The 71848-nt window shown below is 45.2% G+C and overlaps 1 protein-coding gene and 1 long non-coding RNA gene across 2 annotated transcripts; both read left to right on the top strand.

The window, feature by feature from the left end:
- The first annotated feature begins 31846 nt into the window (after positions 1-31846).
- LOC138917799 (uncharacterized) lies at positions 31847-34325 on the top strand. Its single transcript, XR_011426229.1, has 3 exons — positions 31847-32304; positions 33040-33189; positions 34057-34325. It is a non-coding gene; the product is annotated as an uncharacterized lncRNA (long non-coding RNA).
- Positions 34326-35477: 1152 nt separating this feature from the next.
- Positions 35478-46044, top strand: LOC102148201 (ral guanine nucleotide dissociation stimulator). The gene is made up of 14 exons (XM_070235967.1): positions 35478-36149; positions 36626-36736; positions 37492-37602; positions 38629-38810; positions 40165-40358; positions 40501-40868; positions 41628-41843; positions 42197-42300; positions 42803-42872; positions 43930-43998; positions 44432-44506; positions 45060-45092; positions 45461-45582; positions 45755-46044. The coding sequence occupies exons 1-14, from the start codon at positions 36012-36014 to the stop codon at positions 45789-45791; spliced, it is 1830 nt and encodes a 609-aa protein (XP_070092068.1). The 5' UTR covers positions 35478-36011; the 3' UTR covers positions 45792-46044.
- The last annotated feature ends 25804 nt before the right edge of the window (positions 46045-71848 follow it).

Raw genomic sequence — 71848 nt, 5'->3', positions numbered from 1 at the left:
TCCCTCTCCTTCTTCCCTCTATCTGGCCAAGAACCCCGGGCTCACTCAGGCAGAAGAGCCAGGCCTGCTGCTTCCAAACAGGACAGTGTCACCAGTGAATAGCTGATCCCTTTCTTGGCTGAGTTTCTTGTGTTGCTTCCACTCAGGATTGCTGTGAAAGTGGTGGTGTGCTGCCCTTGCTGAGCCACACTTGACAACATCACCAGGGTCCCTGTATCCCTCCTCAGCACTGTGAACATTCACCATACACACGCGGCTGAATGTGGCCACTCAGACAGGGAGGAAGACTCAGGCAGGAGCTGCTCCACAGAGGAGTCCTCCTCTGGGGCACACAGACCCCAGAATTTCACTATAATTGGTTTCTGTGGAATGATATATATTCAATTTTGTGCTTTTAAAAATGTTATTCTGAGAACATGTTCATAGGTTTCACCAGACTATCTGAAGAGTGCATGGCACAAAAATGGTTAAGAACCCCTTGGAGAATGACAATTCTCATGCTCAAAGTTCTGTATTCTCAGATGCCCATCACATATAATACATAAAAAGTAAAAGTCTCTTGCAATCCTGGTCTTCATTGTCTCCCCTAAGCCTGGCTCTCCTCTTGAGTTTCCTAATAAATTTGAGATTCTTCCTTGAACCCTCAAATGCCAACCGCTGTGGATTTTCCCTCCTAAGTATTTCTTGAATCCATCTACTCCTCACCTTCCACGGCTACCGTGCTAGGCCACCATTCTTCTCTTCCCAGGAGCATTGCCATGGCCTCCCGGCAAGTCCAGTGCTCCCCTACTAGTGCCCATTCCTGCTCCTGAACTCCTGACATTTGAGCAGACACCCGAAGAAGGTGAGGGAGCAAGTTAAACAGATGGTGGGAAATCTGGTAGGAGGATCGTGTTCAGGCAAAATGAATGACAGGTGCACAGAGTCTGAGAAGGGAGTTTGCACAGGGATCGGAAGCCAGCATGAAAGGAAAGGAATGAGTGTGTCAGGGTGAATGGTAAGAAGGTGGGGGACAGTGCACAGATCAACTAGGGCATTCTAAGTCACTGTGAAGACTTTGGCATTTACTCAGAATAAGACAGAAGCCATTGGAAGGCTCTCGGCAAGGAAATAATATGACTTGACTTCCGGTTTTTGTGTTGACAATGGACTGCAGATGAGCTAGGGTGAAATCAAGGAGACCAGTCTGGATTGCAGTAATCCAGGGACCCACGGTGGGAACAGAAGTGGTCAGATTCTGTATATATTTTGAAGATAGAGCCCACAGGATGTGCTGATGGGTTAAGTGTGGGTGAGAGAGAGAGAGAAGAGTCAAATATGATTCCTAGGTTTTTTGCCTGTGCAACTGGTAAAATGGAGTTGCCATTTACTGAGATATTAACCTATTAATAATGATGCCTATCTTTCCAGATTTGTTTTTTCAATGCACAGAAAAAAATAGGTTTATTTTACAAAAATAGGATCAACTTGCTTTAAAAAGTCACACTTATAAGAGTAACACATCCTTCGGGTAGAAATTCAAACAGGAGAGACGGGACTACATTGAAAAGTGAAGTACTCCCCAATCTCACATTTCCACACACTAGACACAGTCACTTTTAAGATTTCTTTTTGTATCATTTCAGAAAAAAACTTTTGCATATACAAATATTTATGTATGTTCTTTTTCATATTAATAAGATGATACTATTCGTAACATTTTTTATACTTGATTATTTTTGTATCATTTATAGATCTACCTCTTCATTCTTAATGTTCGCACAATATGCCACTGCATGCATCTACAATTATCCCTTACCTAGATAGATATTTTAGATTAACTCTAGTGTTTTACGACTTTCTTTTTTAAATGCCTCTACTGTCTCAGCCAGGTGATCAAGAACAACATCAACAGTGATAAATCATGTTAATAGCATGCACACTTGATATGATATGTTCAAAGTGACATTTTACTTCTGTGGTCTTCCTCCCCAAACTTATAACTGCAGTCTAACCATGAGAAAAATGTCATACAAATTCCAATAGAGGGGTATCCTACAAATTGCTTAACCAGTACTCCTCCAAACTGTCAAGATAAGCAAAAACAGGGTAAGTCTGAGAAACTGTCATAGCCAAGAAGAGTCTAAGGAGATATGGCAAGTAAATATAACATAATATCCTGGATGAGACCCTACAACAAACAAAGACATTAGGTAAAAACCAAGAAAAAAAATCTATGTGAGATGATGGACATTAGCTGAACCTGTTGTGGTAATCATTTTACAGTATTTGTAAGTCCAACCCTCATGCCATATACCTTAAACGTACATGGGGTTGTATGTCAATTATTTCTCAATAAAAAAATACTTTTTTCTCTGGAAAAAATAACTAAGGAAATCTGAATACATTACAGACTTTAGCTACTAATAATGTATCAATATTGGTTCATTAATTGTAGCAAATGTACTGATGTAAGATGTTCATAATAGGGGAACCTGAGTGCGGGGGTTTATGGGAACTCTCTGTACTATCTTCTCAACTTCTCTGTAAGTCTAAAACTGTTCTGAAAAATAAAGTCTGGCAAAAAACGGCAAATTTCATACAGAGAACTTGTATATATCTTTATATATATTTAGAAAAGTGGAATGTCTGAGTTAAAGCATTTCTGCATTTAAATTTTTGATAGTGACAAACTTCCCTACTGTTTACTCTCCTGCCAGCAAGATATGAGTGCAACTTGTTCTCTTCCTCTTAGTAATGTTTAGTAGCCTATGTTGTTATTTCTAATGGTTACGTACTCTCTTCTATGGATATATCTTAATTCATTTAACCAATCCTCTGCCATAAAATGTAAGCTGTTTCTGATGCTGCAGTATACATCTTTGTCCATCTTTACACATGATGCTTACTTAGGATTAACTCCTCTAAGCGGAATTGCTGAATTCAAGGCCTTACACATTAAAAGATCTCCACACATATTGCCTAACTAACCTCTAGAAAAGCTGTGCCGATTTTCATTGCTACCAACAAAGTCTGTTCCCTCACATGCTCACCAACGTGACTTTTCATCTTTGCCAATCTAACAGGAAAAAGGAAAAGGCATCTCACTCTAATTTACGTTCCTTTGATTGTTCCTGAGTCTGGGGTCTTTTCAAACGCTTATTGGTCATTTGCATTTCTTCTTTGAGTTGCCTTTTCTTGTCCTTTGCTCATTTGTCTATCAAGTTGGTTATCTTTTTCATAATTTATTTGCAAAGGCTCTTTGTGCGTTACGAATATTAACTTTATTTCCTGTCATATATGCTTAGGTATTTTCCTCAATTTTTCATTTTAGCTGTTTTTGGTGTCTTTTGATGCACTCGCTGTCAATCTGTTTTTGCAATTTCTGGTTTTGGTACATGCTAACAAAACTTCTTCCCTTCAAAGACTATATTTTCTCCTATTCCTTCAATGTTTTCCCTTTTACATATAAACATTTCACATTCCTCATAATTATTTTAATGTATGGTATGAAGTAGGAATATGTACATATTCCTGTATTATATTATATATATTTCAAATGGCTATTCAATTAACATATATTGAACGATCTGTGTGTTCTCCCCTTGACTGGAAATATGGAAATACACTACCTTCATCATATCATTAATCAATTAGTATGCATAAAATCTCTACATTTCACTTTATTTATTGATTCCTGGATGAGTACCACACTATTTAATAACCGTAATTTATGATATGACCACATGTTTTGATATTGTGTAGGGCAAGTCTCCTATGATTAATCTTCATCTTCAAAATATTCATGGTGATTTTAACTAATTTATTCTCCCAGAGGAACTTTAGAATGCATTTTTCATCTCTTCTCCACACCCACCCAGACTCTTTTTGAGGTTTGGATTAGGAGTGCATTGAATTTATTAGGGAGAATTGTTATATTTAAAATATTGAAACTCCTCATTCAGGAATATGACATATTTCTCAAATTATTCAAGTCTTCTTTTAAATTCAATATATTAGTGTCAGATATTCCTTGGTAAGTTTATTCTACTTATTTTATAGGTTATTATTGTAAGTAGGGTTTCCTTCCAGTATACTTTCTTACCAATTATAGCTAAAGAAAAGCTATTGCATAAATGAGATTGGTCTGCGTGTGTGTGTGTGTGTGTGTTTGTGCGAGTGTGTATGTGGTGGTGGTGGCGTTGTGATTCTAAACTTCATCAAGTTTCGTATTAATGTTATGCCAGTCTTGAATGTTATGTGAGTTTATCACTGTTGGCTTGCCTATAATCTCTGCTTAGTCCATATGACCATGATGTATATGCTATTATTTTAAAAATATTCATCTTATATCTGGATATCTGATCTTTCCATCGGTTTGATATATTTTTAAGTTGACTATCCTGGGATTCCTAGGTATATATCTAGAATATATCATTGCAAATAATAGCTTTGCTTTTCCTTTCTGATGCTATGCTTTTTATTTTTCTTGTAGCATTGACTAGAACATTCAACAGAATGTTAAAAAATAGCAAAAATGATAGTGTAAAAGATGATATGAATCGAGCTATGTTAAAATAGAGCTAAGGGCAGGCCCCATGGCCGAGTGGTTAAGTTCGCACGCTCCGCTTCCGTGGCCCAGGGTTTTGCTGGTTTGGATCCTGGGCGTGGACATGACATCACTCATCAAGCCATGCTGAGGCAGCATCCCAAATGCCACAACTAGAAGGACCCACAACTAAAAATACACAACTATGTACCGGGGGGCTTTTGGGAGAAAAAGGAAAAATAAAATCTTTAAAACAGAGCCAGAGCAGCCATTTCAGAGGAATTGCCTTGCATGTCTTGTTTTCTTTATCTTCCAAACTAGACCAAACCATCAACATTCCAAGAAGTCACTAACAAAAAGAATATCTTGTTTGTTAGGACTCATGAAATTGGACTCTGCTGATGACTGAATCACTAAACAATCAACGAAGTACGAGTCTAGCCTTTTTGCCTGATGGCTGAACCTCAAGCCAATCTATGAAGGACATCCCAGCCTCACCTCATCTAGCATCAGTTAACCCTCTTGATACAACTCACCTCAGCTTCCTCCATTTTTCCTATGAAAATCCTAAGCCCCTCTCCTGTAATTGGGACACTATTTGGGTTTCTACCTGAATCTGTGCTCCCCAATTGCAATTCCTTGATCCCAAATAAACACTTTGCCTCTTAAACTGGTTTTTGTTTTTGTAAGTTGAAATAGAAACCCGTGCTTAATTTCTAATCTTAACTGAAATAGGTCTAGTCTGGTATTTCACTCTCAAGTACAATGTGTGCTATTGATTTCTGGAACATAATTTTGATGTTATTAAGGTAGTTGTCTTTTTCTCCTAGTTTACCGTCAGGAATTAATATTTAATTTTATGGAATTTACATTTTCATCTATAGTGATGATGATTTCATATTCCCCCTTTAATTTGTTAATGTATAGTAACTGATTCTGTAATATTGAAGCAATCTTGCTTTCCCTTGAGCATCCTCACTTTTGCTGCTGGGCTCCTGGCTGACCAGTACTCACTCTGCCCCTCATCTAGTGGAGTATATTGTTACCTCCCCACCAACAGTGTCTGCTTGGACCAATAAAAATACGCGATCAATGCACTTCAGTCCACAGGCATTATATTACCTGACTGAAAAAGATGAGTTCTTGGTGCTGGCCCTGAGGCGAGTGGTTAAGTTCGCGTCATCCGCTTCCACGGCCCAGGGTTTTGCCCGTTAGAATCCTGGGTGTGGACATGGCACCGCTTACCGGGCCATGCTGAGGCAGCGTCCCACATGCCGCAACTAGAAGGACCCACAACTAAAATAAATAAATAAACTGCTAGGTACCGGGGGGCTTTGGGGAGAAAAAAGGAAAAATAAAATGTTCAAAAAAAAAAAGATGAGTTCTTAATTCCAATTACCATATTTTTCAGTTCTAGAATATTGTCGTCTTCTTTGTACGTGTGTGTGTCCCCGCATGCACTTTATAGTTCTCTGCTGGAATTTCCAGTCTTCTTGTACTTTCTTGAACATACTGACATAGCTAAAGTCCACAAGTGATGAGTCCGCTATCTAGATCATCAGTGGATCCCTTTCTGTTGTGTGTTTTTTCTTTGGTTTGGAACTGGTTGTCTTGTATCCTTAAGACCTCATTACTAATACCAGATAGGGTATACGAAAAGTTGTAGAGAGAATTTACTTATTTCTGGTTGGCAGCTGGAGACACTGGCAGTTCCAGACTCCTTTAATTCTGATGGAGATGACTTAAAGTTGGACTTCAGTCCCTAGGGCTGCAGTCTATTTCTAGTTTACTCGTAGGGTGTAGCCCTTCCAGATCACAGCCCAAAGACTGGGGGGATCACCAAGGCCTGCTGGCTGAGTGGGCCTTGAACTCCAATTTCGTCCTCCTAACCTTAGGTGTCTCTTAGAAGCTTTGCTCAGTTTTTTGTCCTTTGACTGCCTCTTCTAGAATTGGCAGATGTCACTAGGAAAAGGCAGCCCCAAATGGTCTCATATTTCTCTCTCTGCTTCCATCTTCTTCAAAGAAATATACAGAAAGGCAGAGAGAGAGAGAGGGCAGGAGAGAGAGAGGGAGGGGAGGGGATATATATATTCTCTTGAGATTTTCTGCTGGTTCTCAGCAGGAAGTTTGTACCAAGTTTACTAGCTAGTTCATCATTACTGTTGACTCCCTGGTTTAAACAAGTACTCGCATTCTCTCCCTCCTTCCCTGGCTTCCTTTTAGAGTATTTTTCCTTCTACTGGTTACTGTTATTGTGAAACAAATCTTCATGATAAAGCCATAATCTTTATCTGTACCATTCATTTTTGCCCTTCACTATAAGGATGAAGCTTTATATTCCATTTTTATCCTGATTGTATTAACCTTTAAACGTTTAAAAGGAAAAAGTCCAGAGTTAAAGTTTCTGTGTCTTTCTCCCAAGAAGACAAAAATCTTACAATGCTTTTACTTGCCCCTTTTCTACTACACTTCTCCCCACTTCTATAATAAGCCATTTACTGGGTTTTCTTTTTTAAAATCTGGATCTAAAATTACAGACCCTTTTAAAATTTTTAAATTATTCTTCTCCTATTTCAAGAAAAAATTTCTGATGACTACATTAACCCCTGCCACCCAATTCAATTGCGTAGATTTAGTTCTATTCTCACTGGTTCATTGCTCACTACTCTTTCCTGTAGAGCACAGTTCTTTCTCTTTTTTTTCTTGAATTATTTTTTCTGACTCACATTAATTTGACTGAAATAACTTCCTCAAGTACAGTTTTCTTACAAGAGATGCAAGTTCTTATGTTTTTAAAGTTGCCTTTTCTTCTCCCAGCATGTGACTGATGGTTTAGGTAGGTATAGAATTCTAGGTATACACCATTCGCCTCATAATCTTACAACATTGATCCATTGTTTCTAGTACATAATGTTACAGATTAGAAATCCAGTCCAGTAAAATTCACTTCCCCAGCGTGTAACTCCCCCAGATATTAACGTAGCTCCTGCTCTCTCCTCCTTGGCATCTTTCTTCAAATGTGACTAGCTCAGTAAGGACTTCTCTGACCAATTCTTTAAATTGCAGTCTTCACATCACTGCCTACCCACTTCCTTATTTTATCTTCTTCTATAACACTTAACCTACCAACATCCTATATAACTTATTTATTTTGTTTAGTGTCTGTATCCCTCCACCAGAATATTAGCTTCCAGAGAGTGGAGAGCGTTTTCTTCCTTGTAGTTTTATACCCGTGGGAGAAATGAAGCCTGGCTCTAAGCCTTAGCATCAGGAGGCTGGGTTTTTGAATTGTTAGGGATGCCTCTGATTAATGACCCAGTCATAAAACTTTCCAAGAGGTATGTATGCAGGGAAAACATATAAAGAGTCAATTTCCAGATCCTCCACCTACAGAGGCGTTCTTTCCCAAAACTGATGTGCCAGAGGATGTGCCTGTGCTCTCATCAGCCCTTCTCCTACTTTTTAAAAAAAGGCCCAAGGCCCACCTCTCCCCCGAGAAGCAGTCTTATGGGGCATACTTCTTTAAGTGTAAAAACCTCAAGGGCACTAAACAAAGGAATAGACTCCTTGGAGCTGGCCCCTTGGCCTCATGGTTAAGCTCGTGCGCTCCGCTGCAGGTGGCCCAGTGTTTCATTGGTTCGAATCCTGGGTGCAGACATGGCACTGCTCATCAGACCATGCTGAGGTGGCGTCTCACATGCCACAACTAGAAGGAACCACAATGAAGAATATACAACTATGTACCGGGGGGCTTTGGGGAGAAAAAGGAAAAAGATAAAATCTCAAAAAAAAAAAAAAAAAGGAATAGACTCCTTCAGTGATTAATTAGGACATAAATCCTTAGAGTGTCTTTTCTTTCCCAGGCTTATATGCATTTCTGTTCAGAGTAAAGCATTGTGTTATAAACAGAGTATTTCAGCCTATGGGTTCTGCCATGTAGTGGTAGGGTAGTGGGAATAATGGGAATTCTCACGTAAAGACTTTGCCTCTTCCATTTTTGGTCTACTGATGAAAGAAATAAAAATAAAACAGCCAGTATTCAGGAAGCGTTCCATGAAAACAAGGCAAGGAAAGAGTCAATGAGCTACATGGAATGCTTAAAAAAAAAGGCTCTCTCATTCACATATTTAAACATAAACAATTCTTGTCAGATATTCTAATATTCTTTTCTAGCATTTGTAATTATTTATAAAGAAAAGCACATAAAAAATGCCAACACTGAAAAGATTAGTATATTAGTTATCTGTTTCTGCACAACAAGTTACCACAAAATTAGGGCTTAAAACCACACACATTTACTACTTCACAGTTTCGGTGGGTCAGGAGTCTGGTCACAGTCTAGCTGAGTCTTCTGCTGGGTGCCTCACAAGGTTGCAATCAAAGTGTTCATTGGGCTGCATTCTCATCTGGAGATTTGACTGGAGAAGGATCCACTTCCAGTCTCACTCAGGTTACTGGCAGAATTCATTTCCTGTGCTTGTAGGACTGAGCGCCTTGGTTTCTTGCTGGTTGTCTGCTGTCTTCAGCTTCTTGAGACCACAAGTAACTCCTGGAGGCTGCCCACAGTTCCCTGCCACATGAGCTTCCTCAATATGGCCAATTATTTCATCAAACCAGCAAGGAGAGCCTTCTTGTTTCCTAGCAAGACAGGGTCTTATATAACATTGTATAGTCACAGTATCACTTTCCATCACTTGTGCCATTTTCTGTTCGTTAGAACTGCAGGGAAAAGATAACACAAAGGCATGAACTCCAGGTGGTGAGGATCATGGGGGACTCAGCTCAGACACTGTCTACCACAGTCAGTAACTGGCTCTTCATGTAACTAAAATATTTTCTTGAACTACCAAGATTTATTTATGTTTTTTTAAGATTGACCCTGAGCTAACTTCCATTGCCAATCTTCTTTTTTTTCCTTCTTCTCCCCAAAGACCCCCAGTACATAATTGTATGTTCTAGTTTTAGGTCTTTCCGGCTCTGCTATGGGGGATGCTGCCTCAGCATGGCTTGATGAGTGGTGCTAGCTCTGCACCCAGGACCTGAACTGGCAAAACTCCAGGCCACAGAAGCAGAGCATGTGAACTTAACCACTTGGCCAGAGGGCTGACCCTGAACTACCAAGATTTTAAAGACCAAGAGGATAAAAATTACACATCAAACTTTACAAAGTTCTTTTAGAACTGGTGCATATTATTCAGTGTGGAGTTATAATCTATTTTTATCAAATCATACAATAAAATATTTGCTTTAATTACAATCAACCCTGATCTTATTTCATCTTAAAATGTTGAGTATTTTCTAAGTTTTTAAAATAGATGCTAGCTGCTGGACTGATTTTCTTTTGCTGAGGAGGATTTGCTCTGAGCTAGCATCTGCTGCCAATCTTCCTCTTTTTGTATGTGAGCCACCACCACAGCACAGCCACTGATAGATGAGTGGTGTAGGTCTGTGCCTGGGAACCAAACCCAGGCTGCTGAAGTGGAAAGCACCAAACTTAACCGCTAGGCCATCAGAGCTGGCCCTGGACTCATTTTTCAATAGTACTATTTACATTTCTTTTTCTTTAAATATGTAGGAAAGTTTAACCAGGATGTCTAACAAAATTAGTGGAGTTAATTCTAATTTTACTTATGACTCATTTAGTTAATCCCAAAAGCTGAACATCAGCATCTGAGTGCACTTTTTTATCATACTCTCTATCTCATAAATAAGCAATAATTTAAGCTACAAATTACAGTGCATCATTATAAATTAAGTAATGAGAAATAACATTTTGATTTCTTACCTTTTTATAACTTGTTATAACATTGATGATGTAACTATGTTAGATCTACGTCATTTAAATCTTGACTGCTCTTAGTAATCTATCTTACAAAATGTGTTCCATAACCTTTTTCTGGCATCCTTTACCTATTTTTTGAAATGCACAGCATGTATATTTAAGTGAAAAATGTGGTCAGACATTTTCTGATAGAGAGTAAGTCGGATTGGGGCTGATGGGGCTAACAAAGATGACTGGTTTGCCAGTGAGACCCTTCCACTGTCCAAATGAAGAAAATCTTCAGCTGCAAGATTTAGATGAAAATGTGTTTAAATGATACAAGACAAAGGCATTTTATAAAACATGGTTTATTAGCAACTGTATAGAAAATAAACAAGAGTCCAATTTCCCCAGCACTCTCTGGGTATATTGAGTTAGTAAGTATCTCAGAGAGGAAGAGTAGTAAGTATAATTTGTGACCATTTGTTGAGTCTCAGTGAAGCTGCTTTGACACATCTCCCGGGAGTCTGGGAAACCAATGCCTCGGTTGATGGGGCAGCAAAACGTTTTGCAAGTTGTGTTTCAACTCATTCCTCCTGCCCATTTGAAAGATGTACTAATTAAACTGTCAGGTAAGAGGGGAGTGAGAGTAATTATTTATTATTATTATTTTTGGCATCTGATTCAGAAGGAGCACAGAGGATTGAATGGCTTTGCTATTACACAACTCCTTCCATTTTTGTTACTTATTTACATGAATAACATTTCTTAGCACATTTGTCTGTAAAAATTTTAAAAAGTAATAGAATTAAAACAAAACTCTGTCTCATTCCAGCCACAAGTAAGAATCATTCATAGATTCATGGACTAATTGGAGGGAAAAAAACTCCAATTATTTCATAGGGAATTGGATTTCCAATAAAATTTTACATTTTATATTTACTGATCACTTATCAAAATTTATTATCTTTATGTTGCTTTGATCATATACTGATAATGGTTATAATAACTCAACCCAAAAGCAAAATTAGTTAACTCTCAGAACCTTATCTTTATTGTCAAGAAGACAATTTTAAATTATGATTTTTTTTTTTGGCAGAGAAATAGGACAGAGTAAACAATAAAAGACTTTCATGCTTAAAAATGTGTCCCATCAGGGTTAAATTCTATGGAAAAATTAAAATGGAGATGAGAGTTTAAGAAGGAAAAAAGAAATATGCACAAATTCCAACCATTTTAGAAGAACTTGCTCATGAACATGTAAAGACATGGTCGTGGATATCAAATCATTATAGTATTTAGATTCCACTGGACACTTTATAAAAGGGGGATGGAAAAGTTTTATTTTTAAATGTTAACATATTACAAAATGTCAAAAATTACATCTTTTACAATTACTTTAACAAAGAAAAATTTTAGATGATAACTTAAAAATGTATGAGGGGTTCATAGTTTTTCAACATTAATTTGGCAGGTTTCTTCAGCTAAAACCTTGCAGACTACTACTGTCTACAGCCACCAAATGCTGAGAAGCACTGCTGCTCCCAGACCCCAGAAGGCCTCTCTGGCACAGTGACCTGGACGGGACTCCATGACACCCACCCAGATGAGAAACCTCTCGACCACCCCTCTGAGTGCCAGGCCAACTGCAAAAAGGAACAGGCCACCTCTGGCCACTTTTCTCTTTGCTGGTCAGAATGGAGTGCCTGCCCCCTCTCTGTTCTCTAGTAACTGACGCTGTTCAACTGGCACTGATGGCACCTGGGTACCCTGGCAAGAGTCAGCATGGACTAGGTCCTGGAAGGACTGGTCTCCGGGGCAGGTACCAAAAGCTCAGACACGGCAGGGTCAGGATAAGGACGCCCTTCCTAGAACCTGGGTAAAGGCAAGGACTGTATTTCGGAGAACAGGAAAGGGATTTGTTACTAGAACTAGACATCCGAGGTCACGGTGACACGATGAAAACAGTCATGACAATTGCTTGGGGCTCCTGAGCTCCCCCTGGCTAAGAACAGGATTTTCCCCAGCACCTGGGGAGGCAGAAAGCCCGCAGACACCACTGACAGATCCTCCCCTGAGTAAACGACCTAAAGGAATTCGAACCCAAGGCCTCCTGACTCCAAAGCCTGCTGTAGATTGTGAATTGTGTCTCTCACCTACATGTTCAAGCTCTCAGCCCTGGTACTGTGAGTGTGATCTTATCTGGAAATAGAGTCTTTGTAGATCTCAGAAAGATATAAATGAAGACGAGGTCAGACTGGAGAAGGGCGGCCCTAATCCAATGGTGTCCTTATAAGAGGAGACACAGACACACGCAGGAGGAGGACAGCCATGTGAAGACAGACAGAAAGTGGAGTGATGCCGCTCAAAGCCAAGGACACCAAGGACTGCTGGCCCACACCAGACACCAGCAAGGGGCAAGGAAGGGTTCTTCTCCAGAGCCTTCAGAGGATCACGGCTCTGCCAAGCCTTGACCTCAGACTTCCAGCCTGCAGACTTGGGAGGGAGTACATTCTGCTGTTTGACGGGACGCAATTTGTGATAATTCGTTACAACAGCCCTAGGAAACGAACACCCCTCCCTCTTGAGAGGTGACAAAAAATCTCAGGGAATCCACCACTCAGCCACTATTTGGTTTCAGTGCAAGTTACTAACCTTTCTAAACCTCAGTTCAATTCAGCTGGACAAGCCTTTAGCGACTGCATGCTTAGTGCCTGACACGGCACGTTACGTGTTTGCAGGCTTTTCACAAAGGTGGAGAAAACAGCCCAGCCAGCTCCTGACCCGTAGAGCTTTCAGTCTAGAGAGAAAAAGGCTGGAGGTTAAAGAAGAAGTTATCAGAGATAGAATGACTTCACGCCCTTCCAGTGTTCATTCTGGGTCATTGTGTATCAGGCCGGCCCAAGGATTGTTTGATTCCTTAAAGAAGGTATCTTTCTTTGTCTTTCCTGTTTGCTATGTGATTATAGCCCCCAAATCATGAAGTTAAATATTAATATGTAGATTTCTATCCAGTAGAAAAAAATCAAACCAAAGGTTATAATTTTATTGTCTGTAGGACGTTAGCAGTCATTTTTTCTAATAATAAAATTTCTTAAAAATTGAGATATAGTTGACATATAACATGTAAGTTTAGGGTGTACAACATATTGATTTGATAAACTTCTATTGCAATATGATTGCCAGTGTAGCATTAGCTAATGCCTGTGTCACGTCACGTAACTATCATTTCTTCTAGCGGTGGGAACAATTCAGATCTAGTCTCTTATCAAGTTTAATGTTGATAATAAATACAGTTTTGTTGTCTGTAATTTTTTTCTATGTATTAGACTTCAGGACTTATCTACTACTTGCAAGTATGTTCCCTTAAACAATATCTCCCCCATTGCACCGCCCCCCACCCAGCCCCTGATAGCCACCATTCCACTCTTTGTTTTTTGAGTCAGTTCCTCTTAGTTTCTACATATAAGAGGTGTCATATGATATTTGTCTTTCTCTGACTCATCTCACTTGGTTCTTGATTCCTTTCCTCCGTGCTACGTAAACCCCTCTTCCTCAAATGCTCTTGGAAACCAGCTTTGCCATCTTACCAGTCCCTTCATTCATTAACAAGTTGAATACACTTTTGACACATGTTCATTCTACTTTTATGTGAGAGTCAAGTTTTTAACCTTTTTAAAATTGTACTTTGACATGGAAGTGTTGTAAAGCTTAAATGGTATAGTATAAAAAAGATGAATATGGTTCCTGGGACACGGTAGGTGTTGAATGAGGGTGAGCTCTCCCTCAGCCACTGAGAAAAGCCTGGGAGATGAGGAGAGGCAGTGTGTCAGGTGGTCTCTCCACTGCAAAGGGACCAGTGTCGCCACAGCAGTAGTGGCGTGCGTTACTTCTTTTCTTTATTCTCTTCCTACACCCTCATCCGTCTTATTCTCATCTGTCCCCAAGGCAGACATCTTAACCGAGAATTTTTAAATTTCTTAAATTTGCCTCTGTTGAGGAGTTGAAACCTTTCAACACACCACCCCTTCCTCCCACTTAGAGCTCCAGCTTCTCTGGCCTCCTCTTCCCCCCTCAGGAATTTGCTCATGGTCCAGCCAACCACTCCCATGGCTTCTTCTTGGTCTTCTGTGGTGACTCCTTGATTATAAAAAGTCTCATTTTATTTAGCATTCTTTTTCTTAATCTCTTGGACATAGCTTTGTTTAGAGTTACAGGGCAAAATTTATGCTAAATTCAGAATTGTTGGTAAATTTGGAGACAAGTCTTGACAATCTTTGCTGCAATGCAAAAGTAGTAAAATCCAAGCCAGATTTCTGCAAATTAGAAAAACTAATAATTCAGAGGCTATGCTCTTGATTTCCAAGACACGTAGGAATTGTAAGTTCAGATCTTCCTTCACTGACGATGGGGTTACAACCCAATAGACCCATGGTGAGTTAAAAATATCGTAAGTAAAAAATGCACTTAATACGCCTAACCCGCCGAACATCATAGCTAAGCCCAGCCTCCCTTCAGCGTGCTGAGACGCTTGCATTAGTCTACAGGTGGACAAAGTCATCTAACACAAAGCCTGTTTTATAATAAAGTGTTGACTATCTCACGTAATTTATTGAACACTGGACTGAAACAGGATGGTCGTCTGGGTACAGAATGGCTGGAAGCACATCCATTGGTTACCCTCGCGACCGCGGGGCTGACTGACAGCTGCAGCTCGCTGCCCCTCCCAGCGCCACGAGAATCGTATCACAGCAGCACCCAGGTGATGATCGAGATTCACAATTTGAAGTTTGGTTTCTACTGCATGGGTATCACTTTCACACCACGATAAAGTCAAAAAAATCTGTAGTCGAACCATCGGAATTCGGGGACGTTTGTACTTTCAAGAAAACTGAGTATGTTCTCCGTGACCTCACTGGTGGATCATCGTCCCTGAGCTTGTGAAGGACACTTTAGCAGCAATATTCTAAACGTGGCGCCCTTTTCCGGAAGTTAGTATGACCTGAGGCAGAGATGAAGTCAAGCACTCACAGGCCAGTCTAAGAAGCACAACGTGTGGTTTCTGCACAGGTTGGAGAGGTTGGAGAGAAGGGGGGGAAAAGACTCAAGTCACCGAGAACTAGACCCTGTGGGAGTTGTTAACTTTGAGAGTAAAAAACAGGCCCAGGTGGTGGGAAGAGCCGGCAGAGGAATTTGGGTAAACTGAGGACCGTGAGGCCCGCGCAGCACAGAGGTTATTCATTGTTCATACCCATATTTGCACAGAGGGCGCATTTTATTTCTTTCAGAGATTTAGTGGCACATGTTTTCCAAATGTCTTTTAATGTAAAATTTACAGTACCATATCTAATAATATTAGTGATAGTAAATATTTAGTTTCTTTTTTTTCTCTTCCTTGTCAACAGTGTATTATTCCGGCCTTGATATAATGTCTTTAAAAATAGATTTATTCTATTCATAATTCATTCAAGAAGAGATGTGCCTGAGTTCCACGAATGTGAAAATTGGACCATGGTATTGCTGCCACCTTGTGGGAGAGTGAAAGAACTTCAAGAGACTGTTCTCTCCCCAGACTCCTTAGCACCCTCCGATTCCAGCATTCGTGCATTTGTGCATCCTTTCATCCAGCATTTACTCTGTGCTAGGCCCTGGCTAGACCCTGGGGACATAAGAAAGTAAGACACAATTTGTATCCTCAAGGTATGCAGAATGCAGATGTCCAGACACAATGTGTTGTTACAATATTGTCCTGGGGAGAGCGCCCTTCTTGGGGGTGGGATAATGGAGGTACCCAAAAGACTTTCCCAAAGAGGCATAATCCAAAGATTCATAGAGAGTCAGCCTGACTCCATTCTGTGGTTTTCTGTTGTGAAAATAATTTCCTAGGCGGGATTTTTCTGCCCATTGCTGCTCGTTTCTTCCCAACAGTGCAAAAGGAGATGAGGGAAGATACAATGCCAACCAGTAGCAGAATCTCAGAGACCACGTGGAATATCTTTTTGCCTCTCTAGACACATTCTCCAACCACCTTCATTCTCTGTTCCCCAGAGGGCTGCCCAGTGTGGGCTGCCTCTGTTCTTGTCTTGCACACTGACTTCCAGCTCTGTTCAGAGAATATTGGTGGTGAGAAGGCATCAGCAGGAGATATGCAAGAGGAAAGAGAATTGGATTGTGGTATTTATGTCCAGACTCCCTCCCGTCCAGGCAGGGATCTCACAATGAAGGGTCCCAGTTTATCCCTCAGCCTTGTCCTTTCAGACGCAGAGGTGGTAGTGGTGCCCAGCTGTTGCTAGGCTCAGTGTGCTGCACTAAGCCTTGTGGTTTTCCTAGACTCTGCCCACACCTCTGTAAATAATCCCTTCTAATCACTCTAATTTGAATGTGCCATCGGTTTCTTGCTTGCCTGACTGATGTGGAAGAAATTAATAAATACACGAATGACTATGTGAATTCTCTGTAAATGAATGATAGAATTCAATAACTGAATGAATGAAGGCATGAATGAATGAATGAGTGCTGGGATGAATGTATTAGAAGTGAATGCAGCCATGAAGAATATATTAGTATTTCATGCATGAATAAGGGCATAATGAATAAGCAAAGGAAGGATAGACACGTGAAAGTATGAATGGAAGCATGAATGAAGAATGAATTCATAAAAACAGGAATTGAGGCCGTTTTTAATCAATCTGAATGCCTGACTTCACCCCCTCCTCAGGCTCCTGTCTATTAGAACACACACTAGGAAAAGGAATGCCGAGCTTCTCCCTAAAACAGGGCTGTGATATGGAAACATGGTTCAGAGAGAAGCACACAGAGCTTAGTTAGGAAAAAAGACTCAAAGGAAGAGTAAGTTAACTTTTAAGGAAGAGGGCAAAGAGTAAATGTAGAGATTTCCTTGGAGGGACGGAAACCGAAGATGGAATGGAGTGGAAGAATTAAGCTCCCTTTCTCTAGAGGGAAATTGACAGTGGTTCACAGAGTCAGAGACAAGGAGCCATGGGATGGGAACGCAGCCAGCAAATATTCCCATGAGGATCGGTTAAGCCACGGATGGAAGACTGGGAAACATCTATATGCCATAGCTGGAAGATGAATGCAATTTTTCTCAAGACCCATCTATCATTCACTAAACTGCTAGATCATGTTGCAAAAACTTTTCCAAAGGATCCAGTTTCCAAAGGATCATGGCCATCAGTATAAGGTCACTGATCTAACTCACTTGTTCTGAACATGGGACCCTGGTGAAGATTCGGTGCTGCTGTATTCATGCTACAACATGCAAGGGATGGAATTAGAAGGAATTTAAAAGTCACAAAACACCAAATGGCAGCCTGAGCCCATGTTTCTAATTTCTCTCTCCCCCAAGTTCAAATTCCTATTTAATGGTAAAAAAGATATAACAGGACACATCCATATTTAAAAGTTTAGTTCAGGTGGAACTCGACTCTCATGTTAGAAACTTTAAGTAAATTCTGAAAAATATAAAAAGTATTATTCGGGAAATAGGTCATGACTGTTGCTCTGGAAATCTTATTTCTATGAATTTTCTTTTCTTCTTCTTTTTTTAAGATTGGCACCTGAGCTAACCACTGTTGCCAATCTTCTTTTTTCCCCCAAATCCCTGCTTTTTCTCCCCAAATCCCCCCAGTACATAGTTGCATATTTTTAGTTGTGGGTCCTTCTAGTTGTGGCATGTGGGACGCTGCCTCATCATGGCCTGATGAGTGGTGCCATGTCTGCACCCAGGATCTGAACCGGCGAAACCCTGGGCCACTGAAGCAGACTGTGTGAACTTAACCACTCGGCCACGGGGCCGGCCTCCTCTATGAATTTTCTTAAGAAAATAATCACACAAATAGAAGATGTAGGGGCAAGGATTTTGATCACAGCACTGTTTTTATGTTAAGTAAACACCAACATCTTTAATGTCTATTATTAGGAGATTGTAAAGCAATAGGCAATAGTAGGTAGCATCTACCAAGCATGATCTAAGTATATATTAACTCATTTAATCCTCACAATGATCTTAGGAAGCAGGTGCTGTAATTACACTCCTTTTAGATATGAGGCAACCGAGGTATAGAGAGTCCAATTTCCTTTCACAGCTAAGAGTTGGTGGAACTAGGATTTGAACTCAGGCAGTCTGGTCCAGCGTCTAGGCTCATAAAACAAGGTCATACTGCCTTTATAGATTCAAAATTCTCATGTATATTTATCATCATTGATAAAGAAAGATGCCTACAGAACATTGATGTAAAAAAGTAGGTTACAGAACAGCACATACAGCCAGATCTCGTGCAGGTAAGATTGTAAACACAAACACAGAGAGATATCTGGATGAGTGGCCAGCAGAGTTGTAATTTTTCACTATTACTATGTGTCATTTTAACAAAAATGATAAAGCTAATATCACAAAATTAAGCAACACTTTAGTTGGATCCTCATCCGTCTCACACCATGATCTTACAAACATCGCCGTAAACATTGCACGTCAAGGCCCTTGATTGCCTTGGTCGATGGCCTTGTTGCAGTAGCTACACCATTTTGCCTGCAATGCTTAAGTGCTGTCTTCTGGCCTCTGCCATTCTAGAATCCCAACACCCCCCTGACAACAAGGAGTCCTGTTTGATGAGAGAGACTATCCAGCCTGTTGAGAACAGCGATTAGCAAGCTTTTCAAATAAACGCCAGTGGCTTCTCTCCAGTGCATTTCCTATTATCTTAGTAGAGGGAGTGTCTGGTCCTCCTGGGGAGCAGAGTTAGGTTATGAGTTCTTAGACTTTACATAATAAATCCATCCTAACATTCCTTATGCCAAGAACCAACTCAACACCATACCAAGGAAGTTCTGGAAACTCTGCTTCATTTACTGTAGGCTTTCATCACGTCCAGGGTTCAAAAAGCCATAGCAAAAAACTCTCAGAACCAATTCCAGTGTCTCTGCCAGACACTAAGTCCCGAGTCACAGGTGAGTACTCCTTTGTCAGTGAACTCCCTTCTCTAGAGTATTGTTGACTCTTCTCACTGCAAATTGAGTGTGTCTTCGAGATCCACTCACATTATCTTTTCCCCCATTCCTTCCTGATGATAGTAGCAAGGTTCTGCAATTCCTTTGGTGTATATGCTATTTATTCCTAGAATAGGGCTCAGATCTCCCTTCTAAGGCTGGGCTCAGAGCTGACTCTAGCTATAAGCCTGTAGGTAATGAGGGATAGTGGAGGCAGGTTTGGAGGAGAACCAGCATCATCTTGTGAGGTATGTGCTTTGTATAAGGTCATTGCACACCTTTCAGGCAAGACGAGACTGTTCTTGAGGGGACAGAGCTGTTTCTGACAGGTAGTAGGGCTCAGGGAAATCAGAGGTTGAAGATTCCCAGACTCATTCACCAAAGCATCCCTCTCCCAGGTCGCGGTGTCCCTTTCCTTCCCTATCAGGGCCCTGACTTTGATGCAGGAGACCTGTTGAAGCTGTGCGTTGAGTCTCCTTTGCAGCTCTGCCCCCGTGCAATCAGACCTGAGCTTGATTTTCAGGACAGTCCACAGGAGATAAGCCTACTTTTGACCTGCCATGGAGGCCTTCTGGCTTTTGGAGTATCCTTTAGGTTGGTAATTAACAGATATAAGCCTATCATTTTCTTTTCCCGTGGCCTCCCATGCAGTTATAAGGGACTATCCCACTCCACAATCCTAAAAATGATTAATGACCCCACACTGACTTAAAGAGGCAAGGGCTTGGTCTCCCAACATCTTGTCCTCCAAGTGTGCCCACTCCCAATTAATCATAGATGAAAGCTTTAGAGACATGCTAGTGCCTGCCAAAGGTGCTTACCACCCCACTTCCCACCAGTGATGGGGGTCCATCTTACTTTGAGAGACAGTAATACAACTCTTAGATCCCAACCTTTAGGTACTTTCTCTTTTCCAGCGTGGATTTGTCGGTTTAAGCCCACTCTTGGCAGTCATGTGGAGTATTCCCAAGCCAAACCTCCCAGCTTTTGGAGGCAAGGTTAGGTGGGCATCAGGCAAATGATCCTGAAAAATTTACACATGCTCTCATCCAAACTCTCGGCCCCATTGGCTACAGGAAGATGAGGATAGCTATCTCCTGAGGGCAGGCATAGATCACTCATTTATGAAGAAAGGTGAATGGCCAGGAAGCTTTATAAAGGAGGTCCACCCTCAGGAATAGTTATAAAAAATAAAAAACAAAACTATGACAAGAAGTAAACTTTTCATCCTTAAAACTTGGAAAAATTAATCGTATTGTCAATATTGAGCATTGGTAAGAATATCGGTAAGGTGCCATCAAATACAGTTGATGGGCAGCTATATCTGCATCAATCATGGATCACGTATTATCAATTATGACATATGATTTTTGGAGATTCAACATATTTGGAAAACAATTTGGTAGTGTCTGTCAAAATGTTATCTGCGCGGGGCCGGCCCCGTGGCCGAGTGGTTAAATTTGCGTGCTCCGTTCCAGCAGCCCAGGGTTTCATGGTTAGAATCCTGGGCACGGACATGGCACCGCTCATCAAGCCACGCTGAGGTGGTGTCCCACATGCCACAAATAGAGGGACCCACAACTAAAACTACAAAACTATGTACCTGGGGGCTTTGGGGAGAAAAAGGAATAATAAAAAATCTGAAAAAAAATTTATATGCCCATATCCTTTGACCCGGTGATGTCACTTCTAGAGATCCATCCTACAGAAATATAAGGAAATAGGAGCTATGCACACACATTCACAAAAGAATGCTAGTTGCAGCCTTGTTTTAAGAACAAAACATCAGAAGCACTCTGACCCTCCATCAATAAAGGAATAATTACATAATTTATGGAAAATTCACCACCATGAAACCAGCAAACAGAGTTCAATATACTGAATTGGAAAGATGATCAATGAAACAGCAAACAATGAACCATATGTAGATCATAATCTTACCTATGTTAAATCACTGCATATTTATAAAAGCATAAGAAAAGGTTTGAAGTTTACACATTGCATCATTAACAATACTTATCTCTGGGGAGACAAATAGGTTTGAAGCAGGTGGCGTTGAAGTAGACTCTTACTTTTGCTGGATATGTTTCTGTATTGTCTGAATTTTTATGATGATCATATATTATTATATAATTATATAACCTGTGCTCACTTTCCTTGCGAGATTTTACGATTGCACTAAGGAATTTCTCTATGTATCTGCATTTGTGCAGGAATTAGGGAATTCATTATACTGGCCAATAATAGCAGTCTGCTGTTGAATTAATTTTTGACTTGTTCCAATACTTATCAATTGGAACAAGTTGTATAATTATCCAATAACCCAATTCTTATTAATGCTAAAAGAGAATTACATGCTTTTATTTCCTAACGGGAAGCAAAAAAAGATGGTGTGATGTGTTCATTTCCTCTAACCAATGTTTACTGGAGGCCTTCCATGTGCCAAGCTCTTTGCTAGGGTTTGGGTGTACATGGTCCCTGCTCCAAACTAGTGAGAATATAGATTGTAGTGAAGAAACAAGCAAATAAATAAATAATAGTAAAACAAAGTACGTTTTGGTATGTGGCAAGTGCTAGAAAAGAAAACATGAATATTGTAAAGCATGAATTCTAGGGGGCAGGATGGAGGCTGGGTTAGAGAGAGTGAATGACACCAAAGCCTGTGCTCTCTCCCTTTGCAGGGGAAGAAAATATTTTCCTTCTACCCCTTTAGGTTCTTGGCTGAGACACGTTGTAATAAAAAGCAGATTAACAGGAGAGAAAAAATAATTTTAGTTACCTACATCCATATGTATGGGAGCACCACAAAGATATGGGGCTCAAAAGGCAACCAAATGATGGGGACTTATTTACCATTCTGAGCTGAGGAAAGAGAAGTGTGGGGCTTCAAAGTGGGCAGGCAGTTCACCGGAAGGTGAGGCGAGGAGATGTTTGTAAACAAAGACTGCCCTGCAGAGAAGTCTCCCAGGTGGAAAACTGTTCTGTGGTACTAGCCTCTTCCTGGTACAGGCCTTCTCTCCAACGTCAACTTCATTTACCAAACAATAGCTGCTACTCTGTTTCAGAGCTTCTCCTTGTCTGCACTTTCTCAGAATAATCAGCTCAAAATAATCCTTATGCCAAAGAAGCATACTGGAGTGGCATATTCTGCTACCCTTCACAGCATACCTCCCTGCTTCTACTAAATGGCAGATAACTGGAGACATCCCCCAGAGAGAAGTGATGATGGCACCTGCAGCCCTGTGGATGTTCCCGATGCTGCTGTGGCTCACAGGTGAGTGGCCTGGAAGCAGGGCTGGGCCAGGGCAGGAGGCCTGTGCAGCCCTGAGGATCATTGCAGAGGTAGGACAAGCAGACAGAGGCTCGACCATGTGCCATGGACTCTGAGTTAAAAGGCCCCTGCATGTTTTGGGTTCCACATGGACCACCATCAGTCTGGGTGGAGGAGTACTCATGGAAGGAAATTAAGAGACAAATAATTAGTCTCTCCTGAAGACTTTCTTTCAGACAAAGTGAGAAATTCTTGGAAAGAGGCCTCGTATCCTCCACAGGTCTGCTTGCTTTGTCCACAGCCAGAAATTGGGGTGCTGCAGGCAATGCAGCATCCTCCTCTGAGAAAACAGGCCTGGCTGTGCCATTTCTGCTCAGAGAATCTACTTCTCTCTTTGACGGGAGATGGGAATGCTGACTGGACGTCACTTTGTCTTCCCCCATGGATCTTCAGCATCACAGTTTCCCTCCAAAGGATTCATCCTGGGCCAGAAACCTCATTTATTTTTGCTAACACAGCCCTGCATATGCTACACTTCTTGCCACACAACCTGGTTCTCGATGTGCACAAAGTTGGGGCCGTGAGCTGAGACCCGTGGACTTTTGGGATATGGATTTTGAGGACTGGATAGTGGATATCCGGGGCAAGTCTTGGAATGCAAATGGTAGGGGTGGGAGGGTTACAAAGAACCCTCCTCCACCATCCCTTTTTCACAGCTCAGGGCAAAATTCAGAGAGTCCCGATCAAGTGGGAGAGATAAACCATGTAATAATAAAAATGATGGTGGTGATGATAGGAAATATTTATTAGTTCAGGCCATTGATATTAAAATATAATATGTAATAATATTGTTTAATAGATAATACAGTAACAGTGTAGGCACTGTTCTAAGTAGTAGTTCAAGGAGGATGGACACAGGTGATACGTGGAGAGGGCTTCATGAGAAGAGCTGACCCTGTGCTCTCCGCAGGGGCTGGGCGGGGAGAGCACTTCAGGCTGCAGCATCGGTGGAGGTTCCATACAGTCGCTGGGATGCCGTTTAAAGGATGGGCAGGATTTGGAAGCTGCCTGGACCAGGAGCCTCTCTTTCCCACTACAGCAGAAACTCTCTAAGGACAAGGTCTGCATCTTGTCCCTCCCTCTTCGCTGCCACTCTGCACTTTGAACACATACTTCTTGAATGCAGGCAGTCACCCTTCCTTCGTGCCTCACCCAGTGCCCAGCAAACACGTGTTGGACTAAACCGGCTACGTGTAGAGGCCTCTGCATTGGGTTATGTGAGCACACCTGGTTCAGCTTAAAACCAGACTGGCTGTGGCCACATTCATCAGGACTGTGGCTTCACTTTCCCTGGCACGAGTCTGGGCCTTTGCCTTCTCCCAGCCAGGACTCAGGAAGGACATTTCCATGTGGAAGGTGAAGGCAGTTTCTCTTCCTGTCCAAGCCTCTGCTGGAGGCCAGAGCAGGGCACATTCGGAAGGTGCACAGAGGGCGGGGGACACTGGGGTGACCCAGGGCTTTGCAGCAGACACTGCTGTGGCTCCTTTTGTTCCGGAGGGTCCAGCCTTCCTCACGTTGTGGCTAGGCTTGTAATTAGCTGCTTACACTGTTCAAGCCCAATTTTTAATAATAGTTGCCCTGTAGGGTTGTTTGGAAAACTGGAGATTACAGATATAGATATATTACAGTATAGTATAATAAAGTGTTAATAAGTAAAAGTTACTACAGTTATTTTTGTCTGGAAAAGAAACAGCAGCCATGACTAGTGGAAGGGCAACGCTGTGGTCAGCAATTAACACAACAGCAAAAAAAAAAAATCGTTTAGGGCCAGAGGCACATCTGGTACCCACAACTTTCCTTAGGGGTTGGGGGGGGCAGTAGCCAAGGTCTTTCAGGGCTCCAGGGGCTATGAGAGCTGCCCAGGAGCTGGGGAATGCCTCTGTCCTGCTGGTGCCGCCAGATCACAGGTCTGTACCCACTCCACTCCCCACTCGCCCCTTGACACCCGGTCCAAACTGGTGCTCAGGACCTTTGCAAACCCTTTGCTTTCTACCCCTCACAGGCTCTTAGAAGGCTCCTGACAGGGCAGCGGGAGGGCTGGGGCGTGGAGAGGAGGGAGAGAGCATTGCTGCGGGGTCTTAAAGGGACTTCACGTGGCGGGGGAGTCTGCCTAGTTGTTCTGAGTGCTCAGAGGTTCACACATCTAGCCTGTCAGATGCCCCCATGGCTGTTCCTCTTCTTCCAGCTACTCGCTTCCTGCAGGATCCAGCCCAGAACCACCCACCATCCAAACCACTGCTTCCCGCCTGGGCTCTCCTTGAAATACTGAGTCCTCATGTTCCCTCTCTCTACGGGCCCTACACACAATTCAGGCATCGCTGGGTGTCTGGACACACTGCCCCCAGATATGGTACCTAGGCATCTTAACTATCTTGAGTTTTAAAACACACAAAGGCAGGAAGGTCACTCCGACCTCTCCTCTCCCCCTTCTTCCCTGAAACAGCTCATAAAACTCCCTGTGAAAGGTCCCCACCCTGGACCAGGAGGAGGCAAGATCTTATTGCCAGAGATGGGGAATTTGGGGCCAAGAAATCTGTGCAAACACACCTTGTTAGACTGACCCTTTCCCTCCTAGTTACTTCTTCCCCATTTACTGCCTCTTGCCCAAACCCCTTTGTCTTGTCAAGTCTTCACAAATTTATTGCTTCTTTGTCTAAGAGATATAAAAGCTTCCTGCTCTGGTCACTTCTTCTGGTCTTCATTTTCTTGAGAAGGCTCCCATGTACACGTAAAAATCCAGTAAAATTGACGTGCTTTTCTCCTGTTCACCTGTTGTGTCAGTTTAGTTTTCAGACCCGTCCAAGGACCCTAGGAGGGACGAGGAGAACTTCTTTCTTTCCTACGTCCTCAAAGGGACAGCGTCACCGGGGCGGGCTGTTTTGAACTGGAGATATCTGGAAGGGGTGAAACAGAACAGAAATGCTGTGTTGGCGTCTCGGGGAAGGTGTTGAAGGCTTTTCTTCCCCATTCCTCCCTTCCTTCCTCCTTCCCCCAGGAGTGGTCCTCAAACTGGGTAAGAATTGCCTCAGATGACAGCTGCTGGTTGAGTCCACGGTGCTAGAGCCAGGTCCATCTTCTCCAAGGGGTTTGGCTTAAGGGTTATTTTTCATTTTACTGAAGAAAATATTCATTATCATTCTCTTGCCCTTCCCTCATCCTTTCATCCAGTTACTTTGCTAAGTTTTCCTATGACAAACAATGTCTCACATTTTATCTTGTCGGTCACTACAGTTATTTCCCTTTACCATGAAATATTACCAAAATATTTGTAAACAAATAACTTGTTTTGGAATTGCTAAACAAAACAAAACCCCTCCTGAGATGACTGAGAATATATCCTAGCACTAAATGATCAAACATCAGTGAACTGATTTATCTTTCAAAATGTATTGCTGGGGGCTGGGCCAGTGGCATAGTGGTTAAGTTTGCATGTTCCGCTTCCATGGCTCGGGATTTGTGGGTTCGGACCCCGGGCGCAGACATGGCACTGCTTGTCAAGTCACACTGTGGTGGCATCCCACATAAAGCAGAGGAAGATGGGCACGGATGTTAGCATGGCAACAACTTTCCTCAAGCAAAAAGAGGAAGATTGGCAACAGACATTAGTTCAGGGCCAATCTTCCTCTTAAAAGAGTATTGCTAAAGGATACATATTTTTTAAAGGTAAAAATCATGATTCTCATACAATCTAAAATGAATATGTGTAGGAGGTTTTATTTAATTATTTAATTCATTAATTAATGAGGGAATCAGTAAGATATTGTAACTGGTTCAAAGGAGAATTCAAAGTGATAGCTAGTCAGCTAGCTAGCTAGAGGAGAAATGTGGAAATGACTAGAAAATAGATGCCAAACTGGCTTTTCCCACAAGGTTTGGGAGAAAAACCATTGTTCCTTCACTGGACGGAACTCATTGCACATTTCTAGACAAGAGTTGTTTGCATTGCTCTCAGTTATCTACCATTGGTAGAGTTGTAAATAGCTCAAAAAAACAGCAAAGGAGGAGATAATCCAGAAGGATGCACAAGACAGAACACTCAGTAATCATTTTTCACTATTTCAAAGTCTTCCACAAATTGTAATGAATGTTAAGTCAGGGTACTTAACTCTTTGTCCATGTACACAGTTATATTTGTTAAAAAATAATCTGATACTTCTGGCATGGCTTTTTATGACTTATTATTCAGAATTATGAGGAGGGGAGTCCTAGTTTTGTCTTGATGTGTGCAATTCATTACCTCTAAAGTTCACGTTTGAGAGAGAAGTAATTATCACTGTAAAAACTTATTTTCCTGCTAATCTGAATATGTTTATGTAAGCATACGCTCCTGAGGAATATGACTGTCGGACACATCAATGTTAGGGCTGTCAAACAAAACACAGGATTCTCAGTGAAATTGGAGTTTCAGACAAACAACAAATAATTTCTAGAAGAAGTGTGTGTCAAATATTCTAAGACAAAGGAAAAGCGATGGCTGGGTGGGCAGGTGCCACTTCTCCCTCACCAGAAGAGGTTCACTTTGCTTTTCCAACTGCAGAGAGATGGCAGTATCAGGACGCAGAATAAGAGGAAAGTTGTTTTTTTTTTTTAACTTTACTTTTATTACCTATTATAGGCAAGGAAAAGATTTTCTTGAGCCTGTTAGGGTCCCTGGCTGGATCTGAAAATTAAACTGACAAAAACACATGAACAGGAAAAAAGCATACAAGGGTATGTAACTTAACTTTTACTGTGGTTATAACCTAACACCCGAGGACTGTGTCACAGCCCCATGTGAGAGTTCTGCAGGCTTCCCAGGTGGAGTAAGATCAAACGCCTCCACTTTGTGCCCTGATGATATGGCCCCTGCCTCCCTTTCCAGGAAGAAAGTTCTGCTATGTGTTAGGCCCTGGATGAACCTTAAAAAATGCGCGCTACTTGAAAACATACGCAAAGGCCACAGGTTCTGTGATTCTATTTGAATGAAATGTCCAGAATAACAAATCCACAGGGAGAGAAAACAGATGAGGTGTTTCCGTGGACTTGGGTTAGGGCAAAGCAGAGAGCGAATGAGTATAGGTTTCCTTTGGGGGTGTTGAAAATGCTCTGGAAAATTAGATAGTCGTGACAGCCACACAAACTTATCATTGTCCTAAAAGTCACTGAATTGTATACTTTAAAATACTTAAAATGGTGTATTTTACATTAAGTAGATTTTCCTTAGTAAAAATTTAAAGTTAGGATAATTCATGCAGCTATTAGGGGTAAGGCATGGGGTTGTCTAGAGAGTAAACATCTGATTAGGGTCTAGTAGCAAGTACGCCAATCACACAAGCAACAGTCTGAGATCCAGCCCATAGTCACGGTCTCCACCTTGAAAAGACCAGCCAAGAAAATAGCTCAGTGGTCTTGGGGGCCCTGGGAATCTGTAAAGAGATCGCGGTGATACCCGACAATATTCTCACCTCTTGGACCCTCTGGTGTAGGTAGGTTTGAACTTGTCAGTTGTTGATGTACATGCAGGTGGTAGACCATGGGTGGGCCCCGACCCCTCCTTCCTTGGCCAGTATAGATAGTCTGAGGCCAGGTGGTTTCCTAAAACCATTTGGCAGAGACTTAGGCGACTGTCCCACAAGGAGTAGAATAGAGTCTCATGGAGCTGCTGTCCGTGTTGGGTTATGTTTCTCCACACTTCTGGGTGGCCTCAATTACCTGATTTTCTGTGGCTAGGGCCACTCCTCTATGCCAGTCCAGTCATCCTAGTAGAACAGACATATCTCTTTGGGTCGGTGGTAGCCTTTCAGGCAGGAAACTCAGGGACTTGTGGCCTGTGGGGTACACCTCTAGGGGCAGGTCGGTGGAGACAATGATGTACTGCAGAACATCTCCTGGGGAAAGCTGGTCAGAGGATGTGGAGGAGAGCGGGGTACCAGGGAGCGCTGTGTGACGTGTGCCCACGGGAAACCAGAAAGTGGACGATCCTGCTGTGAAATATTCACAAGCTCTTGGTGGTCAAACCAGTGATTGGTGCCCATCCACTGGCTCCCTGTACTCTACTATTCCAGGTGATACAATCAAATGGCGTATGTGTCAAGAGCTGCTTGTGCGCGGGCACAGAATCACCAAGGTGGCCTCAAAGGCGCCCCCAAAATGACTCCTCAAAAAACAGCTGGGGCAGAAAATGTGTGGAGCATTTTGAAGGGAAGCTTGGGGCAAAGATGCTGTTCGATGGAGCTGGCTAAATTTGAGTTTCTCATCAGGGCAGGCACTTCCGCTGGGGTACCGGTGATTGGAGGCCGTGTGACAGGCCCAGCAGTTTCTGAGTCCCGATGCTGGGCAGCCCGCTCAGCCCACTGGACAGAGGAAGTGGTGCTTACGAAGCCTCTTGCTGGCCTTGTGGAAAGCAGGGCAGTGTGGTGGGAGAAGTCGTGATAGTGTCACAGGGAGTCATGGCGGGGATTGCGGTGTGGAAGGGGGAGAACGGGAGGCAGGTGCAGTGGATGTGTGACCAACAATGGTCAGGAAGGGAAAACCGGGTGTACCCGGGGACAGCAGGGGTCAGCAGAGTCATGTGTCAGAACCAGACAGCAGGCCCCAAGAGGAGCCTCTTATGCTAAGCCCCACGTCACCAAACTGAGTCTTGACTTCATTAGATTTTCGACTCTCTCGGAAACAGAATCTTAAACCAGTGGATCAGGAATTGTCCGATCAGCCCTAGGTAGGTATTCCACGTCATAGACTGCTGCTGTCCCCTGAGGAAAGTAACCTTGCAATAACCGAGCGATCTTCCCGCCTGCTGTGACTTCTTTTTCTTCTCCCTTTTGCCTTTCAAAGTCTTTCATTCTGTACAGCTCCTTGGAGCTCCTTTCTATCTGCTAGATTGGATGCCTCCGGATGCAGGAATTGGTGAATAAAGCAATGAAGTTCTTTCGACTTATGCAGTTGTATTTTCTTTCTAACAGCTTGGTGGCAGCAGCGGAATTGGAAGGAGACTTCTCATGGCTTCGGGGATGAGAAACACAAGCATTGGTACCCATGAAGCCTTTGGATTCTCCGTCTTTTTTGCTGTCTCTGAGGGCTGTGGGTAAGTGTCTCGTGCATCTCAGCTCCACTCTCCTTGCATTGAGCTCCTGATCTAAGTGACTTTCCAGGCGCAGGTTAACGGGCCAGTGTAGTTTGGCAGGATGCTCTAGCAGAGCATCTGTCTCAGCCCTGGGTTCGTCCACAGTGCCAGTCAGAGTGGTAGCAGGCAGCTGGAGCTGGCATATGGTTCCCTGAGACACTGAGTCTCTAGCCCTTGGTTAGTCCACAGTCCCAAATTTGGTGGGGTCCGCTGATTCTGCCTGCAGTCCCGACTGTTAGGGTCTGCTTGGTTCCATGCGTAGTTCTGGCCAGGGGAGAGGGTGGCACAGATGTGTGCTACATCCACACCCAGTCCTTGAAAACTTCCCACATGCATTTGACACGCATTTTTCTCTCCCTTGACTTGAGGCCGATGTCGATGAGTTCTGAGGAAATGCTGAAGGCACAGTGTGGAGGAATTCTGGGACCCTGCGTGACTACTTGGAAGAGTGCTGTCCCCTCCACCTGAACAACCACCCAGCACTACCAGAAATGAGAGGCGTCCTGTGATCGTGGATTGGAAGCCTCCTTGTTGTTAAGATGTCAGCTTCCTCCAAAGACATGAGCCAATTAAATGCAGTCCTTATCAAAATCCCAATGACATTTTGTGCTGAAAGACACCCATCCTAAAATTCATATGGAATCTCAAGTATGCCCAGATGTCTAAAATAGTCTTGAAAGGAAGTACTAAGTTGGAGGACTCTCTTTTTACTGATGTAAAACTTGCTACAAACCTACAATATCAAAACAGCATTGTAATGGCATAAAGACAGACACATAGAGCATCGGAACAGAATAGAGAGCCCAGAAATAAGGTGGCCAAGGTTGTTCAACAGGGAAAAGACAGTCTTTTCAACCAGTGGTTCCTGAAAAAGTGGATATCTTCATGCAAAAAATAAACTTGGATTCTGACCTCACACCACATATAAAACTTAATTCTCAATGGATCAAGACCCAAATGTAAGAACTGAAACTCTTTTAGGAAAACATGGGACAAAACGTTTCACAATAGGACTTGGCAATGATTTCATAGATATGACACTCAAGGCATGGGCAATAAAAAACAGAGTACACACACCAAAATTCATGAATATTAAAAACCTTTCTGCCTCTGAAGACAATATCAACAGAGTGAAAACACAACCCATGCAGCCTGGGAGACCATATTTGCAAATGATCTATCAGACAAGGGCTGAATATCCAGAATAGACATAGAACTTCTAAACTCAGCAACAACAAAACAAACAACCCAAATCAAAAATGAGCAAAGTACTTGAATAGACTTTGCCTCCAAGAAGATACGCAAATGGTCAACAAGCATATAAAAAGATGCCTAATGTGACTAATCACTGGGGAAATGTAAATCAAAATCTCAATGAGATACCACCTCACATCCATGTGACGGCACTCCACAAAAATAGACAGTGAAGAAAGGCATGCTGGCAAAGATGTGGAGATATTGGACCCATGTCCACTGTGGCTGGAATGTAAAATGGTATAGTTGCTGTGGAAATCAGCATGGCCTTTCATTAAAACAATTAAAAATAGAATCACTAAATGACCCAACAATTCTACTTCAGGATATATACACAGCAGAGCTGAAAACTTGGTCTCAAAGACATATTTGAACACCCATGTTCATGGCATCATTGTTCATGATCGCTGAAACGTGGAACAAGCCAAGGATCCATCCAGGGATGAATGGAGAAGCAACATGGGCATGTATACATATACAATTGCATGTTATTCATCCTTAAAAACTAAGGATATTCTGAAATATGAGACAACATGGATGAAGCTTTAGGAAATTATGCTAAATGAAATCAACCAGTCCCAAAAATACTGGCCTTGTGTGACTCCACTTATATGGCATTCCTGAAATGGTCAGATTCAGAGAGACGGACAGCGGATGCTGTTGGACAGGGGTGGGAGCAGGGGAAGGGGAGTGACCGATGAGTGGGGACAGAGCTTCAGTTCTGTGGGGTGACAAGAGTTCTGAAGATGGACTGTGATGATGGCTGCACCACCATGCGAAGGTGGTCAGCACTGAAGATGCGCGTAAGGAAGTCAATGTGCTTGATGGCGTGCACACCGAAAAATGGCCAGGACGGTAAGTTTTACATTATGTGCGTTTTAAGCCAATAAAAATATATTTTCTGTTAAAAGTGCAAATACAAAGAAATGAGCAGAGGATGATTTAGTGTTTCCATTCGTGCTCTTCCATTCTGACCCTGGTGTTTGTCTCAGCCCTTGTACCTGAGGCAACTTTGATCAGACAAACGTTTTCATTCTGGGCCTAAGAGAACCTTGAAATCAGAATTAGACGAAACTCTTCAAAATTTTTGTGACCATGTATTTTTCAGAGAAAACATAGTAAGACATTTTTCATACTAAATTTAAGTTTGTTTTATATCAGTTTCAGGTCTACATCAGAATGATTCGATATGTGTGTATATTGTGAAATGATCACTATAAGAAGTCTGGTTGACATCTATCATCAAGAGTTACAAATGTGTTTCTTGTGATGAGAACTTCTAAGATTTACGCTATTAGCAACTTTCAAAATGCAATATAGTATGATTAATTCCTTGACTCCTATAAAATAAGCACCATAAAACAATTCCAGTGCATCCATTTTATTATTAATTCACTGAATCTAATTTTTCTCAGAATCCATTAATTGTTATGCAAATGACTGAATTTGTTTTAATCTACATCATAATGTACTGACTACAGGTTCTGACATTTTAAGTTTTGTTTAGGTGTTATTATTTCCAGCAAGTTAACTTTCCTGAATCTTATCAGTCATATCAAAATATATTCAGATGTATTTCTTCTTCCATCAATATTTAGTCACTGATAAAGTTGACCGTGTGCCATTTCAACCATTATCAGTTTTGTGTGCTGAGGGTGATCTTACCCAGTAGAAGACACCGTGTAGGTTCCAAGTCTCCTTGGAGGATAAACAGTGGGGGGAGGTCAAAGCATGGTACTTGTTTCATTTGCAGAGGGTCCATTTTGACTTTGCTCTTACAAAACGTGTTCTTTGTCCATTTGGGAATCTGAGGCCCAGAAAGTTGGAGGGACTGACCCAGACCTCAGGAGGGGGTCAGAATCCAGAGGATCAGGCAGGGCTCTGGCTTCCTTGGCCAAGGCTCCACCTCTTCCCTTCGGGTTTTCTTTGGAAACAGGGACCTCATGGTCCTAGGGGAGCCCTGCCCACCCCTGTCCATGTGGGGTCGTCTTCCTGTTCGCATCCAATCATGCACAGGCACACTCACACCGATTTCTCCTGTGTGGACCATGCAGGGACCCCAGGAAAGAGCAGACACCAGGGAAGTGACAAGAGGCCGAGGAGAAGGCAGTCGGAGGCAGCTCTGCCATGAACAGTAGCATCCATCCTCCTGGCTACGTGCCCAGCAGGCCCGAGATGGACTGAAGAATCCCTCAGGTTTCTAGGTGTGTACCTGTTCCAAGGGCATCCCTGGCCCAGCCTGGAGGGCACAGGACTGGGGAGCTGGAGTCTACTCCTGTGGGCACCTGCTACTCTGATGAGCCGTTCTCCTCTTGTGTAGACATTGGGTAGAGGAGAGAAGACCTTGGTGTCCTCCTGAGTAAAGTGGAGTGCATCCAGTGGGTGACTCCCTGGGTTCCGTATGATGCTCACGAAGTGTCTGTGGCCCTTGGTTCTCCATCGATGACGCCCTGTGCTCTGAGCACCCGGGAAAATGCGTTCCCACCTGCTGGAGATACTTAGGAACTGAGACAGGCTTGGGGGCTTGGGTGGATGAGAACTTGGGATAAGGAAGAACATGCCAGAGCAGTGTACACTGAGTCCAGAGTCCAGGGACAAGACCAGTCCTTGTTGGAGTCCTGAGGTCCTCACTTGGCAGGAGAGGGGAATCATTGCCTTGGCTGAGGTTAGGATGCCTCCTGAGAGAAGAGGACACCCGAGTGGAGGGACAGAAAGATGGGGAGAGAGAGGCTCCTGAGGTTCCTCCCATGGCCTGGAAGCCTGCAGGTCCTGCTCCTTTACCCCTGGGACAGTGGGGAGCCTTTGCCTTGAGGACACCCAAAGAAACTTCCTTCCTGTTTGTTGGCTTCTGCCAGGGCTGCAGTGCTGGCGCTGGCCACCAGGAGGCAGGCAGCCTCCAGTGTCAGTGGTGCCCGCTGGGGTTGGGTTTTCATTGTTGTCACTTCTATTGGGATGTAATTGACACACAACACTGCCTAAGTTAACACTGCTGTGTGGTACATTTCAAAGTTGCTAAGAACAAAGAAGCTAAACTTGTCATCACAAGGAAACACTGATTTTTCTGTTTTCAGTGATGGATGTTAAGTGAACTGGTGGTGTTATTGTGCAGTCTGTGTGCATCGAGTCCCTGTGCTGACTTCTTAAACTTACACGGCGCCCACTCAGCTCTGCTTCAGCTGCTGGAGCAGCGAATAGCCGTGCAGAGGCCTTACCGGCTGTCCCCCGCCTCAGAGAGAACTCACTCCTCCTGGTACTAGCGCTCCTCTCCACAGTCTGACTTGGTGAAGAGCAGGAGGAGGGGACACGAGTTTCACAATTCTTCACTCAGCGACTGTGCACCGAGCACTCATCCTGTGCCAGGTGCTCAGGTGGGTCTGAGTGCAGGGCTGACAATGACTGAGTGGTCCCTGCCAGTCAAGAGCTCACACTCTGGAGGGGACAAGGACAAAAGCATGAAAGCAAAGACATGAGAGAGGAAAGAGCCAGTGCTGAGGGGACATTCAGGGGCCTGTGAGGGAGGGCTGGGGGTCACCGGGTAGGGGTCTGAAAGGCCTCACTGGGGTGACATTTGCTGGGACCAGAATGACAAGAGGGAGCCAGCCCTGCACAAGTCTGGGAGCAGCGTGCCAGGGAGAAGTCACCTCTGCTGCAGACACTCATGGGCAGAAGGGGGTTTGGCCAGAGGATGTGAGAAAGGTGGCCAGTGTGGCTGGATGGAGCCTGGGGGGCAGACAAGGAGGGGGCAGGGCCAGATCCTGGGGCCTGAAATCACAGTTCCAGTGCCTTGAATGTGAAAACGACAAATGCCTAATATCTCACAATTTTTGCGGTTGAGGAATCAGACATACATGAGCTTGGTTCCTCTGCTCAAGATGCCTCAAGGCCGGGGCCGCAACCTCAGCTGATGCTCGACTGGCAGAGAATTTCCTCCCAGGTTTCCTCAAAGGATTCAGGGTACAGTTTGGACTCAGAGGATGCGTTGCTTTCTGTCTGTTGGCCTGGGTGCTGCCTCGGTTCCCTCCCACGTGGGCCTCTGTATATGGCAGCTCAAAACATCTCTGCTTGATTCCCCAGCTCAGGGATAGGGAAGAGAGAGAGAGAAGGGAAAGAGAGAGAAAAGAGAGAGGTGGAACTTAAGAGAGGAAATAAGAAGGAAGTGAGAGACTTTTTGTGTTTAAAATTTAGGCATGACATCCGTCCAGACTGGCTGTGTTCTATTGGTGACAGCCAGTCACTAAGCACTCAGTGGTCACACAGGAATCTGTGAGGGATGTGTGTGCCACGGGTGGGGATCTCTGGGAGCCATTGTGAAGGCTGCCCACCTCATAGTTCAACATGAGGCACTTGGGTCTCTTTCTAAATAGAAAAGGAAACAATGGAGAGGTTTGAATCCAGAGGATGACAGTGTCTGGATTTCATTCAGCAACCCTCTCCTTGTGCTGACATTGAAATGAGGCCAAGAGAGGAGGTGCCTGTTGCAATATCGCATTGCTGACCCCAGGCCTGTTTTGAGTGGTGTTCATGCTACATCCCTTCTCGTAATTCTTCCATCTCTTTGTTTGTGCATTACTTGCACTTGACACGACCTCACAGGTGGTATGGATATTATCTCATATACACCTGATGATGTCCCTGGCAAGTATATTCTAGGCGGATTCCCCTTGTGCAGGTTTGGAGACTGGGGAGGCCCTGAGAGGCACAATGAGGTTTCCAGGACAGAGAACTGGTAAGATAAAGGAGGTCTGAATTCTGCTCTGCCTCCTCAAAGCTGGGACCCTCATGACATTGCCAGGGAGCTGTGGCTGGGGCTGTGGAAGCTCCTCATGTATAGTTAAGAAGATGACATGAGGGTGGTTTGGGTAGGTCTGATTACAGGAAGCAGCCCAGGTAATGGAATCTTGAAAACGTGACCTCACTTCCTTGGCGATAGACCCCAACAGACTTAGAACTCTTGTAACCAGGCAGTTACATTCTAGACACAGGCCCCTAGCCAGCTCATTTGACTGGACACACTTCAGACAACAAGATGTTTGCTTGTTGTGGCCCAGTTTTCAGAGGCTCTAGGCTCAGGAAAGCCCAGAGTGTGAGACTGTTGTGTTGTTGTAGGAGTTGGCTTAACCCTCATCCTCGGAGCCACAGGCCATTTGGCAGGAGGTACCCAAAGGTAATGTGGGGCAGCCCAGAGCAGCCCAATGTAGGGCAGGACACAACTCTGATCCCACCTGAGCAGCCCCATAGCCCTTGCCCCCTGTGTGAGTGTTTGTGTGTGAGTGTCAGTGTATGTGTGTGTGTGTGTGCGCGCATGGGCACTGTCAGGGAAGGCAGCAGGTGAGGAGTGGGTCCCTCCTGGGCAGGAGGAGAGTGTTATGTGCTGTCAGCCTGGTAAGTCTGTGATATTCATACCCCAGGGCCTGGCTGGCAGCCTGAGCAGGTGGGTGCTGGGGATCAAGCTCCTCTGCCCTTGCGTTAATCCCGAGCCTTAGAAGTTTCATCTAGTTCCCTCCCTGGTCAGATGTCTGTGCAGATGTCCCTGTGTGCCTGAACTAAGGAATAGAATTTCTCGTGGGGGTATCCCCCTGTGGCGATGTCCAGCAGGCCCCTGATGCCTCCTGGCCCGTCTGCCGGGCACTGTCTTTCCAGAACTCCACGCAGGAGATCTTTGAAGAGTTATGTGACGGGTTCGACTTCTCTCCCTCCCTAGTCAAGAGGCAGGAGCAGCAGGCCACCAGCAGCATCCTGTGCCGGTCTGAGGTGAGAGCAGGAGCAGAGGGTCTCCCTGCCCACCACCCCAAGATGTTCAGGGTGGCCCTGGAACCCAGGTCTGAATCTGAGCACACCCCTGGGGCCCTCACAGGGCTTTCCCAACGGAGTGTCCTACGGCCTTGCTCCTGAAGGAGTCTGGGCCTCCTCTCCTCCCCAGCCAGCTGTGGGGTAAGGTGGAAAGACACTCTTCACATGTTTCTTGGAATCATAGAGGAAATGTTTAACGTTGTTATCACTTTTCATGAGGCCATGAGGACCTTAGCATTTTGCTCCCGTTCGGATTGATGTAGCTGCCCGGCTGGGAAGCTGTGTAGCACTCAGCACCACTGTCCTTGCAGACCTACTCCAAGCCTCACAAATCATCACACTTGCTAGGCTGATTACACACAAAGAGCATGGGCGTGGATTACAGGATTCTATACATTCCTCTGCACCTTGTCATCTCACAAAACACTTCAAATCAGAGCAGTTTGTTATGTGCTGTAAAACTGGTGAGTCTTTGATATTCATACCCCAGGCTGGCAGCCTGAGCAGGTGGGTGCTGGGGATCAAGCTCCTCTGCCCTTGTGTTAATCCCCAACCTTAGAAGTTTCATCTAGTTCCCTCCCTGGTCAGATGTCTGTGCAGATGTCCCTGTGTGCCTGAACTAGGGAACAGAAATTCTCATGGGGGTGTCCCCCTATTGCGATGTCCAGCAGGCTCCTGAAGACTCCTGGCCCGCCTGCCGGGCACTGTCTTTCCAGAACTCCACACAGGAGATCTTTGAAGAGTTATGTGAAGGGTTCGACTTCTCTCCCTCCCTAGTCAAGGGGCAGGAGCAGCAGGCCACCAGCAGCATCCTGTGCCAGTCTGAGGTGAGAGCAGGAGCAGAAGGTCTTTACCCCCACCCCCCCAAGATGTTCAGGGTGGGCCTGGAACCCTGGTACAAATCTGAGCACACCCCTGGGGCCCTCACAGGGCTTTCCCAACGGAGTGTCCTACGGCCTTGCTCCTGAAGGAGTCTGGGCCTCCTCTCCTCCCCAGCAAGCTGTGGGGTAAGGTGGAAAGACACTCTTCGCATGTTTCTTGGAATCATAGAGGAAATGTTTAACGTTGTTATCACTTTTCACGAGGCCATGAGGACCTTAGCATTTTGCTCCCGTTCGGATTGATGTAGCTGCCCGGCTGGGAAGCTGTGTAGCACTCAGGCCACTGTCCTTGCAGACATTCTCCAAGCCTCACAAATCATCACACGTGCTAGGCTGATTACACACAAAGAGGATGGGGGTGGATTACAGGATCCTATACATTCCTCTGCAACTTCGCATCTCACAAAACACAACTCATCATAGGCCACTCAGGTCAGGAGCTGAGGCCTTTTTGACTTCATCATAATTCCACATAGGAGGACATTTTCCTCAGTGACTCGTCTTTCAATGCTGTTGGACCTGGATATGACCCAATTCTGTTGCCATTTGAGCAACACGCTGCAGGGCACATCTTAAATGTGTCCCAATAGACTCAGAGTTTTCTAGGTCTGCCATGACATAGAACCGCAGATTGGCGGAAGGTCCCTAATCGTCTCTTTGCTCATGTCTGTGGTGGGGATGTTTATTGATGACTCCCTGTGATAATGCTCTTAAAACAGGCTCTTAATGCACAGAGGTGCGATTGTTCCTCAGGTCACAGAATGCCTTGAAGGTACTGAGTGTTTGTCATTCCCCTAAAAATCAAATTGTACTTGGAAGTCCAAAACCATTCCCAGGTGGGCTCTCGTCCCTCTTATACAACTTCCTGAGGTGCTGGGAGGTTCTGGTCTGAGCTCCAGACCCTGATGCTCCTGGTGGTTCATGGTGATGCCACTAACACTGTGTCCCACCTTGTCCACGTGGTATGCCAAGGAACCCACCCTGTCCGTGGCTGATGCCCGCACGATGCTGACCCTCAAGGCAGGTGCAGTGCAGAAGGTGGTAGGCTCCCTGCAACCATCCTTCCACGGAAGATCCATCTCTGTCACCACCTTCCCGTGTGTGTACCAGGCCTTCTACTCCACCCCACAGGTCGTGGATAAGCTGCTCCAGAGGTGAGTGCCCACCCCTCCACAGCACAGCAGGCAGTCTCCCACCTAATAGACTTGTGCTTTGGGAACGTCCCCACACCTCTCTGAGCATCACCTTGCTCATCTGAATAGTGGGGTGGTAAAAGAATGAACCTCACAGGGTCACTGAAGGAAATCACGGGCGAAACCATGGCAGGCACTTGCCTGGTGCCGGACTCCACAGAAGGGGCTGCTGCTCATGCTGCGCATCCTCAGGCTTGTTGCTTCCGTCCCCAGTGAGGAGACTCTGCCTCTCCCCTCGCTGGCCTGTGGCCTTCCCGAGTGTGGAAAAGCCCATGGAAAGCAAACTGTTTTCCTATTGGCAAGACAATTTAGCGATTCCATCTAGCTCATCCTGGTCCTTGTCTTTGGTGCGGCCAGCGTAGTGCTCTCTGGGGGCAGCAGAGGAGACGCAGGCCCACTCAGAATTCTGGGAAGGCTCTGGATGGGGTTCATTCATTCAATACTATATGTTAAGCTCCTAGTACATTCATACCCTTTCCTACACACTAAGGATGTCCAAGGAAGGAAGCAGACACTATCCCGGGGGCTCAATTCTAGCCTGAGAGCTAGATGCTCACTTCTGGGCGTCATGAGTATTCATGCCCACAGGACGTTAGATGTGACACCCTCTTGACCTCCTCTAGATATGGACGCATCCTCTCATAGTCAGACCACGATGACAGACTTCAAGGGCCAACTAAGACCATGAGTGGTGTTGAGTCCAGAGGGAGGGCCTCCTGTGTCCACAGAAGGGGCTAGGAGACCATGGGGACTGTCGCTAGCGATGGACTGGCAGACCCTGGATCTCACACCTCTTGGGGTTTCTGTGGGAGGCCTGAGGTCTGCGGTCTTCCCTACAGGAGGAAATGAATCAAAGAGACCTGTTGATGGGGTGCCAGTCCCGCCATGGGAAGCAGAGGAGAGGCTGGGCTGAGTCTGCCACTGACAGACCCATCGCTTCCACAGTTCCCTCTCCCTCTCCCTGCCCTCTGCACATGCACCTCTCCCAACCACCACCACTGGGGCCCAGAACAGTAGGTGGTGAGCAGCCTGGTCACAAATCTGCCTCCAACCTCAGTCCTGATGCTCGAGTGTGGAGGATGGGGTAGGCTGTGTCCAGGCCCTTTGGGAAAAGAGTGTCAGATGGAAGGCCAGACTCACACAGGCTCTCTGTTAGATTGGCTGATGACCAGGCCTTCCAGTGCAAGGACAGCCACCCAGGGATTGGAGTGCCTGGTCCATCCTCTGGGGCTCAGGCACAGAGAAGGTGCTGTGGGAACACAGTGTGGAACAGTAGGCCAGGCCTGTGACTCTCTTCACACATGGCTCTCCCCAGTGCTCTCTCTCCTACCTGGGGCCCCTGGCATCAGGAGAACTCCCAGGATATGTGGCAGATGCTGCACCACTCCGGGATCAAGCTGACGTTGGCGTATGTACAGGACCTCTTGCCTGGCTCAGTCCTGAAGCACCAGGCCACCCCTTTTCTCATCCAGGTGGATCTTTTCCAGGCCACTGAGTTGGAGACAGAGGGTAAGGGAGACCGTAGGCTTGTAAGACTACCCCAGTGGGTGGGTCATGACTGGGGATTCATTTAAAGACAGTGGGATCTTTCCTGTTTGGGGAAAGGCACATGGAAAGCAACTTATGTAGCTGACCATTTGTCTTTCTCCAGCTCCTGCCCCAGCTCCAGCACTTCTGCCAGCGGCAGAGGCAGAAAAGGGGCCACCTCTGGAGCTGGACGGAAGTCCAGTTCTATTTCTGCCATCACTCCTAGCGCTGGAGCCATCAGCTGCTCCAGACCTGGAGCGAGTGCCATCAGCAGACCCAGCCCAAGTGGCAGGTGCTGAACTGCACTCAACGGGACCTAGGGGTCTGCTGGGATTTCCACCTCAGACTCCAGTAACAGACGCAGAATCAGCTCCAGTTCCAGAGGCTTCCCACCCCTGGCGAGTGACCAGGAAGGAGCAGCCCGATGGGAAGCCTAGCCTCATGGCCTTCTCCCCAAGGGAGGTGGCAGAACAACTGACGGTCATTGACGCGGTGAGCACCTTGGCTCTCAGGTCGGGGTAGGGCAGGCCATCCCTCTGCCATCAGCTGCCCGAGACTTGCTTTTGCCTTTGGGGACTCCTGTGACCTGGGTCCAAATCCCAGCTCCACCACTTCCCAACCTTGGGATCTGGGCAACTCCCCAGCCTTCATGTTCCACCCTCAGGCTGTAGAGATGGGGACCAAGAGGACCCGCTGCACAGAGTGGCTGAGCACATTGAGGGAAGTAGAACACAGAGCAAGCCCGGTGGGGCCTGGCCCGAGAGGTGGGGGAGGAGAACGCACTGTGTGCAGCCAGGAACTCGGGTGGTCCAGCCATCTGCCCCGGAGCCTCAGCAGCCTCAGCACTTGTGATGCACCTGACGTGTACTTAACTAAAAGGGAGACAACCTGACAAAGCCCGTGGGTGTAGCTGGCACAGGGGAATGTGCAGCGGAATGGGGACTGGGACCAGCGGATGCTCAGGATGCAGGAAGATGCCCCCTTGGGAGGTGCCAAGTGGAGCAGCCCTCTGGAGCTTGCAGTTCGTGGGGCTGGGCTGGGTGCAAATGCTCCTGCCTTTTCCCCAACAGTCTCGAGTCCCTGGTCGTCCTGTGCTGGGTGCTCTCAGTGGAAGAACAATGAAAGCCAGGGGCTCCCACCAGGCTGAGAACACATGCTCAGCCTCCTGAGCCCCAGCTTAGACCAGTGACTCCTGCCTGGACACTGAGATGGGCTGTGACAGGGCTGAGTGACTCTCCCCCTCTTCACCAGGAATTGTTCAAGAACGTCGTGCCCTCTGAGTATCTGAGCTCCACCTGGGGCAAAAGAACCCAGCCTGGACATGAGAACGTGGCACCCACCGTCCGGGCCACAGTGGTGCAGTTCAACAGAGTAGCAAATTGTGTCATGACGTCCTGCCTTGGGGACCCAAACATGACGGCCCAGGGCAGGGCCAAGGTCCTGGAGCGGTGGATCGAGGTGGCCAGGGTATGCAGGGGGAGACCCTCTCCAGAGCCATGGAACTGCCCCTTCTCCTTGATCAGCTCTCAGGACTGAAGGCTGCACTCTAAGCCCCGGCACAGTCCCTAGGTCCTTCCTGCCAAGGGCCCGCTGACCTTGACTGGCATGTCCCAGTGGTGGGATGGTCACTTCCTCTCTGGCTCCTTCCTGTTTTGAGCAAAATTCCTCCTCCTGGAAGTGTTACTCTTTGGTCCACCTGTACCCTCCCTGGCACCCTGGGCATCTGTCCCACTCAGGAGGGGTGAGTGGAAGGGAGGAGGACTGAAGCCAGAGCAGACAGGGCTCCTGCTCCCCTCCCAGCTCCTCCTCTCTCTCCTCAGGAGTGCCAAGCCTTGAGGAACTTTTCCTCCTTGTACGCCATCGTCTCGGCTCTGCAGAGCATGCCCATATACCGACTGAACAAGACCTGGGGGAAAGTGTCCAGGTGGGGAGGCCTCTCCACAGGAGGACCAGGGGGAGGAGGGAGCTCCCACGTGTCTGCCATTGCCCTCTCGTCGGCTGGGGCTTCCTGGGTGGCAGTAAGCCCTGGGCACAGGGCCTGGGTGGGTGTGCAGTGTCCCTGATCCTCACTGGCAACTTAGGCCACCAGTTCTGCTTCAGGACTCAAGTTGCTTAGATGTCACATAGTGGGTTGAACCAAAGTGGAGATTTTCAAGTGTTTGCCATACAGCCACAGAACTCTGTGCCCAGTGGACACCCAAACTGGTCAAAATACAGCTGCTCCATAGAAATGGGAGTTGTGGCCCCAGGTGACCAACATGAGAGCCCCCTCTGCAGTCCCATGGTGACCTCAGTGCTCAAAGGACCCCCGCAAAAATCCTCATTCAGGCAGTTTGGATTTTCTAGATTCTCATGGAGAAGGGACTTGCTCTTATGCCCCCTGCCCCATTATTCCTGAGCTCCTCCTTCCTCCTTTCCCCTCTCAGGAAGAGCTGCCGAAAATTTAAAAAGCTCTGTGATGAGGACAACTCCCTGAGCTGGGAGCAGCTCATCAAGGTAGAGTGGAGGCTGGAGTGTGGAGGGAGAGGCGGGGGGGAAGGGGGATGGGCAGGATGTGGACGGTAATTTCTCCCTTGAAGTTTCTGTATACAATTCCAGTCTTCCCTGGATGAACAGGAAGATGGGGTCTGTTTGGTCCATGGGCAGGTGGGGGAAGTGTCTGTGGGCTGGGAAGCCCTGGTCATGGCAGGAATTGGGGGTGTCTGGGCTGATCCAGGTGGGGATGCTGAGCTGGCTGGTTGAGCAGGGGCTGGCTTCCATTTTGGTCCACGCTCTCAGCACTTAGATTCTTCCAGGCTGTTGCGTGGATGGGGTGGGTGGGGGTATGTTTCTTCCCTGAACCAGCTCACTGTGTCTTTAGGAAGCCAGGCCCCCACTGCTCCTTCTGTCTTCACCATTTCTCCATGAGGAGGGCACCTTGCCTGCCCTCTGGATGGGCACTGCCAGGCATTCCCCCAGGCCAGGTGGTCAAATTGGCTGCCCAGCCTTGAGTCTGAATGACTGGAGCATGACAGATGTGTGTGCATGTTTGACTCCCCACTGGCCCTACCACAGTCGCTGCTAGTCTGTCCCTGTCAGGAACCTCACCTGGGTCCTAGTCAGCAGTAACTGGTGCCCAGGTGGCTTTTGAGAAGTGTCCAGGAAACTGGTGGTGCTCAGTGGATCTTTCCTGAGTGGACCTCGTAGTCTTCACATGAAAGAAAAACAAAGGGTCCTGTCAGCCCCACCCCACCCTTTCACGCCGGGTGGGGTGAGAGCCAGAACCATGCAGACCGTCACTGACGCTGAGTCCTCAGGAGACCCTGCAAGGTAGGTGGAGTTGTCACACATTCCAGATGAGGAGGCTGACTCAAGGAGGACAGGCCTTAGGTCCAAGGTCATACAGCAAGAGTGTTGGAGCTGGGATTGTTCTAGAATCAGAGCATGCTGGAGGATGGAGTAGCATTGGTACCAGCTGACTTGATTCAGACGTCCAGGGCTGAGGTCAGAGGGGCTGAAGAGAAGTGGGGTGAGGGGAGGATGGCCTCCTTGACCCTGTCCCTGATCCTGGCAGAAGCAGCCGTCCAAGTTTGCCACCCTGCTGAGGACCCTGCAGAGAGGCCAGAAGAGGCAGCAGCAGAAGGTGAGTGCGCCTGTAGGGGAGGGGCTCCAAGGTCAGAGGAGGGGTCTCTGCCCTCCCAGCTGGGGGCTCCAATTCAGAGAGGGGTCGTTCCTCCTGCAGCCCTCCTCCTGTTGCCACAGAGCCTGACACCCGCCCTTAGAAGTGACCAGGAGGAGGGCCTGGGGAGCTGCAGCAGGATGGGTCGGGAGAGTGGAGGGGCCCAGGATCAAAGGCCCTGTGACCAGCCAAAAGCAGGCCCTGGGAGGTGACCAGGAGGAGTCTGGTGTTCTTGGAGGGTGAGGGGTGGGGATTGAGGGCCGGCTATGAAGGGTTTGAGGCTACTCCATGTGGGGACCCTGGGCTGGGCCAGGAGGCCGAGGAGGAGGAGTTTTCAGGGGAGGGTCATGGGGACACCTGAGACCAGGGCTCATGCCATCTAATCCCAATGGCACAGGGCATCGTCCCCTTCCTGGGCAGCATGCTAACTGACCTGATCATGCTGGACACTGCCATGGAGGATTACGGAAATGTGAGTGAGGCCGGGGGCCGGAAGGGGGTGACCAGGTTGGGACTTGGGAAGACACCGTCCCAGTACCAAGACCTGAGTGGTCAGAATGTGGTAACTTTCTGTCATGACAGCCTCCCTGGCCTCCCTGTGTTCTGAGATAGTGTGCCCCTCTTAGCAATGAGGGAACGAAGGCTCCACGTGGAGCCCGTCCCGGGTCCCCAGGCTGGCGAAGCAGCAGAGCTGCCTGCCTGCAGAGCTGCAGGGGTTTTGTTGGAAGCGAGAGAGAACTCGGCCTCCAAGTCAGGCAGCACACACTGAGGGAGCTGTCCCTTCCTGCCTGAGGACTCAGCCTCCCTGTCCGTCATCAGAGGGTTGGGCTACAAGGTCCCTGAGTGTCAGCCCCCATGTCCTCCCTTCACTGGAGCCCAGAGCCTGGCCTGGGTCCAAGTCCTGTTTTGTGTCATGCCCAGCCCCCTCCTGGACCTGGAGCAGGGCACCATGAGAAGAGGTGCACACGGGGGCTGGTCATAGGTAGGGGGCTCGTTCTGATGAACTTTTGCTGTCTACCTTCCAGGGCAATGAGATCAACCACGAGAAAAAGAAAAAGGTGAGCAGCTTTGGCCTTCCATGTCAGGGAGGAGAGGGGAGTGGAAACCAGAGACACCCCTAGGCAGAACTCTCCTGGGCTCCACCCCCTGCATCTTACATTTATGGAGAGAGTTGGATGACGGAGAATTAGGAGACCCATCCAGTGGGGGCGGGGTGGGGGCAGTGGTGGGCATCAAGCGAAACTTCCTGCAGGAGGGGCTTATACCCATCTCTGAGTACAGGTAGGACCTGCATGGAATTGGAGGGAAGGAGGGTCCCATGTGAGCAAGGACCCAGGACCAGCCCCTGCCCCACTCCTCACCCCCTGAAGACTCTGCAGCATCCCCAGCAGGCTCTGTCTGCATCCTCTCCTCCCTCTGGTCCCAGGAACACAAAGTGATGATGGAGATTGTGCAGCTCCAGGAGGCTGCAGAGAATTACAACCTAGAGCCCCAGGAGCGATTCAGGACCTGGTTCTGGGACATGGAGCAGCTCAGTGAGGAAGAGAGGTGAGGCTGGCCAGGAGATGGGGAGGGCCAGGTGGACTCTCCCTGCTGGCCAGTCCGGAGAGCCTGCGTCCATGGCTCCCTTGTCAGCCCTGTTGGGGTGCTGGGCAGATGTCAGGAGGGACACCTGAGCTGTGGAGTGTGGTGGGCTCACAGGTGCCACTCTGTCCTGTAGCTTCAGCCTGTCCTGCCAGCTGGAGCCCCGATCCTAGTTGGCCAGCAAATCTCTCCAGGCCCAGAGAACATGGCCATCATGAAGCTGAGGAGGGAGTGAGTGTCCCGTGGTCGTATAACCTCTTCCTTAGCAGCGGGGACCCAGCTGGGGCACTCGGGGTGCACGGGCCCCACCGCCTGCCACCCCTTCCCCGAGGCCAATTTCCATCTCTGTAGGGGTGAGAATCACTGCTTGTAAATAGTTCATGCCAGATTTGCACACTGTTGTATTAAAGTCCTGTTTCTCTTACAGCCTGGGAGTGGTGGTTCTTTCACATTCTGTTCTAATTTAAACGCTGTCCAGACTCTCAGATTCCTCACTGGATTAAGACCTATTGCAGTCATCCGATTATTGTGTGTGGGAGAGAGGGGAAGGTGCAGCCCCTCCCTGGCTGCTGAAGGAGACCCCAAGGGCCCCTCCTCAGAGGACAGGTACATGGCAGCATCGTGAAGCTGGGCCAGGAGCAGAGACAGCCCCTCAGACCCCTGAGATGGGAGGTCGAGGTGTTTTCTCAGGCCGAGCATCCACCATGGAAATGAGGGGGTCCCTAAAGCCACCACTTGCCAATCCCACTATGTGCCCCAGGAGAGGGGCTGCCCGTCCACACTCCGGAGGGAGAGGAAACATTTCCTGCATCTCTTGTGGAGGTCTCTCTGGACCCCATGTTGGGAACTTGTAGTTTCCTAGTTCAGCCTCTGGAAAGGCATCAGCTCTAAGTGGGGAAAACACATAGAGATCAAACCGTGCGTGTGGACAGGACAAGGCCAGGGGAAGGTCATTTGTGCAGGGACTTCGGGCAGGCAGGACTTCCCCTCCTCAGTGTCCCCCTGGGGCCCGTGCTCACCCTTTCCCTGGACGGGACTCCTGCTGGGACCATGTCCCTGGCTCCAGAGTCCTCTCCCTGCTTGCCTCCTCTCCAGGGGAAGATTTGTGGTGCAGCCCACCAGGTTCCAGCTGGGCCCCATTCCCGACACTCTGCTGCTCCCTGTGACACAGGACCCCCAGCCCCTGCGCTTCCTTCTTCACTCTTGTCAAGTCAGAAGTCCCCTCAAGGCCCCACCATCCCTCAGGTGCCTCAAGGCCACTCCTCCCTGGCTGGGCCTGATGGATCCTGGTGAGCTGTGATTTGCAGGCTAACAGGCCATAATCCTGGCTAGTGAGTGCACTTACACTCTCCCTTGCTGTCCAGAGTGACTTCTGGGCCACATGGTTCTGAGGTCCATGGTCTCACACAAGCGCCCGTTTACACACTCAGCTGTGTTGTTTCCAGCTCATCCTAAGCAGCATCTGGCCCCGCCCCTATGGCGTGCAGCACCTGGACGGCTGTGCTTTTTTCCACAGTTGAGCTGTGACTATGTCCTGGAGGTGTGAGCCTTTCCTGTTGGGAGCATTGAAAGCTGAGACATGAGAGGAGCGTGGGTGGGGGTGCAGCGGGGATGCCCCCAACGTGATGACCTCTGGACATGCGTGGACACATGAAGATGGCTTACCAGTTAAAATACTGAAATGCTTCCCACCTGGGCGTAAACAGCGCCCTGAATTTAGCCCAAGAACCCACGCTCTGACCAGGAGCTAAAGGGTTAACCACTAGTTAAAATTGGAAAGCCCAGGGCAGCTGTTGCTGTCTGATGTTTGTATCCTCTCAGAGCTCATATGAGAGGGAAATGGCCAAAGACTCTGATTTAAACCTAAGAGCTGAAATTGAGCTAAATGCATCTAATAGAGGGTGCCTCCTGGGGGCCTCCAGGGCCTCTGCTCTTACACAGCTTTTTTGATGGAAATAACTTCCATGGGAGAGAAGCCTGAAGAAATATTGAAATTCACAGTCCACTCTGTTACACAGCCCTTTGCTCTCCATCCACGTGACTTCATCCCTATCCAAGCTGCTCCTCAGCCTCCCCCCTTCCTTTGCTACACATGCGTAGGGCAAAACTCAAGGACCTCAAAGGGGGAGGGGAAGCTGTGACTCCCTCATCCCACATGAAGGAACTTTATACTGTGATGGGAAGTGAAAGAAATTACTGAAGTGACATCAGTAGCTATCAATAATCAAACTAGGAGAGAGTGTTCTGAGGGATTAAGAGGTGACAGCTGCCTCCCAACCACCCAACTTCAAGTACTGGTTCTGTCACTTACTTGAGTCTGAACTTGGGCAGAGCCTTCTCTAAGCCTCAGCTTCTTCCCGTAAAATGGAGATAATAAAAATAGCCACCTCATGCATTATCAGAAAGGATTAAACTGAATAATCTAGGGAAAATGCTGGTCTATACTAAGTATTCAATAAGCAGTTGTTGGTATTCTGGAAAGAAGACAAATGTCCCAGTCTTTGTCAACACACTCAGGAAACCCTGTCCAGGATCTGGGAAAGAAGAATGGCTGCACTGACCCCATGTTTACCAGAAAAGCATATTAGAGGTCACCATGCTCTCAAGCCATTTCCTAGACTGAATTAGAGCCAATGTCTTAGGAGAGAAGGCAATAGAAATAACCCAAGAGCAAATATACAGACGGTGGCTTAGAACACACTGAGTGTTGTCACACATATTCTTGTATCTAATCTTTAAACTCCTGGAAGATAGATAAGACAGATGTTTTATTTCCACCATCTAAATGGAGAATTGAAGTTTGGGGAGGGGACATGATTTGCTGAAATTCGCACAGCCGCCAGCCATTTTAAACCCAGGCCTCACTAGTCCAGGACTGGATCCATCCCCTGCACGCGGAGGGCGAACGCCGACAGACGTTGGACCCTCGTTAAGCAGAAAGGATTTTAAATGAGGGTGTAAATGAAAATCCTAGAAGAACGGGGTTTTAAGTGAAGCAAGGAGGAAGCAGCATGTCAAGACCACTCTCTGAGGGTTGGGAGCTTTCCCAGGCTCGGGAGCTCGTGGAGGGAACCCAGCAAAAGGACAGTGTGGAGGCCAAACACGGAGGAAGGCTGCCAGCTCTCCAAAGGGGAGGGTAATGGCGGCATTTGCCGAAGGGCCCTGTCTGTGCCTTCGCCACTGTGCTAAAACTTCTAGATACGACCTCGTTTAATCCTCCCGACCCTGTGAAAGTGCAATGCTGTTATTCCCCTTTTCCAGGTGAGGAGCCTCAGGTCAAGGTCACAGATAGTGTGTGGTGGGATCAGGATGCACACCTAGGTTGGCCTGACATCAGAGCTCCTGTGAGTCCCACTCAGGTTTACGTAGTCCCTGAGGCTTACAGAGAAGGCAAGATGAACCCCGTCTCTCACTGACTAATACCAGAAGCACACAATAAGCCACAGGGCAATATAAAAAATTAATAAACTAAGCTGTATAAAATACTATTAATCCACATAAAATGAAACTAAGCTGCATAACTATGGCTAAATTTTAAAATCACAGCATGATGTTACCCCACCAAAGGAGAAGCAGAATATCCAGTAGGCAGAGATGGAAAAGAAAGGCTGAACTTGGACAGGGAGTAAAACAGCAATGGCTCAAACAGGTTAGCTGGAATATACTTGAGCGTATTTGGCAGAGAGGCAGCCCAGGGAGTGTTTTATCCTCTTAATGGGAAAAGGAGAAAGAAATAGTCAACAATAGACAGGAAGTGAATAAGCAGACAGTGGGACATGGGGAGGACTTTGATCAAATGGGCCTTGCCGGGTTCCTCCCTGTCTACCACACCTAGTTCATATTACACTCTAGTTATCTATGGCGAGAGCTCCTTCCTGGAACAGGCTTTCTATCTTAAATTCCTTTAGGCAGTTAGGGGGAAGGTCAAAGCTTCTTCCTGAGTCTTTCATTCTTAAAAATAATCAAGGCAAAGGGATACATTTTGGGGTGGCCAATTCTGATCCCCCACATACAGATTAAATGAAATGAATATAGAAAGCCCTGGGCAGAGGTCATGATGCTGTATAGGTGCTTGATAAATGTGCAGGAGGTGAAATGAACAGTCCTTATGTATCATCTTCAGGATTTTTGTTAGATCTGAGTTCCACCTCTACTCATATTTAGTGAATATTTTCTTCTCAATTGACTCACTTATTTTAAAACTTAGCCTTGTCTCCTGCCATAATAGCCACAAATACATAGGTGTGAGGTGTAAGCTATACATTTCCTCCTAATATTCATGAAAATAAATGTAAAATCATTGAGAGATTTAACGTCCACATGCCCCCCAAAACCATCTCAGGTACAGCTGGTGTGCCGTAGTTTGGAAAACACTGAAAGTGTGTAAAGAGCCTTGGATGTGGGACCTGGAGACCCCAGGTTTAGGCTGGACTAGGATGCGGGCCACCTTCTTGAGGCGTGTGCTCCCAAAGGAAAGTGGGAGATAAGAACTCATGCTTTATGTTGAGTGACAGCACATGAGATGATGAAGGTGACAACATTTAATAAACAGGGACATTACAAACTGAAGATGTTTTTGGGACTCTGTCTCCTATTAAAGAAAACAAAAAAAAAATCAAACATATCTGGCAATGGTCAACCATTTACTAAAATAAAACACTCTAAAAATCAAAGAGAATTTTCTACTGCTCCTACAATTTCAAAACAAAGCATCAGCTCGTCTCCTTTTTCTTGCAGAGATAACAAACTTGCAGAATCTCTATCAAGGACAGTGAGCAGGAACTCAAACTCTGCCCCTCTGCTTTGGCTTATGGTATTATTACACCACGTGGGCTCAGAGCTGGAAAGAGCCCAAGAGATCACCTTGTCTAGTCTTCTCATCATACAGAGGAGGCACTGAATTCTGGAGAATTTTAAAAACCTTACTATGGTCACAGAGCAAAATGGGATTCAAATCATGCTCTAAGTCCCTCAAGCAATGCTCCTGCCATTACACAAGCCTGTCCCCTAGTAAGACAGAGGACCTCAGGGGAAGAGGAGCTAGAGATGCTGTGCTCTGTATAATCCACTAACATCCAGTTGGGAAGGAACCCTGTAGGCAGGTCAGAGTACTAAGACGTGGACACTGCGTTCAAGGTGTCCACGGTCCTTCAGAAGGAACTGGACACACAACAAACATGGCCCAATTAACAGGAAAATAAAACCGAGACATTGCCTCAATTTTCCCAAGATAATCCAAAAAGCAGTAATAGGGATGGAGACTGAAGCAAGCCCTGTGTATTTGGTTACTATTGTGGGAGTGGGTGTGCCTGCCCAGGGATGTCACTTCCAACTCCCCACCCTGGGGGTACAGCTGCACAGGGCAGCTACAGCCTCATGGTCCTTCAGTCAAAGGACATCATCATCACCATTAGGGACCAGGGCAATCCCACCCCTCCCCAGAAGCTGCTGCTGGGATGCTGGGAACCTTCTCGGGCTACCTAATTCCTATCCTGTGGAGATTCACTCTTGCTCCTCACCCAGTCATTCAACAGTCTAAGATTTGCACTATCACTCAAAACAACAGAACAATGAGCGAGGAAGCAATCTTTCTAGCATATGTCTAAAATCATAGTAAACTACACAAAAACGTCCTCACAGTCTAACACCTCTGGAAAGATACTTCCATGTGACTTCTCAGATAAACATTCCAAGAGTTATAGTTTTAAAGAAAGAGTGCCTGCTCTAAGAAATATGTACCATCTTTTAGAAAAGGAAGAGCTTTCTCTTTAATAGGAAAAGAATCTAATCAATAGAATTTTCTAAGAAGGAAAATGTTGGTTTAAAAATTTAGAGTTATTACATTGTAGCTCATGTCCACCTCTCCTGACTCTGCCCCAATACCATTTTACTGATGCTATCCATTATGTTCTAGGTCACTACAGGAGGGCAAGGCTGGAAGGGGACCAAGATTGATGGAGTGTGCAATCCACACCAAATGTTTTACCTCCTTTCATGGAATCCTCATAACAGTCTCTGAGCTAGGTATTCTTACACTCATTTGAAGAACAAGAGTAGAGCCAGTACACTCTAGAAAGAGGAGGCACCCCTAATTTTGGTAGGTCCAATAACAGTCTCAGGATAATAACAAAGGCCTGGACCATGCGTCAGGAGCTATGCTAAGGAGCTTTATATAACAACGGTGTGTGCCAGGCCCCATTCCACGTGCTTTACTTATTAAGTCATTTGACCCCCATAATAACTCTATGGCATTGGTACTCTCATTACCCACCTTTAATAGCTGGAGAACGAAGTCACACAGCCGGTCAGGGGCAGAGCCGGGGCTTGAACCCAGCAGCCTGGCTCCAGGATCTAGGGCCTTAACCCCCAAGCCAACTGCATCTGTCAGGCAAGGGGCCCGCCCTGAGCCACCAGCCAGTAGGTGGCACTGCTGGGATGCAGCCTGCAGACTACAGGATTCCAGAGGTGTGTTCTTCATCACCGACACTTTCACCTGCACTTCTCTTTGCCAAAGCTAACACCTGCACTTGGTGCCCTGGACTCCACCTTCTCCCTCTGGGGACTTTGTTTCACTATCTGTGTTACACACTTTCTCTATCCATTGGACTCCTCCCTTCTGCCCCCAAACATCTACAGATCTGCTTTCTCCTACAAATTTCTCCCCAGACCCTGCTGCAGACTTCAATTGTCATCCTCTCTCCTCCCCTCCATTGCCTCTTCTTGAAAGACAGCTACACCTCTGCCTCTCCTCCATGCCTGGTCCCTGTCCAGCCCCCGTGTCTCTGAAGTGGTCTCCTCTGCTCCCATTCCCCTGGCCACGCTCCCTGCTCCAGCCTGCAAGAACCTTTCCAAGATGCTTGCAGGAGCCTCAGCAATAGAAGCAGCTCTCCATTTGCATTCACACTTTCATACATCTGTGCCTCTGCTCACACTTTTCCTTCCACAGGGAGTCCCTTCCCCAGCCCCCGTCTCCTCTTGCTCAAGTCCTGCGTGTCTTCCACGTCCAGAGCTAAGCACTCCATCTGGAAGCACTCACTCCTCCTCCAAGCTCTGTTACGATTTCTTTTCTACAGCACTTCTTATTTAAGTACACGTCTTATCTCCCCTAGGCTGTACCTAACCTGAGGGCAGTATTCTTAGCTAACTCATCTTTACGTGTCACTTACAGGTAGTTGTAGAAAGAGGACACTCCATCATTGGCTGTTCAGTGTTCATTCCCTGACCTCAGGCTTGATTCTCACCAACCACATCCTCCTGCGGAAACTCAAGCCAGAGGTTGCTAAGTTCCTGGATCTACCTGCTGCCCTGTTGGCAGGAACGGAGTCCACCAAAACACCTTGGAGAACTGCCTGTCCTCACACGGAACCACATCTGATCCCCTGGAAGCAGGCAGAAGGAAACGACTTCTAGGAAGTCAGGGAGTTTTGACAGCAGAGAGAGGAAATATTAGAAACGTGGCCCTGGTGAAGAAGAGAGATTTATTAAGATGGTAGAAATTGCCAGGAAAATGCTATAGATAAATGTTCATTCATGTGTTGACTTGTCCTCCTAAATGTCCCCAGTCATTTCAATTTAATAGGTTCAGTCAGCCATGGTTTGGAATATCAATTCTGCTGGCATTTAAAAGCTCTTTGTATTCTATCCCCAAGTCACTTGTCCCCAGGAGGATGGTGATCGTATGAATCCCCAAAGTGCCTCTGTCAGAACACACAACGGTCTCTTGTAAACATTAGTGGGGCACAACAGACCCTCAGCTGTCAGGTGGTGGGTGAAGTGGACATTTCTGCCAGATATTTTAAGAGCCACCTCACCCTTAATTATCTTCGTAAGCCTTAAACACATCATGCACAATAGGGGCTCATACCTCAACCTGAGAGTTTGAAAACAAAGCACATTACTCTTTTCAAGTAACTTGTACATTATCTCATTTAATTTTTACAACAGTCCATTAATGCTATTAGTCCTCTTTTGTGGTCAAAGAAGTTCAGACTCAGAAAAGTTAATTAACTTACCCAACAATTTGCTTAACTACAAAACTCAATGCTCTCGATTCCATATAAACACTGAGCATATAGAGAAAGCGATGAGACAGGTGCTCTCCAATATTGCCCATGGAAAGATACACTGAGAGAGCAACTGCATTAAGAATAAATATGTATGTGTGTGTATATATGGATATGAAATATTATATGTATAATAGTCACCATTAATTCCACTTCTGGAAATAGAGCCTAAGAAACTAACCAGAGATACGATTTTTAAAAATTTGATATAAAGACATTTATTGTAATATTATTTATAATAATGACAATTGTAAACAAAATAAGAATGGCTAAGCAATAATATAATCATAAGACGTAGTCCTTACAAAGAAACCTTTAAGTAGTTTTTAAGAAAATAAAATAGACTGGCATAATATTATGTGGAAAAAAGGGTAGAAAACAGAATATATGGTAAGACTCCAATTCAAAAGGCTGGGGAAAAGCACATGAAAATATTAGCAGTGGTTCCCTTTTCTTCTGTATATGTTCTATTTTCAGAATTTTCTACCAAGTTCGAGTGCTCCTTTTGTGATCCAAAAAAAAAAAAGTTATTTAAAAACAACAAATAGTTTTAAAAAAATCATATCCATAGTTAACACAGAAACAAACTCCCTTTGCCTCCAACTCCAGGGTCGGGCCCCTGCACCAACCTCCCTTGTTATGCAGACAAATGAGCCGACATATAAAATACTTCAGAAGCACAGGGTCATCGGGCAACTCGGTGAAATGGCCAATCCGTCAGCACGAAGCAAACTACACTAGACGGTTTCATATGCAGACCCGAGTAGACGCAGCCCCACAAAGGGGGCCAGAACCACTCAGCACAAGACTAATGTGCGTTCTCAGTCCTGCTTCCTGCAATTTTATTTCTTAAATATACCAGGACTGCTGGACCCCTCTCTATCTCTAATGCTTTCTTCCAATCATCTAACACGTTTTGTTTCAGATGTAGGTTATCACTGAATCTGGGCATAAGACAATTCCCAAATCCCTCTTGAACTAGAACTAACCTGCTGCAAAATATTTTCATTCCATCTTCTCAGAAAGGAAATTGTGTTAGAACCCTCTAGCAATTCCGTATTGAAGGCCATTAACCAACGGCCCACAACATTCCTGCCCGTAGCAAACGTGCAAGGCCTTCAAGGACTCTTCAGTGGGTTTCATATTCTGTCCTGTAAGTAAGGTTTCACAGCCAAGTACACTTGTTCATGTTTTATATTACTCATATTTCTCCTCTACACACAGTGCTGTAAGGGAGATACCACTCTTGGGCCATGCTGTTGGAAGAAAGGACAATTGGAAGTCCAGAAAAACTTTCTGTAACTTCTTCGCAGGCAACATCTACAAATGCAAGAAAAACGGGCAGCTTGGGGAATTGCACGTTCTATTGCTAATGCTACAATTTGAAGGGATCACACCGTCGGTCATTGTCATCGTCCCAGTAATCTCAAGGAGTTAAATGAAGTAGGTAGTTCCAACACCCAGGTGTAAAGAGGAAAGGAGCTGGTGATGAGCACAATTTCCTTTTGCTGAGATGTGCATACACAGAGCTCTGCAGTAAATCTAATTCATAAATGGACTCAGCTCCAACTGCACATGCTAGGTTCCTCCCGCAAACAATCATGTTGCAAAAATAAATTAGTAAAAATTAATAAAATTAATTTTTGATGTCATAAGATAGACATGACCTTCACTGTTCTTTAACACACTCACTAAACAGGAGACACATAAGGCTATTGCAAAGCAATGATTCATAACATTGCCCCACGGATCAGCAAGGAAACCATTAATTCCAAACCACCTCTTCTGATTACAGGACAAGTTGTTATTGTTTGAGTAAAGCGGAAAAGAGGGGAGATTTGTTTTGCCACAAAAGCTCCTGGCTAAAGCTTGTTACCTTGATTAACATTCCCCTTTGCCCTGATGTTATTCCAATGTCAGCAGGAATTTTGTGGTCCTGTGTTAGAATCCTTTAAGGAAGGTTTTTGATCTAGAGTAAGTAAAAGAATATATGATGGAAGAAAATCATTTATCAAGGCTTTCCTTTGCCACTTAACTCTTTCTCCAGCTCTTTAATAGCAGCTTTAGGACCTATAGATGCGAGGTGCAGGCCCTCCCAGCATGGAGAAGCCCCTTCAGGCTTCCTTTGACTGACCCTTCTCCTCGGGTCCTTCCTTCAGATACCCCAGCTGTAGGCATAACAGCTTACAGGAGCTTCAGACAAATCACTCTGGCCATAAACAGTAAACGTGTCTCATAGAACATTTCCAGAAACTTCATTTTCTTCTACTTTTAATTTTTTTATTTTTATTTATTTTTTGTTGTTTTAAACATTGACACTTAGGCTAACAACTGTTGCCAATCTTCCTTTTTTTTTCTTTAAAAAATTTTTTTTTAAGGATTGGCACCTGGGCTAACAACTGTTGCCAATCTTTTTTTTTTTTCTGCTTTATTTCCCAAACCCACCCCACCCCTCCTCCTCCAATACCTAGTTGTATATCTTAGTTGCAGGTCCTTCTAGTTGTGGGATGTGGGATGCTGCCTCAACGTGGCCTGATGAGTGGTGCCACGTCTGCGCCCAGGATCCGAACCCCGGGCTGCCGCAGCAGAGCACGTGAACTTAACCACTCAGCTACGGAGCTGGCCCCTGTTCTACTTTTTAAATGTTGATTTTTAAATACTGGCCTAGATTTGAAAATACCCCCTTTTTTTTTTTTGCTGAGAAAGATTCGGCCTGAGCTAACATCTGTTGCCAATCTTCCCCCTTTTTTTTCCCCCCCCCCGCTTAAGGAAGATTAGCCCTGAGCTAACATATGAGCCAATCTTTCTCTATTCTGCATGTGGGATGCCACCATAGCATGGCTGATGAGTGGAGTGTGTCGGTGCCTGGGATCCAAACCCATGAACCCAGGCTGCCAAAATGGAGCACACCAAACTTAACCGCTATGCCATGGGGCTGGCACCCGGAAATATCTATTTTATTCCTGCCTTGGAAAGGGGAAAATGGAAGTTCAGGCATTTTGAAGTTTGTAGTCTAACAAATTGTTTAGTTTCCTGTAGTGTCTTTTGGAATTAGAAATATAAAAAAGAGCAGCTCAGAGCCTACTGGGATGCTTTGATAAACAGACCACATTCCAGAATTTCTACGCTACCCACAATCTCTACATAAGTTTTCCATACTTTGACCATTTCATTGGAACCATTTTTTCATTTCTAATGGATTTTTATTACTATTTAATGAAAATAGTTGTTTTAGGCTTTATTTTCACAGTAACTTTCCTCGTAAAATTATCTTTAATTTCTAAGAGATTTTTTTATAGCAATTATAGGGAATAAGCATTCTTGAATTTCAGGACGCCAGACACTTTCCACTGAGTACATTTTGCCTTATAACAATGAGATTTGTGAAATTACTCCTCCTCTGTATTATTTGAAGCTGAGGCTGAGAAAAGCACTGGGAGGAAAATCTATAGAGATTTGTCTTACATTTACCTCTTTTTTTTTTTTTTTAAAGTGCCTTTTCCCCTGAGGTTGTCTGTCTTAGACAGGGCTGACTCCCATATTAGCGGTCAATGCGTTCTACTCTGCACCCCCACCGCCCGCACGAAACTCTCATTCAACAAGTTCAAACTACTCAACTGTACACTTTTCAAACAGGAGACACACAAGTCCCTCCCTCGTCCCCGAGTTCCCAAGGGAAGGAAGTGCAGAGTCTTTTGTAGGTGCTGTTTTGGAAGGGGGCCATTTTCCTGCAGTCTGTGAACTCCAGATTTTTACTTAAGCCAGATCTCAATGCCATCCTCCTTCCCATCAGCTCTGAGCTGTCTACTGCCTCTTTACAAGGGGTGTTTTCTGAATAACAATCCGAGGAGCATTATTTGCCATTTTCACCAAGCTCCTGCTCTTTGTGGTTACACGTTCTGCAGTGTTGATCATTTGTAAGGCAATTGGAACCCTTAAGCTCTCCAGCAGCACAGGAAAAGAAAGAAGGCATCCACTCTGGAGAGCACGTCTGGCGTCTCCTACAGCCGCGTGAGGAGGGACAGAGGCTTACCTGTGAGGCATGCCTGTGGTGGAGGCGGTGGTGTGCTCGCAGGACAGCTCCCAGAGTTGGAGGCACCAGTTCATCTCCACTTCGCACACCAGAGCCAGCTGCCGTGCCCTCAGCTGGCTTTGCCGGGAGGGGCCCGAGGCTGCCATCTTGCCCATTTTCTGAGGCTTTCTTGGGAGATCTGTCTTTGCTCCCTATGGAAAGCCCAGACTGCTTCCTTAACTTGCTGTTCTCTTCCGAGGTCTGACTCCCTGCTGCCCCAGTCCGGGCTGCCAGCATCCTGGAGGTTCCCTCTGTCTTTCACAGAAGACTCTGAGTCACTATCATTAAAGTAATTGGAATTGATTTTCCTGCTTCTGCCTCCCTCCTCTCCCTGTCCTCTCTCGTCCCCTTAACCTTATCCCGCCTCAAAGCTGTAATTGAGCCAGGTCTCCTGGCCATGGATGAAAGGCTATCTCTAACTTTCCTGAGGAAGAGCGAAGGTGGCCACTATCTGTGATATCTCAGAGCATGGAAATTTTAAAAACAATCCCCAACAGCTTTGTAATGATGAAGTTTTTCAGTGTTATTTCTTCTGCAAAGTATGGACTACTGCTTCATTTAATAATAACTCTGAACCTCAGCTCATTAGGGTTTGGTAAATTATATCTGATCATCACGTTAGAGTTACAAAAAAAGACACCCAGATGCTCATCAGCCATTCTTAATTAGAGTCCCTGTAGAGTTCTAAAAGTTTTAATGTGAATTTCCTCAAATAAATTTAACAACATCAATGTGAGAGAAGGATTTTTCCTTTTGTGTAAACCTAAAATAATATTTTCAACTTATTTTGTGATCCTTTGGGAGAGGGAGGCTCTTTGAATGTCAGTGAACTGCATAACATGTAAAATGGTCTTTCATTCCTAAATCCTGCCGTAAATGATTTACTTGGTCTTCTCGATACTGCCGATGGATGGGAGCATGAGAATCAACTTATAATTGAGGATACTGAGGCTGAAGTTGGAGTGAAAAAAATAGCAGAGTGAGAAGAAGTGGTAAGAGCCCACATGTGGGTGTGGGTGTGGATGTGGGGGGTGCATGTGCCCACTGCACGTGAAAACCAGCTCTGAAGATGGAAAGAAAATGCAGTTAATGGTCCCTGTGGTTCCCATGCATGGGGTTGACCCACACATGCCCACTGACCTGACCTCTGTCCTAGCTTGGGGACAGTGATATCAGTGCCCATGTAGGCATCTGTCACAAAGTTCTTAGGGGACTCACTAAGCCCCCCATCCCCTAATCCATGCCAGTCCCTCCTGTGTCAACTGCCTCAGTGTCGGCTGCACATGAAGAACTCAGGACGGTTCGTGAATTGCTCTGTCCATGCATGACCATAAATTAAAAAGCATCCAGGTAGAGCGAATTCTTATAGCTGCTGTGAATGGCAGGAGAGGAAGGAGAAGGAAGAGTTAAAGAGTTCTTAAAGAGTTAGCTCTTCTGGAAAGCATTTGATATCTTTGAGGATCTCCAAGGGCTGTTACTTAATCAAAGCCAAGAACGAGGGGACAGTGGATCACAGCACATGGACTCTCTCATATTCAGGGGAAAGTTGTTTAATATTAGGATCAAGGGTAGCTTAGGATTAGAACCATGACCACCAAGCAACGTGTCACCTGAAACATCCATCAAAGGGCAAGGAGGCAGCTGCTACCCAGCACCAGGCCTGTCCCACCTGAGGCTGTGGGGGCTTAGGAACCTTTAGCACCAGCAGCTGTAGCCTCTCCAACTCCCCTCCCTGCCCTCCATCCCTTGAGTCATTGAAGAGCTCTGGCAACATGGGATCCATGGCAACAGGCTCCCAAAAGTGTAGTCTCTGGGAACAGTCTCCTCAGTTTGATACCATTGTGGGTGTGTCCATAGGGGTTCTGCAGTGGAACTGGAAGGGGGTCTAAGTTCATTCAGCCAAGGGAGCTGCATCCTCCCTGGCTTGCCTCTCTCAGGAGGCAGTGCTGCTGTGTTTCAGAGCTCTGCTCTGGGGTCAGACTGCTTCTTTTTGAATCCTAACTCCATCACTCACCTGCTCTGTGATCTTAGGCAAATTACTTACCCCTGCTACGCTTCAGTTTCCTCATCGATAAAAACAGGGATGATTATCTACTTGCGGCAGCTTTGAAAGACAGCCCTCAAATGCTTTGACATCCTCTCATTGAAAGGTGTGGTCTATTTCCCTTCCCCTGAATCTGGGTGGGCTTCTGACTGCTTCAATCAGCAAGATATGATGGAAGTGATGCTATGACTTCCACAGCTTGTCAGAAAGGCCAGGCGGCTTTCACCCAGCCCCTCGAGATGTTCATTCTGGAGGAAGCCAGCTGCCATGTAAGGAATCTGACGACCTCGAGATGGCCATGGTGGAGAGTCACATGTGGGTGCCCTGACTGTTAGCCCCAGCTGAGTTCCCAGACAACTATCAACAGCAGCTGCCAACTCTGTGAGCAAGTCAGCTTGGGCATCTGGGCACAGTCGACCCTTCAGGTGACTGCGGTCCCAGCCAACATCTGACTCCAATTGCAGGGCACATCCCCAGTGAGAAAGGCCCACCCCAGCCCTTCCCAAATTCCTAACTCACGACACTGCGATGTAAATAAGATGGTGGCCTTATTACCACCAATTTCTGGGAATACTTATTGTGTAGAAATAGTAACCAGAATGTTACTCATACCCTTATTACAAACGTTTAGCAAAATATGTATGAAATACTTAGAACAGTGTCTAGCATATATTAACATTTAATAAGTATGAATATTTACTCTCTAGATTAGATGCTATTGCAGGACTAAAATTCAAACTTTCTGCTTACATTTCCCTTTTAAAAATTTGAAAAACTCAGCATCAACTTAAACATTTTAAAATATACATATGTCATCATAAATTTAAATAGTTGCAAAGGATGCCTTGTCCAGCATATTGTAAGTACTGTTTTTTTGAAAATAAAGCTGTTACATCCCTATCTTAAGTGTATCCAATGGAATTTAAATCCCATAGCTATTTGATATCTATCATCATCCATTTAAAAATTCATGAACACTCTCTTCTTCAGCAGTTGGAAATTTTACATTCTTCCTGAACTTGTTTTTCCAGCCCATTTCTTACTCAGAATTTTATCCTGATATAAAATATTTGTATGCTTGAAAATATTTTAGATGTCCCTATCAAATAATTATCTGCAACAAAAATATAAATTAAAATGTTAAAGTATTTTCTATGCCCATAAGACTCTAAGTGTTATAAAATCTTAGGGATTGAATTATCATGATAATTATTACTGGACATAATTGATCAAATTGTATTTTCTAAATTTTGGAAAATTATTGCTTAACATAAAAAGTAAAATTTTATTGAAGATTTACCTCTTAATGACATGGATGGATCTGTGATTTTTTCTTTTCTGAATTAGGTCAGATATCCGTAGCATAATATTATTCATTGGTAGAATGAGACAAGATTCAGTGTCAATTCTATTCTCCTTTTTTGTTTTTATTTTTAAAGATACATGTTCTGAGAAACCTTGTTCATATAGATAAGCTAATGGAAGCAGAAGACTTTTTTGTTATAGTAAAGTTATTCAGTTCCTTAAAAGTCTTCTCAGATACATATAAAAATCACGATGCTGTGTCCTTTAAAAATGGTGTGTTAATGCTCTATCCGCTGACAGCTCTGGGATGGGGGGCCTTTGGAAGGTGGGGACAGAGGAGCGATGTGTATGCAAGGGCCGGCTGCTGAGCTGGAGCGCTCTGTGAAGCCCTGGGAAGCAGCAGGGAGGGCAGTCTGGGGCTGCTGCAATGGTCTATGAGAGAGGATGGTGGATTAGACCAGGAGTGAACGGCGGAGGTGAAAAAAAGGTGCTCAGGGTCTGTGTGCATATTCTGAAGGGGGAAAGGACAGAATTTCCTAGTGAATTGGTGCCAGGAAAGCAGTATAATGGAAGGAGAGGGGTTGAAAGTAACAGGAAGGACTTCGGCTAGAGCTGCAGGCTGAGCACCACGTGGATGCTGGAGGATCAGGTCTGCTGCCAGCCTGGGGTGTGATCAGAGGGCTGCTTCTGTGCTGGCTCCCGTCCTCACCACTTTTGATGCTCTTGACTTCTTCCTGAGGATCCAGGTTTCCATACATTCTCGGTTCCTACAGTCTGAAGAACTTCCCTGAACGTTTCTTACAGATCTACTGGTAACAATTTCTCTTTTATCTGAAAATACCTTCATTGCTAAAGGGTGTTTTCTCTGGCTTTTTTCTCCCATCACTTTTGACATGTTTTATCGTTGCCTTTTTTGCTGGATGTTTTCGGTACTTTCTCTGCATCTTTGGTTCTGATCAATTTGACTATGATGTGCCCAGGTTGTCTTTGTATTTATACTTCTCGGGGTTTGCTGAGCTGCTTAAATCTGTACGTTTCTGCCTTTCACCAAATTTGGGGACATTTTGGCCTTGAGTGTCACAGTCTCTCTCCTCTCCCCTGGGACTGTAATAACGATATTGAAGCTGTCGACGTTGTTTCTTATGTCCTCGAGGCTCTGTTCAGATCTCATTCTTGTTTCTCTCTTCTTTGGATTGGATAACTTTATCCATCTCTCTTCAAGCTCACCTAGATTCTAAGCGCATCCAGCGACGTTCATTTCAGATAATGTAGTATTCAGTTCTGGAATTTTGGTTTGGTTATTTTCTATAGTTTTGTTAATCTGATGAGGTTTCTCATCTTTTCATTCACTGAAAGCATGTTTTCCCTCATTGAGCATAGTTAAAGAAGCTGATGTAAAATCCTTGTCTGGTCTTTCTCTCTCTAACCATTCCAGACTTTTATCCCATCTACGTACCTGACAGATTAATTTCTCTTAAACAGAAAATAAACAAATGGAGGGAGGAGGGAGAGAAACCTGCTCTCATTATACCTTCCTTTGCTCAGCATCCTTCAATGTTTCCCCTATATCAGAGGAGAATGTTGAAACTCATCGAATGGACTTTAAAAGCCAGTCACTGTCTCCAGTCTACTGTTTCGGTTTCCTATCCAGCTGCTTCTCTGTACACAGGGTGTGTTTCGACTAGATTGCTTCACTCCTGGCTCCTCACGGTCCCCTGAAGTGCCTGCTAGTTCCTGCGGCCACATCTTTAGACTCCTTTCCCTCTCTCCCACATGCTTTCCACCTATTTCTCAATTCTCTTACTGAAATCCCAGGCTGTCAGAAGGCCCCTCTGACCCTGACAGCCTGAAAGGAGCATTTCCTCACTGCTTTCAGGTCCTTGTTATCTGAACTAATTAGGGTGCGTTGTTCCCACGCAGCTTTGTGACAACTTCTTCACTGCTGACCTGGACTATCTCTGCTCCCTTCAGTGAATGACCTGCCCCTTCACCTGCCCTGAGTCCCTCTCCTTTGCACCCCCTTCTGAGGTACCACCTTTCACACACACCTTCAGCATCCTACCCACTGGATCTTCCCCCTTTGCTACCAACACAAGCTCTTGAAGGCCAATGACAGGTCTAGGAACCTGAAAAAGAAAGGTTTTCTTTTGCTTTATTTCTAGAAGCTCATATATGGAAGACAAGAAACAACAACAAACACACACACAGATACAGAAGACAGATTGGTGGTTATGAGAGGGCAAGGGGATGGGGGAGGGAGAAGGCACACAGGGACACATTTGTATGTTGATACAAACTAGACTTTTGATGGTGAACATGATGTAGCGTATACAGAAGTCGAAATATAACGCTGTACACCTGAAATCTACAGAACATTATAAACCAATGTTACCTTAAGGAAATGCTCTAATGTCATTCCCAGACTCAGTACTCACCTTAGTACTGGGGAGTGTTTATTCAACGTGTACAACATTACTGTTATATGAGAGAAATAAGTTCTAGAGATCTGCTGTCTAATGTCGTGCCCAGGGTTAGCCATCTGCTGCTGTGCACTGTTAAACACGTAGATGTCATGTTAAGTATTCTTACCACAAACAAAAGCACTTTGAAGGTTATGCATATGCTAATCCCTTGATTGTAGTGATGGTGTCACAGCTGCAGCTTATGTCCAGGCTTATCAAGTTGTATATATAGAAAGGTGCAGTTTTTATGTATCAATTATACCTCAATAAAACTGTAAATAAAAGACCAGTAGCCACTGATAAATCTTCAAAACAAAAAGGTCTCTGGTAAGAATCTCTAAAATAAAGGCTCTACAACCAAACTGTGGCTACAATGGTAGGGCTCCTCTCCTCTCCTCCTAACTTGCCCTCATTTAGACTGGGGTGGTTTTAAAACAAGTTATTTGACCCTCCTCCTACAGAAGGTGGAGTCTAACTTCCCTCCCCTGAGTACAGGCTGGCTTCAATGACTCAATTCTGATAACTTGAATGTAACAAGAGAGAGACCTGCTGTCTCCCAAGGTGGGTTAGAAAGGGCCGTAAGCTCCCCTGGCTCGCTCTCACACTCACACTCTCTCTTGCTCTGTCTTCCTCTCTCTCCTCACCTTGGGAGCCCTCCACCAACGTATGAACGAAGCGCGCTACCTGAAGCCACTTTACTGGAGAGAGCACATGGAAATAGTGAGATGCCGTGGTGCCAGTTGTTCCAGACCCCATCTGTCTGAGTCTCCCCAGCACCAACCATCAGACATGTGAGTGGAGAACATTCAGCTAATTTCATGTCTCTGCCTTCAATCCGCCAAAGCTGACATCAGACGGATCAGAGGCAAGTGACCACAGGCAAGCCCTGGCTAAGTTCCAGATTCATAAGCAAAATATTGTTGTTGTTTTAAGCCACTAAGTTTTGAAATGGTTTGTTTACACAGCAATGCATAACTAGAACACGGCCCAAACCAAAGGAAGCGAATGATACCTATGGAAAAGTAGCGGGAACTGGCAAATGCCAGCACTTAGAGGAGTGGTTTTCAGCATCTATAGATGCTGTATTTTTGCCTCTTTACCCCAGCAAAGGATATGGACGAGTAGACAGAGGACCTCCCTGCCAGGCATACAAAGAAGGCAGTAAAGTGGGGGACGTATCAGCACCTGTTAGAGTTGCCCATGAAATTTGAATATTTTATTCTCAATGAGATTTTCACATCCAGATCAAAATTACTGTGAAATCAGTCAGCGTTTTTTTTCCTCAAGGACTTCTCTCTTGCTGGTATTTTTACAGATTTTTGGGTTGGAGGAAAATTTTACTTTGTGGTCTATTTGTGGATGTCCCTGTTGATGTCTGCTTATTCTGCTTAGAGAATTCATAGGTTGTACACTCTAGGATATTCTCCGGTGTTCTCAGGACCCAAATTATTGCATCTCATGTGGCTTATGGTCTCTACTCAACCTTATCCTGCTGATGCCACGTTTAGAATGACCGGCTCTCAGTGTTGGTCTCCCTCCTGAACTCTCCCAAATCATTCAAGCACTCTGCCCTGTTTTTTTAAGTCTTGTCTCAGTGTGGTGCCCATTCAAGCGCCCAGCCCCCTGCCTTGGTCCAGGTCCCTGGGCTTCTGTCCTTTTCTACCATCACCCCTCTCCTGGCCCAAACCCCCTTCATTTCCTTCATGGGTAATTTTAATTATCTCCTAACTGGCTTTCTTGTTTCTAGTACCTCTCATTTGAAATCCAGACACTGTGTTGCTATCTGACATATCTTTCTACAACAATTCTTCAAGTCACCAATGCTTCCAGAGTCAAATTCAAGCACACGATAGCACAAGGCCATTCATGATCTGGCTACTGTCCTCCTCTCAAGCCTCATCACACATCCTTTCTCTCTCTGTAGCATTTTTTTCCATTAACACCATTCTCCATGTAGTTTCCTAAGTACACCATATTGTCTTAGGCTCCTTTGTGTTTAAAAACACTGCTCTCTCTCCTCCCTACCCTTCTCACCTCACAACCACGTGTGGAAGTCCTGTTTATGCTTCTCAACGCATCTCCGCTCTCGCCTCTTCTAGGAAGTCTTCCCTGACCCCTCCAGAAGGAGCTGCTCTCTCCTCCACCTTGCACGTGCTTCTATTGCTGCACATGTCACAGTGGAGGAATCTAGGTATTTGCAGGTCAGCCTCCCCTCCTAGACCATGAGGTCCTTGGGAGACACTGTCGTCTTCCTCGCTGTGCCCTGCTGCCTAGCACAGAGCCATCTGCCCCAAAGGGGCTCAATAAATGTTTTTTCAATTAAGTGGGACAGAATAAAATGAACAACCCTTCAGCGGGGGGGCTACCTGAATAACAGACTAAGTGCCCTTGAAAAAACAGCCTCTGACAGCTAGCCAGGCAAACCTAAACTTATAAAGTTTATATCACAGTAACAAAACAAACTGGATCAAAAGCACTGTGGGAAGTGACTGAGCTGATTCGGTCAGACATGAGGGGATGGAGGCCAACATAAACCGTTGTGAGAGCAAGTTTGGTTAGGTTCATAGCTCCTGTCATTCTGGTTGGAGTTACCAGCCATCATGAATTACAAGAGCCAGAAAGTCATGTCTATCTTGTCCATAGCTCTGGTCTGACCTTTTCTTAGATTAATACTTCTGACTTTAATCTTCAAACTTTAGTAAAAATGGAAAGAAGTTGAAATGGATCCAAAAAAGAAAAATAAAAATTAGGTTTAGAAAATAGGAGTGGTAAGAAAACATTAACCATGTTCAAGAACCGAGTTCACTTGTAGGAATTAAGCCTAAGAAATTAACTAAGAATTTGCACAAAATGTTTGCTACAGTCAAGTTTGTAGGAGAATTTTTTTTAATTGTGAAAAAATTGAAAACAAACTAAGTGATCAAAATAGGAGAGCATATAATTAAACATCCGTACATTTGATAGCCAAGGTGTGGAAGTATAAATATGAAATTATGTTCAACGATATAGTTATTGAAACAATTAGATTATAGTATACATAGTAAAATTTGGTTCTATAAATTTACATATGTGTAAACAAGCATGGAAAAAAGTCTGAAAGAAAATACAGCAAAATGCTGGTAGTAATTATATCTGAGAGTTTGAATAATAAATTTTGTTTCATTTTGCTCATTTATATTTTCTGTTTTCTGAAATCAGCATGTGTTACTATATAATGTTTTTCAATTAAAGTCAAATAGTGAAGATTGGCATGATTTGGCACCAGATATAAAAAGGAGACCTCTATAAACTTGGTTTCCCAGGAGCATAAAATCAACATGTGGGTACATCAGACATAAAGGCCAGAAGCAGGCTGGGCGGAGACGCAGAGATTCCACCACTCAGGGTGAGGAGCTTAACCTTTATTCTGGAAGCAGCAGGGAGCATGGAATCTTCTTTGTTCAGAAGAATGACTTGAACACAATTGTTACATAGAAAGAATATTTCATAGATGGAATTGGGCCTGCTGGCTAACTGAATTGGATGGAAAGAGGAGAAAGCGGAAGCCGATGTTTCCAGCTGTAAGGTTTGAAGCCTGAGACCTGGGGCCGACAGTGATGGCTTGGACGGGTCTAGAGAGAGAGAAGGAGGAATCCGGAAACGCAGAAGGAAGGTGATGAGTAAGCTGAACTCGAGCTGTGCTCCAGCAATCCAGCACTGTCCGCTCTGGGAAACGACATGGATCTTTTTCAGAGGAAAGACTTTAAAAAAAAGAGAAAGAGTGCTTGTGCCTGTGAAGAAGTCAGAATTCTTCTAAGCTTCAGATTTCCTAAACCAGTATTAGATTTTTGAGGTTACATTTAGATGGTTAAGTTTGGAGGAAGACTAAACTGAGTCTCTGAAGACAGGCCTATCACAGGATCAGAAGATCCGAGAAGCACATCCGAGAAGCTTCACCCGCAGATGGCCGTGGAAGTGTCTTTAGCGTCACTGTGAAGCGCGTCCTAGAGCGTGCGCGGAGCCTGGCCGGTTACAGAGTTCGTGGTTCCTGTGACTGGGAACTACTCATCTTGTTTGAAGCTACTTCTTAACCAATGTAACCGCGGTGAAGACCGCAGGGAGGCGCGGCTCTGTGCAGGGAGGGGCACCATTAGAGACGCCACTGTTCTTCCGTACGAAGCTTTCTTAGAGTTTCAAATTTTATTTCCAGCTTTATTGAGGTATAATCGACAAAGAAAAATTGTATACATTTAAGATGTACCTTGTGATATTTTAATATATGTATATATTGTGAAACGATTACCACAATCACGCTAATTAACACATCCATCTCTTCGCATAGTTACCATTCATGCGTGTGTGTGGCGAGAACGCTTAAGATCTACTCTCGTAGCACATTTCGAGCATACAACACAGCGTTGGTAACTATAGTCACCATGTTGTACGTTAGAGCCCCAGAACCTACTCATCCTGCATAACTGAGCCTGTGTTCTCCCCGGTGCCCCACCCACCGGCCCCATAACCTCCCTTCTAATCTCTGCTTCTGTGAGCTCCACTTTTTCAGATTCCACTCAAAAGTGATACCATGCAGTAATTGTCTTTCTCTGGGCAAAAGCATTTAACTGAATCAGATCTAAGTTTCTGGACAGACATCTCCCCTCATCCTTGTGGTACGCTTTTTATTTTTATATATTTTTATAGATTAACAAGTCTTTCTGTCATGCTTGCGGGCAGTAATGTCAAAAAATGACATTATGACCTATCAACACATAGAAATGCTTATCATTTACAAAATATTTCCACAAAACCTCAGGTTACATAGAATACAGCTATATTTCACTATTTTACAACTGAAAAAACTGAGGTTCAGAGCCTGAGAAGCGTATGAGCCCATTCATCCAGGATTGGAATCCAGATCCTTTACATTCAGACTGCCTGCTCCTTGAAAAAAACCAGACGCCCCATCTTGCTGGTGGGGTCCTGTCACAACAGTGAAGCTCCCAGTTGTGGGCAGCTCCAGCCTCCAGGTGGAGGTCCACGGAGGAGCTGGGTGGTAACAGGGCCTTGAAGCGCTTATGTGGCAGCTGGGACAACATCATGCATTTGAAACATCTCTCCTGAAACGCAGCTGGTGCAGGGCCAGTATTTACAGTTGGCATCTTTGTAGCTCACCTAGAGAGCCACACTCAGAGACGTGTCCTCCTGTCCTATGCCCTCGACGCTGGGGAGGACTTGACCCCTATTTTTTATCTCCTGAGGGAATGCAGGAGCCTCCTTAAGACAGAGGTTAGAGTGGATCCATTCTGGAGGTCCTGCTCTAGACATAGCCTAACGTGTATAACATCTCCCACAATAATGATTACTGTTCTAACTGTTGCTATAAATACTACAAACAGCCACTGCTTGGCACCCAGTGAGCACTCAGAAAGGCTTACTGTACGCCAAGCGCGGAGCCAGCCTTTTACATGCGTCACCTCCACAATCTTAGGAAGTCTCGCAATGGCCCCCGTTTTGTACAGATGAGAGGCTGAGTCTGGGGGAGGTTAGGTAACACTACTGAGGTCACAGAGTTTGAAGCCATGTGTGTCTCACTCCAGAGCCTGGAAGGCCATTGCGAGACTTGTGACTGATGGCTAGCATCGTTGGTTTCCGGTGGGGCAGGCTTTCTACTAACCACATCTCTTTTCCACAAGCTGCATCCCTCATCCTAGAAGCTTCCAATTTTAGTTTGCCTTTCCCTCCTCAGATCCAGGGAAATCACTGAAGTCAATGCATTTCTCAGGGCCCTCCTACTGAGCATCTGTTGGATTACCTGAAAACTGTAGAGAAATTGTTCCGTACAATGGCGTGAGCTTGGGGTTTCTCACAAGAAGATCTTGATTTGAATCACATTTCTTCCACCTCAGAGCCCTGAGTTGGCTTTCTAGTGGTAAACTGGAGATGAGAGTAATTAGTCCTGCCCTAGAGTGTGTGAGGATTAACAAAGTAGTGAGATGATGGGTGTACACGTGCGTTGTCACAAAACCAGTGCCACTCAGCGTGGCAAATAGTTGATGTCGCCCAATAGCTTGCTAAGGTTTTGAGACTTTATTTCAAAATGTCAAAGACATCTGTCTTCTAAAAGGTATCCATTTTTAACATTTCTGGAAATCCTCTCATCCATGTAATTTTAATTACTGTTGTTCAGCTTTTACATTATTTTATGCTTATAGGCCATAAATCTTCTCTTACTGATAGGGAACTAGACAGTCTGATGTCTGGGATTGTAAAGGAAAATGACACTTTATAGAGGACATTTCAAAGTTTATCCGACAGAAAGTGCCATTGCCTGCCCTTATTCTAAGAATAACTTTTTTTCTTATTATAAAAGCAATATGTGATTATTTTGAAAGATTAAAAAAAATGAAGAAGACAGTGACAGCCATCATAATACCACCCTCTTACAATAACCACTGCTGACCACTACACCCTTCGCCCCTTCTCTTCTTCGTTAGATGTCACGTCACATCTTGTGGAGATTATACCATGTGTGCGCAACTCCAGGTTTGCCTTTCCTATATTACAACACCGTTTAAAACCCTAGAAATATTTTAATGGCTATATAATATTCCTGCAAATGAATTTTCATAGTTTATGAACCATTATCCCACCAAATATTTTGATTTTTCCTTTGTATCCATCCATTTTTTTAACTTCTAAATTCCCAGAAGTGGAATTATGAAATCAAAAGATCTTAATTCCTGTTTGCCATCAGATAGGTTCTAGTTTCAATTTGCTACAAGAAAAATAATTATATCAATTTTCACACCTTTTAGCAATTTGAGAATGCATCTCTTAGAACACTCTAACGAGAATCGAGTATGCTCATTTTTAACTTTAATTTGCATAATTTGATATCTGATTTTATTAATCATCAGTAGCTCCTCTTACTTCTATGCTCGGCTTATTTATTTTTATGTATTTCAGTGTTTTTAATTGGTCTGAATGAATTCTCTACATATAAAGGTTATTTAATCATTTCTCTCTCATATTTGAGTAAAGAGCTTCCCAGACTATTATTTTTTCCTTTAGTATTATGTGCTTTTCTTTTTTTTTTTTTTTTTTTTTTTTTTATTAATGTTATGATAGATTACAACCTTGTGAGATTTCAGTTGTACATTTTTGTTAGTCATGTTGTGGGTACACCACTTCCCCCTCCGTACCCTCCCCCCACCCCCCCTTTTCCCTGGTAACCACCAATCAGATCTCCTTCTCAATATACTAATTTCCACCTATGAGTGGAGTCATATAGAGTTCGTCTTTCTCTGACTGACTTATTTCGCTTAACATAATACCCTCGAGGTCCATCCACATTGTTGTGAATGGGCCAATTTCGTCTTTTTTTATGGCTGAGTAGTATTCCATTGTGTATATATACCACATCTTCTTTATCCAATCATTAGTTTCTGGGCATGTAGGCTGGTTCCACGTCTTGGCTATTGTAAATAATGCTGCAATGAACATAGGGGTGCAACGGACTCTTGAGATATCTGATATCAAGTTCTTAGGATAGATACCCAGTAATGGGATGGCTGGGTCATAGGGTATTTCTATTTTTAACTTTTTGAGAAATCTCCATACTGTTTTCCATAGTGGCTGTACCAGTTTGCATTCCCACCAACAGTGTATGAGGGTTCCTCTTTCTCCACAACCCCTCCAACATTTGTCGTTCTTGGTTTTGGATGTTTTTGCCAATCTAACGGGGGTAAGGTGATATCTTAGTGTAGTTTTGATTTGCATTTCCCTGATGATTAGCGATGATGAACATCTTTTCATGTGTCTATTGGCCATATTCATATCTTCTTTTGAGAAATGTCTGTTCATGTCCTCTGCCCATTTTTTGATCGGGTTGTTTGTTTTTTTGTTGTTAAGCAGTGTGAGTTCTTTGTATATTATGGAGATTAACCCTTTGTCGGATAAGTGGCTTGTAAATATTTTTTCCCAATTAGTGAGCTGTTTTTTTGTTTCAATCCTGTTTTCCCTTGCCTTGAAGAAGCTCTTTAGTCTGATGAAGTCCCATTTGTTTATTCTTTCTATTGTTTCCCTCAACTGAGGAGTTACAGTGTCCGAAAAGATTCTTTTGAAACTGATGTCAAAGAGTGTACTGCCTATATTCTCTTCCAAAAGACTTATTGTCTCAGGCCTAATCTTTAGGTCTTTGATCCATTTTGAGTTTATTTTGGTGTGTGGAGAAAAAGAATGGTCAATTTTCAATCTTTTGCATGTGGCTGTCCAGTTTTCCCAGCACCATATGTGCTTTTCTTAA

This window comes from Equus caballus, chromosome 15 (assembly GCF_041296265.1).
Source record: "Equus caballus isolate H_3958 breed thoroughbred chromosome 15, TB-T2T, whole genome shotgun sequence".
NCBI lineage: Eukaryota > Metazoa > Chordata > Mammalia > Perissodactyla > Equidae > Equus > Equus caballus.
This window is presented reverse-complemented; position numbering and strand designations above follow the sequence as displayed.

Excerpts from the sequence above, each read along its gene's own strand:
- LOC102148201 (XM_070235967.1), top strand. The coding sequence starts at position 36,012 with ATGTTTGCTTGTTGTGGCCCAGTTTTCAGAGGCTCTAGGCTCAGGAAA. Across the intron at positions 42,873-43,929 it reads GCTGGGAGCAGCTCATCAAG|AAGCAGCCGTCCAAGTTTGC; the intron begins GTAGAGTGGAGG and ends TGATCCTGGCAG. Across the intron at positions 43,999-44,431 it reads AGAAGAGGCAGCAGCAGAAG|GGCATCGTCCCCTTCCTGGG; the intron begins GTGAGTGCGCCT and ends CCAATGGCACAG.